Here is a 69,697-nt window from a genome sequence, read left to right as displayed (position 1 = left end):
ACGAAAGGAAATTAGCCAATAGTCCCATGGAAAGAGGGGGAGGACTCTATCCTAGGGAGGACTCTATCCTAGGGAGGACACTAGCCAGGGAGGACTCTAACCTGGGGAGGATGCTAACCCAGGGGAGGACGCTAACCCAGGGGAGGATTCTAACCCGGGGAGGAATCTAACCTAGAGGAAGACTCTAAGCCAGGGGAGGACTCTAATCCAGGGGATAATTCTAACTCAGGGAGGACTCCAACCCAGGGAGGACTCTATCCTTGGGAGGACTCTAACTCGGGGAGGATGCTAACTCAGGGGAGGATTCTAACCTGGGGAGGAATCTAACTTAGAGGAAGACTCTAACCCAGGGAGGACTCTAACCAGGGGAGGACTCTAATCCAGGGAGGACTCTACCCCAGGGGAGAATTCTAACCCAGGGAAGGACTCTAACCAGGGGAGGACTCTAATCCAGGGAGGACTCTAACCCAAGGGAGGACTCTAACCCCGGGAGGACTGTAACCAGGGGAGGACTCTAACCCAAGGAGGACTCTAACTCAGGGAGGACTCTAACCTACAGCAGACTCTAACCAGGGGAGGACTCTAACCTACAGGCAGACTCTAACCAGGGGAGGACTCTAACCCAGGGGAGGACTCTAACCTAGGGAAGACTCTAACCCCGGGAGGACTCTATCCCAGGGGACAACACTAACATGAGCTTGGGGCCAGCACAGGAGCACACAGACAAACTCCGGTTCCCCCGTGTGGAAACTCCCCAAACCCTGTTCGTTAGGCTTTTCTGGAGGGAGGCTGCATTAGCTGGACACAGTGGATGGAATCACAGACCAGGAAAGAGTAGATGGACGTGACGGTGGTGACTTGGCAGCTCCAATTCTCCAACCATGTGGCGGGTGCCCCTGGGAACCAGTTCAAAGCGTTGGTGCAAAATTCGCTTTATTAACATAAGCTCAGCTGCAGTGGAGAGCAGGTCTGTCAGCCTCCCCTCACTGAAGAGAGCCATGAGGAGTCTACGTCTTTGGAGCTTTGTGCCAGAAATGGGATGAAAAGTGCAAGCACATACACACACACACACACACACACACACACACATGTTTATATATCTTCTTTCTTTCTTTTTTTTTTGTTTGTTTGCTTTTTGGGTCACATCCGGCGATGCACAGGGTTCTTCCTGACTCTGCAGTCAGGAATTATACCTGCCGGTGCTCGGGGGACCCTATGGGATGCTGGAAATCAAACCCGGGTCGGCTGTGTGCAAAGCAAACGGCCTTTCTGCTGTGCTATCGCTCCAGCCCCATCTATACTCTTATCACAATTTTGCAACACCAGATTCTCTCACGGAGTTGAAGTCACAAGGTTAAAAGTTTGGAGCAAGTGCCATCCCCCCCATTCTGCATGCCACCTCTGCCCCACACCGTGCCGTATGCAGAGAGAGCATTGGACAGCCCGGCCCCGGCCTCAGGAGAGTCTACCCAGACCCCTTCGCAATGATCCACACTCACCCAAGGACAAAACCGAGGAACGTGTCACAATGCAGAGCACTTAAAGGCTCTGAGATCAGACCCAGCCCTTTTTGAGGCTTTTATGCTTGGTAATCTCTTGGTAATCTAACACTCGCCCTGTAAAATGCTGGGAATCCAGGCCTCCTCACTCAGCAGTTTATACTTCCTGGGGTTGAGAGAGATTAAGGGCAGACTGAGGGCGGGAGAGACAGTCAATCGGCTGAGTTCATGCTTATATGCAGGAAGGAGGCCTGGGTTCGGCCACTGGCGTGATGGGTCTTCCAGGCACTGCTGGGGGGCGGGGGCAGGTGAGCCTTGAGCATCTAGCTAGGAGAAGCCCACCGGTAGCAGTGGGTGAGTCTCCCTGCAACCCCCCTGTCCAAAATAACAAAGGACAGTTGTGGTCCTTTGTTATCTGAGTCTGATTTAAGCTCATGACAACCCTAGCCCCAGCCCATGAGCTAGGGAAGGTTTCTTTCAGATGGACTCCTGGGGATATTTTCAGATTATTTTTTGTTTTTTCCTTTTTGGGTCATACACGGCGATGCTCAGGGGTTCCTCCTGGCTCTGCACTCAGGAATGACTCCTGGTGGTGGTGGTGCTTGGGGGACCCTATGGGATGCTGGGGATTGAACCGAGGTTGGCCGTGTGCCAGGCAAATGCCCTCCCTGCTGTGTTATAGCTCCAGCCCCATATATATTCTTACCACAATCTTGCAACACCAGATTCTCTCACGGAGTTGAAGTCACGAGGTTTAAAACCTCCCTACCCACTGTACTATCGCTCTGGCCCCATCTTCAGATTCTTAAAAAAGAGGAGCATGGGGCTGGAGCGATAGCACAGTGGGTAGGGCGTTTGCCTTACACGAGGCCGACCCGGGTTTGATTCCCAGCATCCCATAGGGTCCCCTGAGCACCGCCAGGAGTGATTCCTGAGTGCAGAGCCAGGAGTAACCCCTGTGCATCGCCAGATGTGACCCAAAAAGAAAAAGAAAAAGAAAAAGAAAGAAATTAAATTAAAATGTCAAACAAACAAACAAACAAAAAAAAGAGGTGCAGTCGAGGAACACGTTCTCTCTCACGATTTGATCTGATCTTATTTTGTTTTGGTTTCTGGGCTGCTCCTGACTGTGCTCAGGGCTTACTCCTGGCGGTGCTGGGGGTGAGGGTGGAGGGGAGCCACATATGGTGCCGGGGATCAAACCATCCAACCAGGATGGGCAGGCCGGGCCATTGCCTGGTCACTGTGCTCTCCCTCTGGGCCCTCTTTCACTCTTAGGACGTTCACTTCTTTTTAAAGAAATTTTTAAAAGAATTTTATGAAGTAGTTCACACTATTTGATTACATTGAATATTCAAACACCAATCCCACCCCATTACACCTTCCCACCACCACATTTCGGGTGTTTCCATCCCGTACCCCAATCCCTGCCCCAAAGCAAAACTGAAATAATATAATGTTTCTCTCTAAGGTTGATTTGCCATTTTTTTTTCTTTTTGGGTCACACCTGGCGATGCTCAGGGGTTACTCCTGGCTCTGCACTCAGGAATTACTCCTGACGGTGCTCAGGGGACCCTATGGGATGCTGGGAATCGAACCCGGGTCGGTTGTATGCAACGCAAACGCCCTCTCCGCTGTGCTATCGCTCCAGCCCTGGTTGCCTACTGTTTTGAACCCCATCAAATGTGGTGTGGCACCCTTGGAGTATGGGTAGGGTGTGTCCTATGAAGTGTCTCGGCCACATGGTCCACAAAAAGCTTCACTCGGGGCGGAGTCTCGGCCCGAGCACGTAGAAAGTGGCTGTGAGCAGGGCGGCGGCAGAGTTCTGGGGTTTTTGACTGCTGGGGCTGAGTCCCCTGGGGCAGGGAGGGGTCTCACCCACCCCCCCTCTGGGCGGCCCCAAGGGAAACAGCCTGGCACGGCGTCCAGTGGCATGGTTATGGCGAACGTCTCTCCTGCTGGGAGAGAAGGCCATGTGATCTCTGGACATTCATTTCTTCCTTCCTTCCTTCCTTCCTTCCTTCCTTTTTTTTTTTTTTTTTTTTTTTGCTTTTTGGGTCACACCCTGCGATGCACAGGGGTTACTCCTGGCTCTGCACTCAGGAATTTCTCCTGGCGGTGCTCGGGGGGCCATATGGGATGCTGGGAATCGAACCCGGGTTGGCCGCGTGCAAGGCAAATGCCCTCCATGCTGTGCTATCTCTCCAGCCCCGACATTCATTTCTTGTGGTGAGAAACAAAACCTTGGGCTAGAGTAATGGCAGCGTGGGCAGGGCACTTGCCTTGCGTGTGGCTGCCCTGAGTTTGACCCCAGCCCCACACAGGAGTAAGAACTTCTAGGAGTGATTCCTGAATGCAGAACCCAGAGTATGCCCTGAGCAATGCGGGGTGGACCCCCAAACCAAAAACAAAGCAAAGACCCCTTGATGTTGTTGGAAAAATCTGGTAGTCTCGAAGGACCAGCATGGGGCTGATCCAAGCTTAGTTCCTGACACCAATAGGGTCCCCTGAGCACCCACGGGAGTGATCTCTCCACGCAGAACCAGAAGTAAGCCCTTAGCTCTGCTGGGTGGGGCTCAACCACCTCATCCCACGGCACACCCCGAAAACTGGGCGATTTTGGGGTTTGGGGGCCAGGGGAAGGAATGTTGACAAGTCCAGGCTCAATAAGGTGAGGTGGAAAAATTTAGGAAAAGCCTCCTCCCCCTCCTCCTCCTCCTCCTCCTCCTCTCCCTCCTCCCCCTTCTCCTCCTCCTCCTCCTCCCCCTCCCCCTCCCCCCTCCTCCCTTCCCCTCCCCCTTCCCCCTCCTCTCCCTCCCTTCCCCTTCCTCCCCCTCCTCCTCCCCCTCCTCCTCCCCCTCCTCTTCCTCCCCCTCCTCCTCCTCCTGCTGTACCTTCCTCCCCCTCCTCTTTCTCCTCCTCCTCCTTCTTCTCCTCACCCCTCCTCCTCTTCCTTTTTGTTTTCTTCCTCCTCCTCCTCTTCCTCCTCTCCCTGCTTCTCCTCCTCCTCCCCCTCATCCCCCTCCTCCTCCTCCTTTTCCTTTTCCTCCTCCTCCTCCTCCTGTACCATCCTCCTCCTACTCCTCTTCCTCTTCCTCCTCCCCCCATCCCTCGCCCCCTACCAGTCTGGACTTACCTCTTCACTGTGGGCAGACACTGAACCACTTAGCACCTGACCCCCTGGGATGTCGCAAATCCACAAATGCTTTGTGGGTAGAAGAAGAGCTGGCCGCAAGCCCTCCCACTCATTCCGTAAGGGGGAAGCTGGATGGCCGGTGAGCTCCTTAGACATAAGTCCCCCCTCCCACCCCCAGCTCCCCACCCCCGTGCTGCTCCCGCCTCAGCCTGGGACCCTTGGGCATCATCACCGTAAATCTTGTAACTCTTCATCACCGTCATCCTCATCTGCGGCTGTAGGGCGACCTCAATGAGGTCCAGGCAGCGCGTGGGCCAGGCTGCAGGCAGGACGCAGTGAGAACAGGCCTGGTTTCATCTGTGCGGGTCACCTACTTCCCATTTGGTGGCCTATCTCAATGCCTCAGACGGTCTAACCAAACCTTACTGCAACAGCGGTGCACACAGGCTGTGTGGGTTGCAATGGCAAAACGAGAGGCTCACCCTGTCCGGTATCGGCGTTCAGAGCAGGACGTTCTTGTTTCTTTCAGGGCTGGGCCCCGACAGTGACTCGGAGTTCCAAAGCACAGCCTTTATCCCAGAATTGCCAGGTTCCGCGGGCAGGTCATCACGGAAGCTTTCAATTACCGTCTGAGTGAGGGTCACCCTCCTTCTGTGGGCAGGGCCCTGCAGGCAGTGGGTGGGGGAGGGAGGGCAGGGCAAGGGGACAGAGGGGAGAGACCAGCGTTTCCGGTCCTGTTTGCTCTCCTCAGCTGCAGGACTGCAGTTGAAGGTGGAGGTTCTAGGACACCCGGGTCAATAACCAGAGAGGCTTAGAGTGTGGGACTCTCTGAACCCGGACCCCAACAAGCCCACACAGGTGCTTGCAGGGAGGGATGCGGCCCCTTTTCAGAGGTCTCCGCGATACCCTTTCTATGAGCTTCTAAAATTTCAGGACCCTGGGGCTGGAGTGATAGCACAGCGGGGAGGGCGTTTGCCTTCCACACGGCCAACCTGGGTTCGATTTCCAGCATCCCATAGGGTCCCCCGAGCACCACCAGGAGTTAATTCCTGGGTGCAGAGCCAGGAGGAACCCCTGTGCATTGCTGGGTGTGACCCAAAAAGAAAAAAAAAGGAAAAGAAAAAGAAAGAAATTAACTTAAAATGTCAGGACCCCCCTCCACCTCCTCCATCCCCCACCCCCGCCCCCATGTATCCTGGAGCCGGGGGGGGGGGGGGCGGGAGGAGGGGGCGTTTGCTGCCATGGCTGTTTCTGCATCTTCTCCTTGTCGTCCTTCGAGTTTTCCACCCTCCCAAACTTGTGTTGCCAGTGTCCTATACCCAAGGCTGATGAGTGGCCTAGTTTGAATTCTGTTTTCTTGACCAGACCTTGATTATCTCTTGGCAACCTGAGCGTTTGCAGCAGAGCACAGTGGAAGGCAGAGGCCAATTACGTGAGCTCCAGGAGCTGACTGCTAGGGGAGACGATGACGAAGCCTTCGAGTATGTTAGTCAGGGCAGGTTCCAGGGATGCTGCCTGGGAGACTCTGGATTTGTCCTCCAGGGAAATGGATGGCCTCCCTCTGGTGCCCATGTTTTAACCCAGAGGGATCCTCTCGGTAGCTTGCCGGGCTCTCGGAGAGGGACGGAGGAATCGAACCTGGGTTGGCCGCGTGCAAGGCAAATGCTCTACCCGCTGTATTATCAATAATAAGAATAGGGGCTGGATAATTAGAGAGAGAGAACAGAAGGGAATGCCCTGCCACAGTGGCAGGGTGGGGTGGGGGGGAGATGGGATTGGGGAGGGTGGGAGGGACGCTGGGTTTACGGGTGGTGGAGAATGGGCACTGGTGAAGGGATGGGTTCCCGAACTTTGTATGAGGGAAGTATAAGCACAAAAGTGTATAAATCTGTAACTGTACCCTCACGGTGATTCTCTAATTAAAAATAAATAAATTATATATAAAAAAAAGAATAGGGGCTGGAGCGATAGCACAGTGGGTAGGGCATTTGCCTTGCATGCAGTCGACCCGGGTTCGATTCCCAGCATCCCATATGGTCCCCTGAGCACTGCCAGGGGTAATTCCTGAGTGCAGAGCCAGGAGTAACCCCTGTGCATTGCCGGGTGTGACACAAAAAGAAAAAAAAATAAGAAGAATAAGAATAAACCATTTTTTTGTTGTTGTTTGAAGGGAGGGGGGCACCCCCTGCGATGTCAGGGGTTACTCCTGGCTCTGTGCTCAAGGATCCCTCCTGGTGGTGGTTGGGGGACCATCTGGGTTGCCGAGGACCAAGCCAAGTCCGCCACATGCAAGGCAAACGCCCTCCCCTCGGTCCTACTGCTCGGGCCGCTAGTTTCCTTCTGTGACTGGGGTTCAATTCTGGGGCGTGTAAGCCCCGAGCCATCTTCAGGAACCTAGAGAGTGCTGTGTTGTACTGCGGGCGTTCTGAGAGGGCCGGCCATTCTCCAGGGGGTGGAAAGGGCCGCCCTACCGGGCCCCAGAAGCATCTTCATGGACTCATCCTTCACCCTCCTGTGGGCTGCCCTCAGCTCCCCAATCAGCCCCAGCCCACTGCGGGAAGCCAGTTGTCATTTGGGAGGTGCCATGGGTCAAAGCCAGGGTGTCACACACGCGGAGGCGTGTGCTTCCACATGGCCCCCGGGAGGCCGTTCTCAGGCTGCTGCTGACCGCATGGGTCTGAGAGGCCGGGCCACCTCACAGCACCGGCACCAGCTTACCGTCACCCACCGACCGCCAGGCCCAATGTCCCCAGCCTCGAGGCACGGGACCTGGAGAAGAGAAAGCAAGTGTGCTTGGGTCTCTGTGGAAAGCCCAGGGTAGGGCTTGTTTCCAGGAGAGTCGGTGGCTTCTGACTCACTGAGCCCCATCTTTGCATGGCACCTTCGTCCTCCTGTTCATTTCCTTCGTCTCTGCTATCTCCTGCGAGGGTTAGGAAAAGGCCGGGCGGGGGTGGGGCTGGAGTGATAGCACAGCGGGGAGGGTGTTTGCCTTGCACTCGGCCAACCCAGGTTCGATTCCCAGCATCCCATAGGGTCCCCTGAGCACCGCCAGGGGTAATTCCTGAGTGTACAGCCAGGAGTAACCCCTGTGCATCTCCAGGTGTGACCCAAAAAGCAAAAAAAAAAAAAAAGGCCTGGCTGGAGCGGAAATACAGCGGGGAGTGCGTTTGCCATGCATGTGTCTGACCTCAGTTGAATCTCCTGCACCCCATAGGGTCCCCGAGTACTGCCAGAAGTGATCCCCGAGCACAGAGCCAGTAAGCCCTGAGCATTTCTGGGTATGGCCTTCAAAACAGAAGGCCATACCCAGAAAACAGGGGCTGGAGCAAAAGCACAGCGGGGAGGGCACTTTCCTTGTGTGCGGCCGACCCAGGTTCAATTCCTGGCATCCCTTAGGTTCCCCTGAGCACTGCCAGGAGTGATTCCTGAGTGCATGAGCCAGAAGGAACCCCTGTGCATCGCCAGGTGTGACCCAAAAAGCAAAAACAAAACAAGAACAAAAACAAACAACAAACAAAAAAAGCAGAAAACAGAAAGGGACAACAGAGTTCTCTGTGCCCAAACAGAATCAACAGTAGCTGGGTAAAGGCTGCTGCTTCCAGGGTGCGTGCAGAGAAAGAGACTGGGGTGTGTGTGAGGGGAGAGGGTCACCCTGGTTTTTGCATCTGCCTCCTTCCTCCTGCTTCTCCTCATGCTCCCACTGTCTCTCCTCCCCCCTCCTCCCCTCCTCCCTCTCTTCCTCCGCTTCTTCCCACCCCCTCCACTTTCCCCTCCCTGTCTCCTCCCTCCATCTTTCCCCACTCCTTCCCACTCTTCCTCCTTCTCCCCCTCCTTCAGCTGCTTCCCGTATCCCCCTCCCCTCCCCCTCCTGTCTCTCCTCCTCCCGCTCCTCCTCCTCCTGGTGCTCCCATGCCCCTTCACCCTCTGTTTTTCATCCTATCTCTCCTCGTCCACCTCCCTCCCCACCCCTCCTTCTGGTCTTCTTTGAGGCTTCCGAGCCAACTGGCTGTGTTAGCTGCTTAGCTGGCCAGAAGGTCCCCTGTGCCCCCGGTATACTGGGAGGTCCTGCAGCCTAGTGGAAGTGACCACAGGGAAAGCACAAGGTTGGGGACACTGCATTTAAAAGGGATGAAACCCAATTAGCTCTGCAGGGCCCTGCCAGTTAGTGCTTGAGGGAAACTTCCCACATTAGCCTTCCGAGTCTTTTTTTTTTTTTTTGCTTTTTGGGTCACACCCAGCGATGCACAGGGGGTTCCTCCTGGCTCATGCACTCAGGAATTACTCCTGGTGGTGCTCTTGGGGGACCCTATGGGATGCTGGGAATCGAAGCTGGGTCGGCCGCATGCAAGGCAAACGCCCTCCCCGCTGTGCTATCGCTCCAGCCCCACCGTCCGGAGTCTTAGGCCAGCCCTCTAGGTAAAGGCCAGAGGGGTGGGCTGGTGGGTCGAGGGAGGTTTGGAAGGCTCTAGATGCTGCTTGCCCTGGCTTGAGACCCAGGAACCTGTAACTGACACTCTTGGTCTCCCCAGCCAACACTTCTTCAAGGCCAGCGTGCAGAACCCCGCTTGCTTGGCACATGCTCACATGTTTTATTTGTTTGTTAGTTTGGGGGCCACACCTGGTGATGCTCAGGGCTCATTTCTGACTCTGCACTCAGGAATACACTCCCGGTGGTGTCTGGGGGGATCGTATGGGATGCTGGAGATCGAACTGGTGGGCTTCATGCAAGGTAAACGCCCTACCCTGCCGTACTATCTCTCCGGCCCTGTGCTCGCATTTATCTCAGGAGCAATCCGTGGGCCAGGGAGCAGGCTCAGACACAGAGGCACTTGGCTTGTACACATAAGAACCTGAGTTCAACCCCCAGCACTGCAGGGCAGCCCCAGGACTTCTGGGAGAAGAACCCTAGAGTCCTTCTCAGCACTGCTGGTGTGAGGGCAAATCTGATGCCACAGCAAGCGGCTGCTAACATTCAGTCCCAACCAGGCCTCAGTGTCTGTTTCCCCAGAGCAGGACGTGCAGTGTCTGGCAGACTCTCGGTTGAGTCATTTGCCGAGATAAGGAATTGGGCAGTTGGGTCTGGCCGGTCGTGGGGGGGTCACTGTCCCCTCCTTAGAAACGGTTACTCACCATTGTCTAACTGCTGACCACCATTGTAAAAGGGCCCACGCTAAAAATAGACCGTTGTAAAAATTGCTTCTTCACCCTGAACCCTATGTAAACCGCTGGTGATTTGGAGTCGGGGTCCTTGTCAAGACTCCACGGCGTTGGGTGAGACTCGGACCCTGGCTCGAGGTAGCGATGACTCGAGCTAGTAATGAAGTTCCTTTGCTTTTGCATGATCGTGTGTGGAACTGGGTCTCTCCGCGACCGGGGACCTGAAATTCGGGCACAACACTGGACCCAGCTGGCCCCCATCACTGGACCTAAGCTGTGAACCATCTGGTCCATTTGGACTGAGTGTCACCGGAAGTCCTCTGAGCACTGCTTGCCAGGCCCTACACCCTCTCTAGCCAGAACACCCCTTTTTGAGTACAGAGCACTGCTCTGCAGAGGAAAGTTGTGGGTGTAAGGAAGGTGGGGCTGAACTCAGTCAGGGTGACACTCCCTGCCCTCAACCCTGAGTCCATTGGTGCTAATCAGGGAAGGCTCTAGAGGGATCTAGATCCTTCTAGAAGGATCTAGAAGGTTCTCGCTGCCTGAAAGACCATGCACGAGCTCAGCCTGGACTCAGCCACTGTTCCCGTGACCACAGCGTGGTGCCCGGGAGGGGTGTCCGGACAAGGGCTGCCAGTGGGGACAGCCCTCACGGGGTGTGTCAAACTCCGCGTGTAGTTCGATCTCTTCTGTGGAGAAAGTGGGGTTGCGGGAGGCAGAGTGGGCTCAGGCCTCCCCGGGCCAGCTGCAGAGATCGGGATGGAAAAACCGTCAGGTCCTCCTGCAGACAAGCCCCGTGCTCGGAACGTGAAGCTGTTCTCCACCCCTGTCTCGAATGACCGTAAAGAAAGGAACGATTCCAGAGAGAAAGCATGATCGCATGATCTTGCAGTATTTTGGGGATGTCCACAGAGATATTCACTGTTTCTGTTACTTCTCTCTCTCTCCTCTCTCTCTCTCTCTCTCTCTCTCTTTGGGCACAACACTGGACCCAGACAGCACCCATCACTGGGCCTTCCTTCCTTCCTTCCTTCCTTCCTTCCTTCCTTCCTTCCTTCCTTCCTTCCTTCCTTCCTTCCTTCCTTCCTTCCTTCCTTCCTTCCTTCCTCTCTTCCTTCCTCTCTTCCTCTCTTCCTTCCTCTCTTCCTCCCTTATTTATTTATTTATTTATTTATTGACTATTCATTTACTTTTTTTTTCTTTTTGGGTCACACCCGGCGATGCACAGGGGTTACTCCTGGTTCATGCACTCAAGAATTACTCCTGGTGGTGCTAAGGGGGTGGGGGCTCGAGCGATAGCCCAGTGGTAGGGCATTTGCCTTGCACATAGCCGACCCATATTCAATTCCTCTGCCCCTCTCAGAGAGCCCGGCAAGCTACCGAGAGGATCCCGCCCGCATGGCAGAGCCTGGAAAGCTCCCCGTGGCGTATTCGATATGCCAAAAACAGTAACAACAAGTCTCACAATGGAGACGATAATGGTGCCCGCTCGAGCAAATCGATGAGCAATGAGAATGATAGTGACAGTGACCAGTGCTCAGGGGATGCTGGGAATCGAACCTGGGTCGGCCGCGTGCAAGGCAAATGCCCTACCCACTGTGCTATCACTCCAGCCCCTTCTTTTCTATCTTTAAAACGAATATAGAGAATTAATGTTGTTAGCATTTACATGAGACAGTTACAATAGTACTAATAGTTATGGTCTTGAGGTGCGAGGTTACTGCATGGCTCCCATGACCCATGCATGATGCTCTACCACTGTCCTTATGTCACCTGCAGTCTGGTCTTCATCCCAACCCCCGCCCCTCTCTCCCTTGGTCTTCAGAGTTTTGTCATCCCAGGCCAAGGGGCTGTCATTGTTCAATATTGCCTATTTCCTTGCATTGTCTGTCTCCATGCCACGGCTGAGTGACATCATCCGGTATTTGTCCTTGTCCCCTGACTTATTCAACTTAACGTGGTGCTCTCCAATTCCATCTACTTTGCAGCAACTCGCATGATTTTATCTTTTCTTTCTTCTATTGTGGGGGGTGGGGGTGGGGGTGGGGTGCGAGGGAGGGTTTGTGCCACCACCGCAGAGCTCAGGGGTGATTTCTTGCTCTGCGCTCAGGAGTGACACCTTGAAGTTCTGTAGCTTTTGGAGAGGTTTGTTTGTCAGGGGGCCTCACCCAGTGGTACTCAGGGGCTATTCCTGGTTCTGGGCTCATAATTGTCCTGTGGAAGTGCTCAGGGGACCATATGTGGTGCTGGAGATTCAAACCAGGGTCACCCTAGTCACAGCTACGTGCCAGGCAAGTGTCACTTCCTGTACTAGTTCTCTAATTTTAAATGAAACCAACCCCCCATAACCCATCTGTTTATCCCCTGTTTCTTCCCCTCCTTGGCTTTAGATGGGAAAAGTGACAAACTCAAGGTGCTCAGCCTCCCTCGGGGCTTACTCCTGGCTCTGTGCTCAGGGATCACTCCTGGCGAGGTCTGGGGGACCCTATGGGGGTGCCGGGATCGAGTCCAGGTCGGGTGCCTGCAAGGTGAGCACCTTCCCCGCTGTACTATCACTCCCGCCCTCTTCCCTTTTCAATGGAAGCACACAGGTGTTGGATTTCTGGCTGAAGATCGATTCGCACATGGATGTCGGTTTCTGGTTTGTCTTTTGAATTAAAAGGGAGTCGTTAGGGACCAGGCGCTGGAGCAATAGCACAGCGGGTAGGGCGTTTGCCTTGCACGGGGCAGACCCAGGTTCGATTCTTCTGCCCCTCTCGGAGAGCCCGGCAAGCTACCGAGAGTATCCCGCCCGCATGGCAGAGCCTGGTAAGCTCCCTGTGGCGTATTCGATATGCCAAAAACAGTAACAACAAGTCTCACAATGGGGACGTTACTGGTGCCTGCTCGAGCAAATCGATGAGCAACGGGACAACAGTGCTACAGTGTGACAGTGCAGTTAGGACTAGGGAGAAAGTTCAAAGGGGGAAACGTTTGCTTTGTATGGGCTAGGCTGACTCCTGGCACTGCGGGGACCTCAGCACCCCTGGGTGTAGCGCTGGGGATTCCCGGTACCAGCAGCCTGGGGCAGCTGTGTGTGCAGCAAGCAGGCCTGTCCCTCCAGCCGGAGTCTTGTTGGGTGTGGCCGCCAGGCCCCTAAGCACCACAGGAGAAGCACCTCCTCTCCCCCCAGAGATAAAGGAAGTAGTAGTGGCGCTCACTTGCCTTTTCCTCCATCTTTGTTTTTTTGGGGGAATCAATGGGGTCATCCCCCCCTGTGCTCAGAGCTCACTCGTGGCTGTGCTCAGAGGATCACGGGCCTTCTCTGCTGTCCTTTCACTCTCTGGCCTCTCTCCTCTGCTTTTGGCTTTGAACGTAGAGAGATGGCTGGAGCTGCAGCAGCTACTTTGTGACTCTGAGGGACAAGCCAAGCTAAGCCCAAGGTCACCATGTCTGACAAGGCTTGCCTGGTACACCAACACCCGTGATTGTGTCCCGAGTTATCCTATGAAAGAAGAGCTCCTATTAGCTAACCAGTCAAACGTGCTCCTGACTTACTCAGCTCACTTGAAGAGTTGCGGTAAGGAGAAGGGACGGCACCAAGCACGGTATGGATGGTTTGGTTTCACTTTTCACTCCTGTTCAGACATATCCATTATTCCATACCCAGAGATGCTTTCAATTACAGCTGCTGCCCCAATCACGGGCTGTTTTATGAAACCTGCCGAAGTTAACATCACTGCAGGCGATCATTCAAAGCCATGATTTTCAGCAGAGAGAGAGATGACTCAAACAGGCTGGCATGTGCTTTGCATGCAGGAGGGGCTGGGTTCACTCCCCCAAACCACACGATCCCCCAAGCATCCCAGCTGTGTTGCACACACAGCTGCCCCCAAAATTGGTGTGGCCCCCAAACCAAAGAAATAAGATAAAGCAAAACTGGGTTTTTCTCCACACACACACTATTAAAATCCTTTTTTAATTTTTTTTTTCAAATTTTGGCTTTTTGGGTCATACCTGCTAATGCTGGGCTGGAGTGATAGCACAGCAGGTAGGGTGTTTGCCTTGCATGCAGCTGACCTAGGTTCGATTCCTTCGTCTCTCTCGGAGAGCCCGGAAAGCTACCGAGAGTATCCCTCTTGCACGGCAGAGCCTGGCAAGCTCCCCGTGGCATATTCGATATGCCAAAAACAGTAACAACAAGGCTCACCATGGAGACGTTACTGGTGCCTGCTCGAGCAAATCGATGAACAATGGGACGAGAGTGTCACAGTGCTTCGGTGCACAGAGCCCTTCGATGCTAGGGCTCTCCTCCTGCTTTTGCACTCAGGAATCACTCCTGGCGGTGCTCAGGGGACCCTATGGGATGTGGGGAACTGAGCCTGGGTTGGCCACACGCAAAGCAAACGCTCTCCCGCTGGATTATTGCTCCAGCCCCTTGGCATCCTTTGTCCACCTGCAGACTGGCCCTCGGCAGGGGTTGGGAACCACAGGCTTCACACCTCGAGGAGTGGAGGGACTCTTCCCTGCAGGAGGGCGTGCCCTAAAGTGCAGCGGAGCCTCGGCTGCAGACCCCGGCCCCCACCCTCTCTAGCTGCCCTTCGAGGGGCTCGCTTGAAGCAGAATCCCAGTGCTCTCTTGGCATGTCCTAAGGCTCGAGTCAAAAGCCCTCGTCCAGGGAAGGAGCAGATGTGGCACTGCCAGTGTTGGTGCTGGAGAGTGTCTGGCATCTTGGCCTGACCCTTGCAGGCTCCCAAATCCGGCTCCCTGCACTTCCCCCCAAGGGCCTGTCTCCACAGTCAGTGGGCGCTGGGGCAGGGGGGGGTGTGAGGGTCAGGCCCAGGGCAGCTGCCACCCCCACCTCTCCAGCTCTTTCTCTTCCTTTTTTTTTTTTTTTTTTTTTTTTGCTTTTTGGGTCACACCCGGCGATGCACAGGGGTTTCTCCTGGCTCTGCACTCAGGAAAGACTCCTGGCGGTGCTCAGAGGACCCTATGGGATGCTGGGATTCGAACCCGGGTCAGCCACATGCAAGGCAAATGCCCTCCCCGCTGTGCTATTGCTCCAGCCCCCTCTTTCTCTTCCTAGTCACTGTCCCACACCAGCTTTTCACCGCTGAGTCCAGAGGCCCGTCCGCAGCTGATTTTCCTCTTCTGCCCCAAGGAGCCATTCTGTTTGTTCTTTGGGCCACACCTGGGGGTGCTCAGGGCTTACTCCCGGCTCTGTGCTCCGGAATCCCTCCTGTCATGCTCGGGCGCCATACAAGGTGCCAGGAATCAGTTCCGGGTCAGCGGCACTGCACAGCAATTGGTTGGCTGGCAGCAGAGTTCACTGCCTGTGACCTAAAATTCCTCACGGCCAAACCCTCGGGTCTCAGGGGCTGTGAACCATCTTGCTCTCAAGTCTGGGTCCTCCTGAGCACTATCTTCTGGGTCAAAGTTGCTGAGTTTGGCTGGGTTGAGGGCGTCGGGAGATGCAGACTCCTTTCAAGGGTTGGCGTTCAAGAACCACCCCCAGTTTTTTGTTCTGGGTCCGCACCCAGCTGTGCTCAAGGCTCCCTCCTGGCTCTGTGCTCAGGGATCACTCATCAGGGGGGCCATACGGCGTGCCGGGGATCGAACCTGGGCCAGCAGCACGCAAGGCAAGCGCCGGACCTGCAGTCCCGTTGCTCTGGCCACCAAGAATACATCCTCTTACTGGCCAGAGAAATAGCGCAGCGGGCTGAGCACCGGCTCTGCGTGCAGGAGGCTTGGGTTCGAGTCTCAGCACAGCTTGGCTGCTGAGCACTGAGCTGGGAGTAGCGCCCAGCATCACTAGGTGTGCCCTTCCCCCAAACCAAACATAACAGAAGCCTCATCTCTTCTGGCTTCAGTTCAGCTGGACAGGAGTATAAATCGGCCGGATATTCCCTCCTAAAGCCCCCCACGGGAGGGACTGTCGCCCATGCCCTCTCCTCACCCAGGCCCTGAGCTGCAGACAACATCGGGGTTTCCCGTGGTGCCGGGGCCCAAACCCAGGACCCTCCACCTGAGTGCCAGGCCCTCTGGGCCGAGCAGAAGCTCGCACCCCGCTCCCCCCTCCCCCCGACAGGAGCCCCTTGTCCACGGCCCCAGGTGCTTCCTCCCACTCACCGTGTCCCGGCCCCGCTAGCCCTGAGACACCACCTGCCACCTGCGTTCTCAATCGACTGTTCTTTTCACGCGGACCCGGCCGTTGGCCCGTTGTTGACAACAAGCTGAAAGACAGGGCTGAGCCCTGGGGTGCTCCCTGGGGTAAAGGGGACCTGTCCGCTGTCCTCCGCCTCTGTCCGCCCCTGACGTGCCAGGCGGTCGAGGCACTTTATGGACCGGAGTTAGAGTTAATCAGGGACGGTGATGAGTTAAAGAGTGACGTTCAGGCTGACCCGAAAGGGACAGCTGAGCTGCTGCCGCCACCTCTGAAAGGTGCTGTGAGTCTTCCGGTGTTCACATGACGAGGGGTCCGGGATGTGAGGACAGCACGGAGGCCCAAGAGGTCAGACTCAACTTGGTGGCAGGGAGACAGGGGCCGAATAAACCCAAAGCCCACCCTGCCGTGTCAACCATCCTCAAGCGCATCCTTGGTGTTACTAAGTCTCCACCACCGCCACCAGCTGTCTCCAGAACTTCCTCCTGGTCCCGAAGGGGCGTCTGTGCTCGGTAGACAGTATCTCCCTGTGCTCCCCTCCCCAGCCCCTGTGACCTCGAGTCGACCATCCGTCTGAATTTGCCTATTCTGGTTATGCCACCACCATCACAGTCCTTCCTCTTTCACTTCTGACATCTCACACAGCATCGTCTTCAAGATTCAGCCTGCTCACCTTGTGTTGGAATTACCCCGAAAACTCTCTCTCTCTCTCCCTCTCCCTCCTTCTCTCCCCTCTCTCTCTCTCCCTCCTTCTCTCCCTCTCTCTCCCTCCTCTCCCTCTCTCCCTCCTTCTCCCTCTCTCCCTCCCTCTCCCTCCTCTTCCCCCCTCTCTCTCCCTCCTCCTCTCCCTCTCTCTCCCTCCTCCTCTCCCTCTCTCTCCCTCCTTCTCTCCCTCTCCCTCACCCTCCTTCTCCCTCTCTCCCTCCTTCTCTCCCTCTCCCTCACCCTCCTTCTCCCTCTCTCCCTCCTTCTCTCCCTCCTTCTCCCTCTCTCCCTCACCCTCCTTCTCCCTCTCTCCATCCTTCTCTCCCTCCTTCTCCCTCTCTCTCCCTTTCCTTCCCTCTCCTTCCTTCTCTTCCTCTCTCTCTCTCCTTCTCTCCCTCCCTCTCCCTCCTTTACCCTCTCTCCCTCTCCTTCTCTCTCCTTCTCTTCCTCCTTCTCCTTCTCTCCCTCCCTCACCCTCCTTCTCCCTCTCTCCCTCCCTCTCTCTTTCCCTCTCCCTTTCATTCCCTCTCCCTCCCTTCTCTCCATCTATTTCCATGTCTCTCTCCATCTCTCCCTCTCTCCTTCCCTCTTTCCCTCTCCCCTTCCTTTCTCCATCTCTCTCCATCTCTCTCTCCTTCCCTCCCTCTCCCTCTCCCGAATTTGCAGTGCAGCCTGCAGTGCGCATTATTCTAAATCCGTATTTTGTTGCATAGTAACTTGCCCGTCCCAGTCCGGTGCCACCTGTCATTGCGCTACCGACTGCTTTTACCCCGTTCACCCAACCTCCTCTCCCTTTCCCTTTCGGTAACTCTAGTTTGGCCTGATAATTTAAAAGCAGTTTTGGGTTTGGGTTTTGAGAAGACCCACAATCAGTGGCAGAATCCTCCGGCTGGGGGCTGGGGGCCCTTATGCAGTGTTAAGAGATCGAACTGGGGTCAGCCGCGCCCTACCTGCTGTCCTAGGCCTCCTGCCCTAATAGCTAGTTATGGGTTTGACTTAGTTCATGCATTTGTTTTGTGAATTTGTTTGTTTGTTTGTTTTTTGGGCCCACACCCAGAGATGCTCAGGGATTCCTCCTGGCTCTGCACTCAGGAATCACTCCTGGCGGTGCTTGGGGGACCCTATGGGATGCCGGGGATCGAAGCTGGGTCGACCGTGTGCAAGGCAAACGCCCTCCCTGCTGTACTATCACTCCGGCCACTTTTGTGAAATTTTAAGGCCAAACTACCCCTGGCATTTGTTTATTCCTTAAATGCTGATGGGACATGGGTGATTTCCACCTCTTGTCCCTAACCCTTCTGCAAACAAACTTTATTTTAGGGGCGGGACCACATACTGTTGAGGATCATCAATCCGGGGTTTCTGCCTGCTCAGCTTGTGGTCCAACCCTTTGAATAATCTCCCAGGCCCTGTTCTGATTTTTTAAAAATAAAATGCCTGGCTGGAGTGATAGAACAGGGGGTAGGACACTTGCCTTGCACGCAGCCCCCCTGGCGTCAATTCCCGGCATCCTAGAGGGTGCCGGCACCCCCCTGAGCACCGCCAGGAGTAATCTCTTTGAATTCCTCCTGGCGGTGCTCGGGGGGACCCTATGGGATGCTGGGAATCAAACCTGGGTTGGCCGTGTGCAAGGCAAATGCCCTCCCCACTGTGCCATCACTCCAGCTTCAGGAGTCATTTCTTAGTGCAGAGCCAGGAGGAACCCCTGAACACCACTGGGTGTGGCCCCTCAAACAAAAGGAATGTCGTTTTAATCTTTTTCTTTGATTTTTTTTCCCCCTCCACATTTTGGGTCACACGCGGTGATGCTCAGGGGTTCCTCCTGCTCTTCACTCTAAGGACTCCCTCCTGGTGGTGCTCAGGGGACCCTATGGGATGCTGGGAATCGAACCCGCGTCGGCTGTGTGCAAGGCAAATGCCCTCCCCGCTGTGCTATTGCTCCAGCCTCAAGGAATGCTGTTTTCATCTTTTTCTTTGAATTTTTTCCCCTCCACTTTTTGGGTCACACGCGGTGATGCTCAGGGGTTCCTCCTGGCTCTGCACTCATAGGACTCCCTCCTGGCGGTGCTCAGGGGACCCTATGGGATGCTGGGAACCGAACCCGGGTCGGCCATGTGCAAAACAAACACCCTCCCGCTACGCTGTGGCTCCGGCCCTCTTTGAAGTGGTAAAGTGAGTGGAAAATAAAACACAGGCTTCCGGTGCCTCTGCTCCTCCCCGCTCAGTGTTGATCTCTGTGGCAACTGCCCCGCTGGACACTGAAGGGCCCGGGACTGTGGGCGGGGTCTCCCACGTCTCGCCGAATGGGCGGATTGGCTGAGCCCAGCTACATTTCCCAGCACTGTCCTTCCTGCTCACAGGAGGCCGGGAAGCGGCAAAGGAAACAGCCGCCCGTCACCCTGCAGCCCACACGGGCTGTTGTGGCTGATTCCCTGGGTCGGTCCACCTCCGGGCTGGTGTGTGTTTGCTTCCACCGTAAAACAGTCCCGGCCTCGGTAGGACACGCGCAGGGGCCAGGGTTGGGCCATCTGGTCTGTCTTCACTGGCTCCAGCTTACATGTGCAAGTCCCACGGAGACTCGCATGAAATTGCTCAACCAGTTCCCTTGAATACTCTGTAAGGGATTACTATTCCCTCCTTTCCCTCCTCCCCCCTTCCCCTTCCCTCTTTCTGTCCTTCTTCTTTTCGGGTCACACCCAGCGATGCACAGGAGTTCCTCCTGGCTCATGCACTCAGGAATTACTCCTGGCGGTGCTCGGGGGACCCTATGGGATGCTGGGAATTGAACCTGGGTCGGCCGAGTGCAAGGAAAATGCCCTCCCCGCTGTGCTATCGCTCCAGCCCCTCTTTCTGTCCTTCTTATCAGTCATCCATCCAATGTAGCTATCTACCTCCCCACCGGTCTTTAACGTTTGATACATACGCTGCTGCTGTGGTTAAACGCTGATGGATAAGTGCTCCATTATAAATGAGCAAGTATTAGTGGCTAACAAGTATTAACTGCACAGCTACTTACTATGGACTGGGTGCAAGGTTCCAGGGAGGTCACCTTTATTGCTGTATCTCTAAGATACTCTGAGAATAAGCCGTGGGTGAGGTCCTAGGGTTATTCTATGGACAATTCTAGGACTCTGGATCAAAGTTCTGTCATTTCTGGCGGCTCGGGGCTTCTCCTGAAGCCCCTGCCTGGCACCTTTCCGCCGCCGCCGTCGGATCCTGACCAATCTCCATCCTGCAGGTAAACAGGCAATCCCTTGGAGAGCCTGCCTCAGCGCGGAGAAGCCCCCCTCCCCGCCCCCTGCCCACCGCGGCTCGGGGCTTCTCCTGAAGCCCCTGCCTGGCACCTTTCCGCCGCCGCCGTCGGATCCTGACCAATCCCCACTCTGCTGCTTAGAGGCGTGTCCTCATCTCAGGGGGCGTGGCCTAAAAAGTGGGCGTGGCCTCTTTCCGGAGCGGCCAACGCTAACGCGGCCGCAGTTATTTATTTTTTTTTTTACCATTCCATGCCTTCTCCTTTGGCCACAATTGATAGAATTCATTCTATCTGTGTCTTAGTGGGCGTGGCCTCCTCTCAGAGCGGCCAACGCTAACGCGGCCGCAGTTATTCTTTGCTACCTCAGCTCAATCCGTACTGTGTATTCCTTTGAAAACTCACTTTTGCGAGCTCAAACATTTACGCAAAATAGCCATTAGCTTAGGCTGACAGTATAAAAGCTATCAGTGAATAAGGGAAGTTTAGCACAATCGGAGCCCCTTCTTCCCACAAAAAGGAAGAGGAATAAATAACTACAAGGTTCCAACTCTGCACCTCCGTGACAATATGAAGAAACAGCGAAAATCCCCTCCACCAAGAGAGGGAGAAGAAAAGATACTAGAAACCTCAAAAGAGTCTCCCAACATCTACGACCTCTCAGATAAACAATTCAGAGAGGAAATATGGAGGAGAGTCGACCTACTCCAAGCAACTATGGAACAGACATCCAATAAATTAAGGGAGGAGATGAATCAAGCGCTGGAACGGTCTACCAAGAAAATACAGGAAGAAATGAGAGCAGAAATGAGAGCAGAAATTTCAAACCTTCGAACCGAAGTCTCACAAATAAAGCAATCGGTAGATGAAATAAAAATCTCACTAGATGCCCTCAACAGCAGAATGACTACAGCCGAAGACAGAATCAGCGAGCTTGAGGATGAGCTGCAGAAAGCTTACAGACAGCAACAAATCATGGCCAAAGACCTCAAAATGGCTATAGAGCGAATCAGAGCCCTGGGGGATGACTTCAAGAGGAACAACATAAGAATCATTGGAGTACCAGAACCACAGGGAAGTAACCCCAATGAAAAAAACATAGTCAAAGACATCATCACTAAGAAATTCCCAGAGCTGGAGAAGGCAGGCGTCCAGATACAAGAAGTCCGAAGAGTGCCAGCAAAAAGAGACCCAAATAAAAAGACTCCAAGGCATATCATAGTCAGAATGGCGGATGCTGTAGATAGAGACACAATTCTACAAGTAGCAAGGTCAAAGAGGGAAATCACATACAAAGGAGCACCCCTCAGATTTACGGCCGATCTGTCAGAAGAAACCCTCCGAGCCCGAAGACAATGGTGGGACATAGTGAAAAAACTCAACGAAATGAATGCCTCACCAAGAATACTTTATCCAGCTAAACTCTCACTCAAACTCGAAGGAACTATACACTATTTCTCGGATAAACAACAGCTCAGGAACTTCATAGACTCAAAACCAATCTTGAAAGAAGGTCTAAAGGGGCTACTGTAAGACAAGGAGGAGCCCCATAAGAACAACAAATCCCACAGAAAGATGACACAAAACCACATCACAATAATCTCTCTCAATGTCAATGGCCTAAATGCACCTATCAAAAGACACAGAGTGGCTAAATGGATCCGGAAATTAAACCCAACATTCTGTTGCCTGCAAGAAACACACCTGAACAAACAGAGTAAACATAGACTCAAAGTCAAAGGATGGAAAACAATCCTCCAAGCAAACAACCCCCTTAAAAAAGCTGGAGTGGCCATCCTGGTATCCGACAACATAGATTTCAGGATGAAAAAGATCAAAAGGGACAGCGAAGGTCATTTTCTGTTTATCAAGGGATATGTACAACAGGAAGAAATCACACTCTTAAACGTATATGCTCCTAACAAACGACCGGCTAAATATTTAAAACGACTCCTAACAGACTTCAAAGAGGACATCACTAACAGCACAATTGTAGTCGGAGACTTCAATATGGCCTTATCACCTCTAGATAGATCCACAAGAACAAAACTCAACAAGGAAACACTGACTCTGAATGAAGAAATTGAAGAGAGAGGCCTAATAGACCTATACAGGGCCTTACACCCCCAAAAGAAAGAATACACATTCTTTTCCAGTGCACATGGAACATTTTCAAAAATAGACCATGTACTGGGCCCCAGAACATACCTCAATAGAATCGGAAAAATAGAAATTGTATCAACCATCTTTTCAGACCACGATGCGCTGAAGATAGAAGCTAACCACCCACAAATACGGAAAATCAAATCAAACACCTGGAAATTAAACAATTCCATGTTGAACAATGAGTGGGTCAAGAAGGAAATCAAGGAAGAAATCAAAAGATACTTAGAAACAAATGAGAATGAAGACACGAGCTACCAAAACCTATGGGACGCAGCTAAAGCCGTGTTAAGGGGAAAATTTATAGCTCTCCAAGCATTCCTCAGGAAGGAAGAAAGGATCCACATAGATAGCTTGACTTCACGACTCAAGACCCTAGAAAAGGACCAGAGAAAGGACCCCAAACCAGACCGAAGGAAAGAAATAATAAAAATTAGAGCAGAAATTAATGACATCGAAACCAAAAAAACAATCCGAAAGATCAATGAAACAAAGAGTTGGTTCTTTGAGAAAATAAATAAGATTGATAAACCGCTAGCAAGTCTCACAAAGAAAGAAAGAGAGAAAACTCTAATAAATCGAATCAGAAATGAAAAGGGGGACATCATAACAGAAACCAGTGAGATTCAAAAGATCATTAGAGACTACTTTGAAAGTCTTTACGCCACAAAAAAGGAGAACCTAAAAGAAATGGATGGATTCCTTGATTCCTATAATCTCCCAACACTGAAGAAAGAAGACCTGGAATACCTGAATAGACCCATCAATGTTAAGGAAATTGAAACGGTAATCAAAAACCTCCCCCCAAACAAAAGCCCAGGCCCAGATGGTTTCACTGGCGAATTCTTCCAAACATTTAAAGAAGACCTATTGCCTGTTTTCCTCAAACTTTTCCAGGAAATTGAAAAAACAGGAACTCTCCCAAACAGTTTCTATGAAGCGCATATCTCCCTAATACCAAAAGCAAACAAAGACACCACTAAGAAAGAAAATTACAGACCAATTTCCCTGATGAACACCGATGCGAAGATCCTCAACAAAATACTAGCAAATAGGATCCAACAACTCATCAAAAAGATCATACATCACGACCAAGTGGGATTCATCCCAGGGATGCAAGGATGGTTTAACATTCGGAAATCAATCAACATAATCCAGCATATCAACAAAAGTAAAGATAAAAACCATATGATCATATCAATAGATGCAGAGAAAGCATTTGACAAGATCCAACATCCTTTCATGATGAAAACCCTCGCCAAAATGGGGTTTGGAGGAACTTTCCTCAAGATAGTCGAAGCCATCTATCACAAGCCTACGGCAAGCATTATCCTCAACGGGGAAAAACTAAGGGCCTTTCCTCTGAGATCAGGCACAAGACAAGGATGCCCACTCTCACCACTCCTCTTCAATATAGTACTGGAAGTACTTGCGATAGCTATTAGACAAGAAAAAGAGATTAAGGGCATCCAGATAGGAAGGGAAGAAATCAAACTCTCACTATTTGCAGACGACATGATACTATATCTAGAGAAGCCTAAAACCTCTACTAAGAAACTCTTAGAAACAATAGACTTATACAGTAAAGTTGCAGGCTACAAAATCAATACCCAAAAATCCATGGCCTTCATATATGCAAACAATGAGGCAGAGGAAAGGGACATGAAAAAAGCAATCCCATTCACAATCGTGCCCCAGAAAATCAGGTACCTCGGAATCAGCTTAACCAAGGAAGTAAAAGACCTTTACAAAGAAAACTACATAACGCTACTCCATGAAATCAAAGAGGACATGAGGAAATGGAAACATATACCCTGCTCGTGGATAGGGAGAATCAATGTTGTCAAAATGGCAATACTCCCTAAAGCATTATACAGATTCAATGCGATCCCTATAAGTATACCCATGACATTCTTCAAAGAAATGGATCAAGCAATCCTAAAATTCATATGGAATAACAAACGTCCAAGGATAGCTAAAACAATTCTTGGGAAAAAGATGATGGGAGGCATCACCATCCCCAACCTCAAACTTTACTACAAAGCAGTAACAATTAAAACAGCATGGTACTGGAACAAAGGCAGAGCCGTAGACCAATGGAACAGGGTGGAATATCCCTACACACAACCCCAAATGTATGACCATCTAATCTTTGATAAGGGAGCAAGAGATGTGAAGTGGAGCAAGGAAAGCCTCTTTAACAAATGGTGCTGGCACAACTGGACAACCACATGCAAAAAAATGGGTTTAGACCTTGACCTGACACCATGCACAAAAGTCAGATCAAAATGGATTAAAGACCTCAACATTAGACCACAAACCATAAGGTACATTGAAGACAAGGTCGGCGAAACCCTCCACGATATTGAAGATAAAGGTATCTTCAAAGGTGACATGGAACTAAGCAATCTAGTAAAAACAGAGATCAACAAATGGGACTACATTAAACTAAAAAGCTTCTGCACCGCAAGAGATACAGTGACCAGAATACAAAGACTATCCACAGAATGGGAAAGGATATTTACACAATACCCATCAGATAAGGGGTTGATATCAATGGTATATAAAGCACTGGTTGAACTCTACAAGAAGAAAACATCCAACCCCATCAAAAAATGGGGCGAAGAAATGAACAGAAACTTTACCAAGGAAGAAATGCGAATGGCCAAAAGGCACATGAAAAAGTGCTCTGCATCACTAATCATCAGAGAGATGCAGATCAAAACAACTTTGAGATACCACCTCACACCACAGAGACTAGCACACATCCAAAAGAACAAAAGCAACCGCTGTTGGAGAGGATGTGGGGAGAAAGGGACCCTTCTTCACTGCTGGTGGGAATGCCGACTGGTTCACCCCTTCTGGAAAACAATTTGGACGACTCTCAAAAAATTAGATATTGAATTCCCATTTGACCCAGCAATACCACTGCTGGGAATATATCCCAGAGAGGCAAAAAAGTACAATCGAAACAACATCTGCACATGTATGTTCATCGCAGCACTGTTTACAATAGCCAGAATCTGGAAAAAACCCGAATGCCCCAGAACGGATGACTGGTTGAGGAAACTTTGGTACATCTATACAATGGAATACTATGCAGCTGTTAGAAAAAAGGAGGTCAAGAATTTTGTAGTCAAGTGGATGGGCATGAAAAGTTTCATGCTGAGTGAAATGAGTCAGAAAGAGAGAGACAGACATAGAAAGATTGCACTCATCTATGGTATATAGAATAACAGAGTGGGAGACTAACACCCAAGAACTGTAGAAGTAAGTACCAGGAGGTTGACTCCATGGCTTCGAGGCTGGCCTCATGTTCCGGGGAAAGGTCAACTCAGAGAAGCGATCACCAACTACATTGTAGTCGAAGGCCATGTGGGGGAAGGGAGTTGCGGGCTGAATGAGGGCTAGAGACTGAGCACAGCGGCCACTCAACACCTTTATTGCAAACCACAACAGCTAATTAGAGAGAGAAAACAGAAGGGAATGCCTTGCCACAGTGGCAGGGTGGGGTGGGGGGGAGATGGGATTGGGGAGGGTGGGAGGGACACTGGGTTTACGGGTGGTGGAGAATGGGCACTGGTGAAGGGATGGGTTCCCAAACTTTGTATGAGGGAAGTATAAGCACAAAAGTGTATAAATCTGTAACTGTACCCTCACGGTGATTCTCTAATTAAAAATAAATAAATTAAAAAAAAAAAAAAAGTTCTGTCATTTCTTTATGACTCCATTTCTTCTTTTTCTTTTTTTAATCTTTTGATTCTTGTGCACACCCAGTGGTGCTCAGGCTTACTCCTGGCTCTGTGCTCAAGGGTGGTGCTCAGGGGACTTTATGGGGTGCCAGGGATCAAGCCCAGCTCAGCAGGTCCAAGGCAGACACCATACCCCCTTGTCCTATCTCTCTGGCCCCTCCATTTCTTCATTCTTTGTTTTCTTGTGTTTTTTTTTTTTTTTTTTTTGCTTTTTTGGGTCACACCCGGCGGCGATGCTCAGGGGTTACTCCTGGCTCTGCACTCAGGAATGACTCCTGGCAGTGCTTGGGGGACCATATGGGATGCTGGGAATCGAACCCGGGTTGGCTATGTGTGCAAGGCAAACGCCCTACCCGCTGTGCTATCGCTCCAGCCCCCATTTCTTCATTCTTAAAGTAGGGAGGCCAACCTTCCAATCTACTTTTCATACAAATGCAGTTAGAGCAAATGGTGGAACGGCATTTGAAAGACATCTGAAAAACAAACAGCTCTTACAAAAAAAAAAACACAAAACAAGGATCAGTCCAGTATATTGTCATAATTCTTTATTATGTATCAAATTGTCTTCAACATAACTTACAACCTGATTAAATTTGATAGATATACTTTTTTTTAATCTATTTAAAGACAAAAAAGTCTCTTTATATACAATATCTTTTGTCTAGAGTCTAGCAAATATAGTACCTTTCATTGCAGGATTTCTGCTTATGGTAATAAGCAAAACAAACAACCAAACAAAAAAATATATAAACCAAAGCAAACCATACCCCCCAACCCCTCCACTACAAATATCAATATTGAAAAAAAAGCATTAAAAAGACCAACATAGAAAATAAAATGTCGTTGTTTAGAAATGCAGAATGATACTAAGGTTAGTGGCAACGCAAAACAAAATGAACAACCCTAGACCCGGAAGAGTAACCGTCTTCGGGGGTCCGTGTTCCTGCTCGGGGTTACACGCTGACTCTAGACCATCTCTCGGCTCCTGCGGATGGCACAGCACAGGATCATGCTGAAGATCATGCCAAAGATCTGCAAAGACAGAAGGCGGGTGAGGACAGAGGGGCTTGGGGAAGGCCGGCAGGGCGAGGGGCAGACGGACACCGTCACAGCCGGGACAAATAACCATGTGTTCCAGAGTCCTTTTTTTTAATTTGGTCACACCTGGCGATGCTCAGAGGCTCCTCCTAGCTCTGCACTCAGGAGTGACTCCTGGCAGTGCTCGGGGGACTCTATGGGATGCCAGGGATCGAACCCGGGTCACAAGACAGGCAAACACCCTCCCCACTGTACTATTGCCCCAGGCCTTGCCCCAGCATCCTGGAGGCAGGCAGAGTTGGAGGGTGAGGAAGGAGGAAGTGGGGGTGGTACAGGTCAATGATGTTCAGCCACTGGACGCAGGTACAAAGGCTGACGCCCCGGGGCTGGACCACAGGGAAGCCTTACGCTGCTAACGGGAACTTCCTGGAGTGACTCCAATACTCAGGGTGACTCCAATATTCTACGAGCAAAATTCAGTGCTCAAGCCCCACCTATTCCAACGGTCTATACTAGCTTGTTTTTTTTTTTTTTTTTTTGGTGGGGGGGGACACACACCTGACTCTGCTCAGAGGTCCATAAGAGGTGCAGGGATTCGAACCAGGGTTGTGGCCGCAGCTGCAGGCCAGGCAAGCATGGCCTTAACCCTTGTCCTATCTGGCTCGTTCTTTTGCTTCCATCCGTGTGCAGGTGTGTTTTAGAAGCAATTTCAGTATCTAGTTTTTTTTTGGCTATACCTGGCAGTGCTCAGGTATTACTCCTGGCACTGTGCTCAGGGATCACTCCCGGTGGAGTTTAGGGAACCATAAGGGGTGCCAGGGATAGCCCCTGTGTTGGCCATGCGCAAAGCAAGTGCCCTGCCCGCTGTGCTGTCTCTCCAGCCCTATTTTAAAAAGTCCTGTTACTTTAACTGTTAAGAAAGGACGCAGGGCTGCAGCGATAGCACAGTGGGGTGGGACGTTTGCCTTGCACACGTCCGATTCAAGTTCGATCCCCGGCATCCCATAGGGTCCCCCGTGCACCGCCAGGAGCAATCCCTGAGTGCAGAGCCAGGAGGAACCCTGAGCATCACTGAGTGTGACTCGGAGAGAAAAAAAAAAAAAAGGATGAAAGGATGCAGCTGTCTTCAAGGAATGACTGGTAAGGGACAGAAGAGGACTGTGTCCCCTCCACGGCTCATCACTTTCATGGTGACAGAAGGGGTCACCTCTTCCTGTTGGCTCTCTGTGGTTTCCAGGGCCTGACAGGCCAGGGCCACTGGCTTGACACCCCTTTCCTGGCCCGCCAGCCGGCCATCTTTGGGACAGAGTCCCTCAGACTTCTGAGGAGGTGGCACTGCCTTCACATCCCGACTGTTTTTTCATTTCTGTTATTTTTGGGGCCACACGCGGTGTCCCCCTAGCTGCTCCTCGGGGGTTCCTCCTGGCCGGCTTGCGGGACCATCTGTGGTACTGGGGATTGAACCTGGGTCAGCCACGTGCAAGGCAAGTGCCCTACCCATCGTGTTCTCTCTCGCTCTCTCTTATGCCCCCCTCCCCCGACCCTTTGTGGTTCCGGAACCACTTTCTTGGGGGAGGGGAGGGAAGAGAAGCAGAAGGGCCTGAGAAGCACAGGCTCCCAAAAAATGGGGGTGGCCCCCTTAGCAGGCGTGGGCGTGCCCTATCTTTGCTACATCAGGTGTGGCCTCGGCACTGGCCTAACGGGCCTGGCCTTTCTTGCTGGACACACCGTCCATGGACCACGGAGCTCAAATTCCTGCTGCTTCCGGAGCCTTTGGCCAACGGGCCTCCTGTTCGCCGGGAATCCTGGTTCCCGCCTCCCAGTGCAGTGAAAAGATGGAGTCTGATGGTAAAGGTGCCGTCGTTGAGGCAGGGCCCCCTGCCCATCACCCCTGCAGTGCCCGCCCCGGGGCCCCCACACTTACCATCACCACGGCGATCCCGATGCCCACCGCACCAATGATGTGGAATTTGTTTTCAAAAACCTCTTTGATGGCCTCAGGACAGGGCTTCGAGGGCAAAGGGAGACACGGATCAGACACAGTCCCCCCTCCCTGCTTTCCTCCCTGCACACTGGGGGGGGGTCGCAGAGACGGGGCCAGGGGCACGACAAGAGCGTTCGGGGGTCTTGGTGGATGGAGAGAAAAACCAAGGTGAAGCTAAGGGTTGGGGGGATGCCTAAAACTGGGGCAGCAAGAAGAGAAAGGCCCTGCTTTGGGGGCTTTTTTTGTCCCCCCCGGAGAGGGGGAGGTCACACCTGGCCATGCTCAGGGTTTACTCCTGGCTCTGTGCTCAGGGATCACTCCTGGGGGCGGGGGGTGTCTCTCTCTCTTTTTTCTTTTCGGGTCACACCTGGTGATGCACAGGGGTTCCTCCTGGCTCTGCGCTCAGGAATTACTCCTGGTGGTGCTCGGGGGACCCTATGGGATGCTGAGGATTGAACCTGGGTCGCCTGCGTGCAAGGCAAATGCCCTCCCCGCTGTGTTATCGCTCCAGCCCCTAGTGGGGTGTCGAACCCGAGTCAGCTGCACACTACAGAAGGTAGACCAGCCCCTCCAGCCCCCAGGGGCTATTTCATTTGTTGTTGTTGTTTGGTGCTGCTGGCACCCAGTGGTGCTCAGGGCTGACTCCCGGCTCTGTACTCAGGGATCACTCCCTCCTGGCGGGGCGCAGGCAACCATACGGGGGTGTTGGGGATCTAACCCGGGTCAGCTGCATGCCAGGCAAGTGCCCACCACTGTCTGTATTCTTTATCCAGCCACAACCATCGTCTATTTCTGCCCAGGTCAGGTTCTCTCTGAAAAGTGGCAGAGTCCAGGGGCACCTGTCCTTGAGGGCTGGGGAGGAGGGTTGAGGGAGGGGCCAGGCGGTTCCGGTGCCCAGTCACTGCAGGGAGCTGGAACCGTTATTTCCCCCGTGTGGCCTTTGTCTGGCCACCACCAAGGAAGTTTGCAGGGTGGACAGGGTATGTGAGGTGCCCGATGCCACGTCCTTCAGAACGGGGACCCACTTCACATCTGCACCCCCGGGTGCCGCCCGGAGCACCCCGCGGCTGGTTCGGGGCAGTTACCTTCATGCCCAGGTTGTTGAGGATACCCTGCTTGGGGCAGATGTCCGTGATAAACTGCTCCACACCGCCAACAATGCCACAGCAGTCCAGCTGCAGAGAAGGGCAGGGCTGAGAGAGGGCGAGGGGCGCCGGGGAGAGGGGGCGGGCGCCCCAAGGCGCGGGCGCGCATGCGCGTCGCAGGGCCGGGGTGGAAGGTCCGGACCCCCAATCACCTACCGCAGCGTGGATGGCTTTCAGCGTCTCCTTCTGCAGCTCCTCCTTGTTCTTCAGCTTGTTGTAGGTGTCTGTGTAAAACTTCTGCACTTCCTTAATTACCTACAGGGCGGGAGGGGGGCAGAGATGTTTTCTCTCACGGCTGTCACATAGATTCTAGATTCCTTCTGCCTCTTGCGGAGCCCCCAGGCCCGACCTCCACCCCACCCCAACTTTCTCTGGCATTTTGGGGAGGGGTCCTCTCATCTCCATTTCTTTCCTGAGCAAAACAGAATCTCTAAGTCATTTCTTTTTTTTAAATTTTTTCTTTTTTTTTTTTTTCTTTTTGGGTCACACCCGGTGATGCACAGGGGTTACTCCTGGCTCTGCACTCAGGAATTACTCCTGGCAGTGCTCGGGGGACCCTATGGGATGCTACTGGGAAGTGAACCCCGGTGGGCCGCATGCAAGGCCAATGCCCTACTCACTGTGCTATCGCCCTAGCCCCTAAGTCACTTAAAAACAAACCGGACACCTGCGCCACACTTCCCTTCTCCACTGTGTGTTGGCTTTGTTTGGGGGCCATTATCTGGCAGTGCTGGGGTGGCATGGGACGGGAAACAGGGACCCATGGGGTGCCCCAGAATTGAATCCAGGTCTTTTGCGTACAAAGCAAATGCTCAACCACTTGAGTAATCTCCCAATTCTCTTCTTCCTTGTTTTATTTTTATTTATTTATTTATTTGTGTGTGTGTGTGTGTGTGTGTGTGTGTGTGTGTGTGTGTGTATCATGCATTTCCTGTCTGGTCTCACACATACATGGCCTGCAGTTCCATCCGTTCAACCTGGGTTCCTTCCATCTTCCTTTTTCCTTCCCTTAGAGTCGCACTACAAATTGCAAACTCTTAATCTCTGCTTAGTGGCTCCTGCCTCTGTTGCAGGACAAGGAGCCGGGCTAGGGCAGAGGGGGTCTGAGGACGGGCCGAGAGGGTGAGTGGTTAGTGGCGGGCGAGTACTGCATCTGCTAGAACGCAGTTGGAATAAACATTAGCCAGAGTCTTAGGTCTGAGAACGCCTCAAGCCCCTGGCTGCATCCTAGGGATGCCTGCCAGCCTGCTGCCCTGACCACCCCTCCCATTAGCTGGCCACCACCTGGCACCCTTGACTCAGCATCGTTCATAATCACGCACGCCTGTCGCCAAGGTGACAGCCTTGTATCATTTGGATACTGCACTGTCTTCTCAAACACGGTTCCTGCGTGCCACATCTGTCCTTGTGTCCCCTCCTGCTAGAGCTGACAAGGCCACCTTCAGAAAGCATCATTGGGGACCCCCCTCTGGATGTCCCCCCCAACCTCCAACTCCCTTCATTGGCTCTTCAGGAAGTCCAAACTCAGTTGAGCAAGGAGGTACACCGTCACACACCAACTTCCTCCTGAGACCCAACCTCATGCCAGAAAGGTCACCCAGTTCCCTACCCCACCTTCCTCAACCCCCAGGGAACTCAGCATTATTCCTCATTTCTATGACACGCAGTATAACACGTGTCTTTCTCCCACACTAGGGTGTGTTTGTGTAGGGGCGAGGGGGGGGTCCCTGAAAGGGGGACCCACATGTTGCTCATCTCTGGACCCTGATTCAGGTCTGACAGCACCTCTGGGCTCACGGTGGAGCAGATTCAGAGACAGGGGGAGGGACTAGAGGTGCGCCAGCACTCGGAAAGCTGTTTTCCTTCGGGATCATCTTTTTTGAAGAGAGGGGAAGACATCTGTGGTGGGGGGAGATGCTTCTAGAACATATGTCCCTCTGCTCCCATGTGGGGCCATGGGGACTCACCTTTCCTGACCTTGGGGGACTCACATCTAGAGGGGCGTGTTGCCAGGCAGTCAAGAGAAGGCGTGGGCACGTAAGGGTGGAAAGCTGACCTAAGGTGACCCCATTACCCTCACTGTCCTCCCCCCCTACCTCCCCCGTCCCTCCATGCCAAACCCACGTGGCAGCTGGTCCTGCGGGGTGGGGTGACACCTACCTCCTCCTTGTGGGAATAGCCCCAGACGGCTGCCGCGATCTCAATGGCAAATATCACCAGGAGGAACCCGAAGAACTAGAAGGCAGAAAGAGAGGGTGCGGTGAGGATCAAACACGCTGGCCCCAAATCTGAAGAGTAAGGAAGGGCAGCTCCCCACAGGCTGGTGTGGGGTGGGGGTGGGGTGTGTCTTGGGAGGGAGGGGGCACAAATCAAGGGCTCTGAAGGGGCAGGGAAGGGACTTCGAGAGGGCAACAGTGCCTGCTCAGGAGGAAGAACTGGGGTGGTGGGCTCCAGATCGAGGACTGATTCCTAGGGCTTAGTCATCAATAAAGTTCCACTGCTGGGGGCAGAGAGACAGGACAGAGGGGGGTGGGTGTTTGCTTTGCAAATGGTTGCACCTCATGTGGGTGCCCCAAGCTCACTCCATTACCAGGGGTGAGCCCAGAGCACAGAGTCAGGAGTGAGCTCAGAGCACAGAGCCAGGAGTGATCCCTGAGCACAGAGCCAGGAGTGAGCCCTGAGCACAGAGCCAGGAGTGAGCCCTGAGCACAGAGCCAGGAGTGAGCCCTGAGCACAGAGCCAGGAGTGAGGCTGAGCATGGGTGTGGGCCAAAAAAAGAAAAAAAAAACAAATCCAAGCAAAATAAATAAATAAGATCCTCCACTCACAAAGACTGAGGAAATAAAAAAAAAAATCAAGTACTTTGGAGTTTGAAGGAAATCAAGTCTTTTTTTGGGGGGGTTGGGGGACTACACCTGGCGGTGCTCGGGGCTGAACCTGGGTCTCCCACATGCACAGCCGGTGCTCTGTGCTCTGGCCCCAGGAATCATCTCCCGGCCTGGAAAAAATCAAAATGTAAAAAGGGAAAGAGAAGGCCGAGGTTTGCAAGAATTCAGGGGGATAAAAAAATGAAAGCAGATGTGGTTCTTGAAAAAGGGGTTAAAAAAAAAAAACACAGGCCTGGCATTTAATGCCCCAGGGGAAAGGCCAAGATTCAAGACTGGCCCCAGGCAGGGGAAGGAGCGGGAGGAAAAGTGTGTGTGCAGCGGGGAAGGTGCGCTCACGGGGTTCCTTCTTGGCCCCGCCCCGCCCCACCTGTGCTATGGCCTTTGGACCAATGAGATCCGAGAGGAGGCGGGGCCCAGAGGGATACTCACCAATCCCAGCATGCACTGGGATTCCTGCACGGCCCCGCAGCAGCCCAGGAACCCCACGAGCATCATGAGGGCGCCCGCGCCGATCAGAATATACACACCTGGGGAGAGAGGGAGCCGTCCGTGAGTGTGGGGTCCCCTCACACTGCCTCCACCCCCGCCCTCCCCAGGCTCTCCATCCCATCGCCGCCAGGGCTGACCCAGGGCTCTGGAAGGGGGGGGCGGGAGCTCTGTCCAGCAGGAGAGCGAGGTCTCGCAGGAAAGAGCCCCCCCACCTCCGACTCCCGCCCGGGGTCGCATCCTTCTGCCTGCCAGTGGCGGTGACCCAGGACATGATGACTGTCGTGAGCTGCCTGACGCATAGGGCACAGGGGAGGCGGTGGCACTGGGCACCCCGGGGAGACGGCGGGGGTGACGGAGGGTCAGGAAGGCTCTTTGCTTCACTGCACCCCAACTTCTGAATCAGGGCAAAGGGTGGCGGCGCGGAGCCTTCCAAACCGTCCTCGAGGGCAATCCCCCACCCGCCCCTACGTGCAAGGCCTTCGGGGGCAGACGGCTCAAAAGGCCTCCGTGTGTCCTGAAAGTTTTATTTTTTTATTAGTTTTTTTGCTTTTGGGGTCACACCCAGCGATGCACGCGATGCACAGGGGTTACTCCTGGCTCATGCACTATGTAATTACTCCTGGTGGTGCTCGGGGGACCCTATGGGATGCTGGGAATGGAACCCGGGCCGGCCACATGCACAGCAAATGCCCTCCCCGATGTGCTATCGCTCCAGTGCCCCCCCTTTTCAAAAAAATAATGCCCCCTCGGCTGGAGTAATAGCACAGCGGAGAGGGCGTCTGCCTTGCACGCAGCCGACCTGGGTTTGATTCCCAGCATCCCATAGGGTCCCCTGAGCACCGCCAGGAGTAATTCCTGAGTGCAGAGCCAGGAGGAACCCCTGAGCATCGCCAGGTGTGACCTAAAATAAAATAAAATAAAATAAAAATAAAAAAAATAAAGGTGATTGCAAATTTGGCAAAGTATAATTTAAAAAAAAAATAATAATGTCCCCATTGGTCGGATGCTAGCAAGGTAGAAGACAAACCCAGTGAGGCATTTTGTCTAAGATCATGTCCACGGCAATTAAGAAACCGGGTTCTAAGAGCCTTGGCAAGGATCGTAAGAGGCCGTTGTCTTGTGTTGGTGGTGCAGGGGCTGGAACCCGGGGCCCCCCACATGAGAGGCCGAGTGCTTCCCGCACTCCCCCCTAAGAGCCACATCCTGGCCCTGCTCCCTTCTTTGATTTTTGGGCCCCATCTGTGGTGCTCCAAATGGCTTATGATGGCTCCAGCGGGGAGCCACGTGGCGCAGGGACTTGACCCTGGGGTTCTCCCACGTGCCCTGCCTGAGCCGTCGTCTCTCCTCACCCCTTCAGGATGCTCCAGCCAGCCACGAGTCGGGCCTCTGAGAGGCTCCACTGGGACCCCACTAAAAGCCACTTGGGGCTGGAGCGATAGCACAGCGGGGAGGGCGTTTGCCTTGCATGCAGCCGACCCAGGTTCGATTCCCGGCATCCCATAGGGTCCCCCGAGCACCGCCAGGAGTGATTCCTGAGTGCATGAGCCAGGAGTCACCCCTGAGCTTCGCCGGGTGTGACCCAAAAAGACACAAACAAGCCACTTGATCTTGCTGCACGTTTTCTATTGCGGGACGGGCTGCCGTGGCCACCCCCAGCCACATATGAGGGGCGAGCAAGCAGTGGGGGTGTTCCCTCCTCCGCCCTCTCCTCTAACTGGACCTCGGGGGCTCCCCAGGGCAGTCTGAGCGTGTCTGTGATGTCGCCTCCAGCCCTGGGCAGGGCTCACGCAGGAGACCCCCAGTGGCGGGCGCTGCCGTGATGTCACTGGGCCCCACCTGCGGGGTGGGGCCTGGGCGCCCACAGCTGGGGTGCACGGGCGCAGACAAGGGTCCGCTTGTGCCTCGGCGCCCACATCTGTCATCGTGACGTCAGGTCACGTGCACGCACCGGCGGGGCCTGAATATGCTCATTGTCCCCGCACACGCCCGGCCCCGCGTGAGGACACACATGCAACTTATGCTCCCGTCGTCCCCCCGGGGGGGGGTGTGTGTGTGTGTGTGCGATGGGCGGGGGCAGGGGGGAGGGGTCTTGGGTCAGGCTGTGTTGGGGGAGACCCGGGCAGGCTCCTGGAAGGAGGGGCCTCCGCACCAGAGAGGGCTGAGCAGAGGCCAGCACGGAGGGTTGAGGAGCACCAGGCACATAGTTGGGTGGAAATGGGAGTGGACATGCTAAGTGCAGGCCAAGGGGCAGGCTGAAGTGGCCTGGAGCTCTTAGGGAGAAGGAGGGCGGTGGCAGGAGCTAAGAGACGAAAACGGTTTCCCAATGTGTGTGTGTGTATGTGTGTGTTGGTGGGTGGGGGCGGCAAGATTCCCCCCCCGCCCCCCCCCAGCACCCCATCTCCTAAAGAGGCCTCCTGGTTTGCAGGAAACATTCACCCAAGGCTCGGCAGATCACACTTTCAGGACAAAGGCTCTTGCTGGCTTCAGACCCCGCTCGGGACAGCTGCCCAACTGGTCTCGGACCCCCGCCCCCACCCCCCCAAATGGCAGATGCAGATGCCCGACTCCCTGACAGCTGCTCTGAGGGATTTCTGAGCGGCCATCGGGTCAGGCGACCTGGGGTCTCCGCCTGGAAGCCGCCCTTGAGGCTGCTCTTGGGCCAGGCCCCTCCTTGCGACCCCCCCCCCACTCCTTAGCCAAGGCTGGTGATGACAAAGCCCGGTTCCCCTTCCTGACACCAGCGCATGTTAGCTTTCTGACTCATGGAGAGTTCTCCGTCACGGCCCTTCTCTGCGCGGCCGTGTTCATCTGCTTAAGGGCTATGTATTCTGCGGCGTGCAGGCTGCCCTCCTAGGCTGCAAAGTCCACAAGAGAGGGAAAGGCCTTTTGGTGTGGGGCGTCCGGCAGCGAGGGCCGGAGCCTCCTCAGCTCAGCGGCACCAGCTCCCAAGGGGCGGCCCTCCCGAGGGTTCGGGGCACGGGGGGCACCCCGGCTGCCCCCATCCTGCACACAAGGCACTTGCCACACCGGTTTGTGTGCACACACAGTCCCGTTTCCACTTGCTTCGAACAGCCTGTGATGCCCCACTAGCCCCACGGGAACCCCACCACTGACCCCCCGACAGCTCTCTCTCTCTCTCTCTCTCTCTCTCTCTCTCTCTCTCTCTCTCTCTCTCTCTCTCTCTCGCTCTCCCTCAGCGCGGCAGCAAACGCCATCGGCCTGGCCCAAAGCGTGTCTCTTGGGGAAAAACAAGAGTCCAAGCCCAGCCGTGCTCCCCCCTCGTACCCCCCTCCTTCCCCCCCCCCCCCGCCTTCTCAAATACAAGCCGGAACCTGGAAACTGGCCCGAGGGCCCACACCTCACAGGTGCCCGCTCCCGATCCGGGCTGGCAGGGCAGGGACACACACTCAAGGGACAGAGCACACCCGCTGCAGGTGGGAAGCTGTGAGTCTGATCTCCTTCCCCCCATGCTACCCCCCTAACCCACCCCCCAGCACTTTCTGTGTTTGCGGATTGCTGGAAGCAGCCCCTGATAACGTGTGTGTGTGTGGGGGGGGTGTGGGTGTGTGGGTGGGTGGGGGGGGGGAGCGGCGGGGGAGTGTGGGGCTATATTAGAAAGAAAAAAAAAAGTTGGGGTGAATACGCCCTGGCTGGGACCCCACCTCCCTTCCTCTCCCCGTCAGGGGCTCTTGATTCTGGAAGGACAGCAAGGAGTTAAGGGCTGCTGGCCGGGGGCCAAGAAAACCAAGTTTGCCAACATGCTCGCAGCCCGGGATCAGGCAGCCGGCGGGCGGGCCGGCCTAGAGAGCAGGCCCATATAAGGCCGTCAGCTGCTCGGGATTCTCCCGGGGCCCCGCCGGGATTAGCCCTGCTGGCCGAGTCTGCAGGCGTCCGTCCTGCAGGAGAAAGACATCCCGAGAGCCTTCAGGGGTCCGGCTGCTGCGACCCAGCCATGCAAGGGGCCCCCCTGGAAAGGGACAGTGTGGGGGAGGAAGTCAGTCCCCTTGGTTCAGGGGACGGTCAGCCCCGGCAGTTGGCACGGTGGCCGGAGCCGAGCTGGCCCTCTGCGCTGGAAGAGGGGTGTCGCGGCAACACAAAGGCTGGCTTCACAGCCCCGGGAGAGGGGGCCCAGAGGATAAAGCCGCCTGGGCCCGCTGCCCGACAGCCGCTGTTCACTTTCCCCAGCCCTCAGCGGGACGAGCTCCAGCCAGACCCCAGGGGCCGCTGGGCCGACCCATGTTCTACTGCCGCCTGCTTCACACTTGGGTGCCGGGGCTCCTGCAAACGGAACGATGCCTCCACGTTCGTCTCTTTCCTAGGAAGGGGGTCTGGCTGCGGGGGCCCTGTATTCTTTGGTCGGAGTGGGGGCAGCCCCTTCCCCACACCCCCTGACCCCCCCCAGCTAGAACTGTAGTCTGGAAAACCGTCCCCTCTGGTTGCGTCCGGTGGGCCCTCTGCACTGGGGGTCTGTGATGGTCTGGGGGCCCTCGATCCTCCATGCAGTTATTCCCTGCTCCAGCTCCCTGCTGGGGGCTTCTGTCCCCAGACTATTTTGGGTGAAGCCGAAAGATCAAGAGCACCATCATCTCTAGGGGGTGGAGGGGGGTGTGTATCAGGGGAGCTATTTTCTGTTCCCGTAAGCCTCCGCCTCCCCTCTTCCCCCCCCCCGGCCACAAGAACCTAGCACAGATCACTCAAGAAGCAGGTGTCAGAGGCTGGGTTCAAATCCCCAGGGCCTCTGAGCTTGGGCATGTTCCGGCGAACCTCTCTGAGCCTTAGTTTCTGCACGAAAGAGCTGAGACTCGGGGGCCAGAGTGATAGATAGATGGGTGGGGAGGGTGTTTGTTTGCCTTGCATGTGGCCGACCCGAGTTCGATCCCCAGCATCCCTCTTACACCGCGGGGAGTAAATCCTGAGTGCAGAGTCAGGAGTGACCCCCGAGCACCGCCAGGTGTGGCGCTAACCCTGCGCGTAAAATAAAAGAAATAGGACTCAGGCTGTCTCCGTGTCTTACGGGGATTCAGCAGATCCACGTGAGGGAGCGCGGCAGCCAACACAAAGCCAAGCTCCAGGGCCTTCATCTCAGCTCCAGCCCCTGGGTAACGAGGTCCCTGAACATGCAGCGAGCTTGCCCTTGTCTAAAGAATAGAGCCGTGGGGGCTGGAGCGATAGCCCAGTGGGTAGGGCGTTTGCCTTGCACGTGGGTTCAAGTTCCTAGCATCCCATAAGGTCCCCTGAGCACCGCCAGGAGTAGTTCCTGAATGCAGAGCCAGGAGGAACCCCTATGCATCGCCGGGTGTGACCTCCCCTGCACCAAAAAAAAAAAAAAGAGGTGGGGTGTGACCTCCCCGCCCCCACCCCCCAAAAAAATAGGGGTGAGGTGGGTGCCACTCAGGGGAACAGACGGGGCCCGGGAAGGTCTGGGGTTCTCACCTCGACTGGCCTCTGGCCTCCCACGTCCACATTCCCCCTCCCCCGTGGTGGAGGGGGTCCCGGCTCCCTGGGGTGACAAGATGTGACAGGCTCCCAGTCTCCCCGCATTCCAGGCCCACAGCCGGTCACATGAGAGAAAGGCCAGTTGTTGCTGAGACAAGTCGGGGCAGTATGGGAAACCTGCTCCCTCCACTGCGTGTTATTAGGGAAAAACAACAACACCAGAACCAGACCTTGTGTTTTTCTGCCCCTTGCCTTAAAAAAAAAAAAAAAAAACGCCCCCCCACCCCCCGTCCACCCCCATGGGGGTCAATACGCAGGCGAGCCCAGTGAGCCGAACCCCGGGCCCGGCGCCACGTGGAGCCCGGCTGGCCCGGGAGATAACCCTCCTCAGACTGTTTTCCTCCGTCTTTCTTTAAAAATAACTTGTTTGGTGGGTGGGGAGGAAGTGGTCACTCTTGTACCCCGCGCTCTAATGACATGACAGCGCCGTCCTAAAAATAGGGGCGGCCGCTGCTGGTTCTCGCAAGGACACGCTTCCGAGCCCCCCAGATCCCGCGGGCTGATGTGGAAACCGGGCGCCGGGCACATGGCTGACGGGACTCGGGGTGGACCTGGCCAGCTGGCCACCGCCTGAAAGGGACAGAATGACTCTGAGGAGGGACGCCAGGGGGTCGGCGGGGAGAAGCCCGCGAGTTTCTGACCGAAATGAGAAGTGTCTGCCCTACCCTGAGAGCCATGGGAAAAAAGGAAATGAGACAGCACCGGCATTTATCCTGGAACCAGGGGTCCAAAGGGCTGGCAGATCTGAATTTTTTTTTTTTTTGTCACACCCAGCAATTCACAGGGGTTACTCCTGGTTCTCGGAGAGCCCGGCAAGCTACTGAGAGTATCCCGCCCGCACGGCAGAGCCTGGCAAGCTCCCCGTGGCATATTCGATATGCCAGAAACAGTAACAAGTCTCACAATGGAGACGTTACTGGTGCCCGCTCGAGCAAATCAATGAACAAGGGGACGACAGTGCTATAGTGCTACTCCTGGCTCAGGCACTCAGGAATTACTCCTGGTGGTGCTCAGGGGACCATATAGGATGCTGGAATCAAACCCCAGTCAGCTGCATGCAAGGCAAACGCCCTCCCCGCTGTGCTATCGCTCCAGCCCAGCAGATCCGATATTTTATATTATTATTATTTTTTTGGTGGGGGGAGGACTGGGGTCCCAGCCACCAGCGCCTGGAGGCTTCTCCTGGCTCTGTGCTTGGGGGGTCACTCCAGATGGTGCTGGGGACATATGGGATGGCCGTTGATCAACCTGGGGTCAGCTGCATGCAAGGCCAAGCCTTTCACCCCTGTACTCTCTCTCCCACCCTTGCACTAACTTTGAATGATTTTTCTGTCTTTGGGAGCAGGGGGGCGGGAGGCTAGTTCCGTGGTGGGCATTCTGGGATCCAACTGGGCGCTCTGCACCAAAGCTCACATGCTGTTCCTCAGAGCCACCTCTCTGCCACCTAACTTGGCCAGTTTTATAGAGATGACGGGTCCCTGGGTCTCTGTGTGAATGGTGGGGTCCAACACCTCCCTTCCCCTCGATTTGTTAGAAGGAAAGACAGGCCTTCCCTATGACGCTGGTGGGAAACAGACATGAAATGACAGAACTGAGAGGCCAGGAAGCAGAGGCTGGGGGCTGTGTGGTCCAAAGGCAGAGTTCCGGGGCTGCAGTGATAGCGCAGCGGGGAGGGCATTTGCCTTGCATGTGGCTGACCTGGATTCGAATCCCAGCATCCCATAGGGTCCCCTGAGCACCGCCAGGGGTGATTCCTGAGTGCATGAGCCAGGAGTAACCCCTGTGCATCGCCGGGTGTGACCCCCCCCCCAAAAAAAAAAGACAAAGGCAAAGTTCCAGCCAAGGGACAGAGCTGGAGGGAGAAACCACCACACGGCGCCCCTCTCGGCAGCCCCACGCACATTCCGGGGAACAAATGACACAGAAGCCCAGACACGGTACACGGCTGACAGATGTGGGAGCCCCCCCGCCCCCCGGCACTGAGGGTGGCGGCCAGCCCCGGCCCCTCCCGGCTCCACCTCACCTGTGTAGAAGCTGGAGTGGTTATTCTCTTGCTCGAAGATGCTCTTGGTCTGGGAATCGAATCGCAGCCATAGTCCGATGGCCAAAACTGCGATGCCGGCAAGCTGCAAGACACAAGGCGAGGCCTGGGCATCAGTCCTGGTGGCGGTGGCCAATGTGGCGGTGGTTGGGGTGAAAAAATACCAGCCCGCTCGGATAACCCAGGGTGCCTGGCCACTCCCAGTGGAACGGGCTCTTGGTGCAAGAACGCTCCACTGAGATGCGGCTGCACAACCACACATGTGCAAGGCCACGTGGGCATCTCGGGATGCTAAAACCGGGTAGCAGGAGCTGCAGGGCACGGGCTGCCTGCCTGCCTGACTCCACGGCTGCAGCAAGGAGGATGGCCGGTCACGGTCGTACACGGGGCACCTGGGGTGGGTGGGGGGTTGCAGGGGAGCACGGGATTCTGGGAAGGGAGGGGAGCAGGCAACGCTCAGGTTTCAGCCCTGATTGGATATTCACTTCAGATCTGTTCTGTTTCCTTTTTTTTTTTTTCCTTTTTGGGTCACACCTGGCAATGCAGAGGTCACACCTGGCTTTGCACTCAGGAATCACCCCTGGCGGTGCTCAGGGGACCATATGGGATGCTGGGAATCGAACCCGGGCCGGCCTCATGCAAGGCAAACGCCCTCCCCGCTGTGCTATTGCTCCAGTCCTTGTTTTCGTTTTTTTTTTTTGGAGGGGGTTGGGTGCTCCCAAGTCGTGCTCCCTTGGAGGGCCCTGAGACCATTCCTGGTGATGCTCGGCCAACCAGACTGGAGGGTTCAATGTTCGGGTTCAGTGACAGACGCTGCTTGGACCCAGCAATGCTGGGAGTGACCAGTGGTGCTGGGTGGGGAGCATGGGGGATGGTCCACGGCTCTACCTAGGGGATTATGGAGGACCAGAGATCAGATTCTGGGCTTCATGCACGCCCAGCACGTGCTCTGGCACGTTTTAGGTCTCTTTGGAGCTCCTTGAACCATGTTCAAAACCAGTGTTTCTCAACCGGAAGCATCTAGCTTTCCAGAGGTGCTCGGAGTATCCCTGGGGGGGGGGGGCACAGGTGAAAACTGCCTAAATGAGGGGGCCAGAGAGATAGTACAGTGGGTAGGGCACTTGCCCCGCACACCGTGGATCTGGGTTTGATCCCCAGCATCCCTTCTGGTCAGTCCCCTGAACACCAAATGGCAGCAATGATGCCTGAGTGCTGAGCCAGGAGTAATCCCTGAGCATCGCCGGTATGGCCCCCAAACCAAACAAAAAAAAAAATGCTTAAATGATAGGGGGTGGGGGGTGGTACGTGTGTGGCATGAGACTAGGGGTCAACCAGTATGATGGGGGGGGGGTGTGTGTGGGAGGGGGAAGCTACAGGGAAGAAAACCAGGTCGGAAGTGGGTCACAGCAGGAAAAAGGTTGAGACTCAATGCTTTAACTTGTTCCCACTGGGGGCCCGAAGGGACAGTGCAGCGGGTAGGGCGTCTGCCTTGCACACGGCCAACTCGGGTCTGATCCCCAACATGCCATTGGGTCCCCGAGCACCGCCAGGAGGAATTCCTGAGTGCGAAGCCAGGAGTAAGCCCTTAGCATTGCTGGGTATGTCCCCCCGCCCCAAACAAACAAGCGAGTCATTCCTCTCTTGCCCCCAGCCTCAACCAAAGGGCACAGACATACCCGGAGGGCGGCCGGGAGCCCAGTGGACGCCAGCATCAGGGGCCCTCGGCTCCCGACTGGTTCCAGCGCCTCCTTCCCTGCGAGCCCGGACCCCACCACACACCCGTCTCCCCACCCTGCAGTTCCATTTCGGAGCTGGGCCAGTGGAGAGGCGGGACCTGGTGAGGGGCAGCGCCGGCGGCCAAGTCCTGGCACGTCCAGCGGGCTGCTTCCTGCCAAGCCCTCGGCCCCGGCTGCCCAGTGCCAGCCAAGCCCCCCCGCGCTGGTACCAGGGCACGCCGGGAGGGTGAGTCACAGTGTCGCTGTCGGCCGGCTGGATGCAGGGGAAGGTGGGCTCCGGGCCAACGCCCCTCAGCCCCAGGTTCCCCCCCCACCCCAACAGAGGCGCCTATGTCAGCTCTGCCCCGGGAGAGGGGGGCGGGGGCCCCGGCCAGCACAGGCCTCTCTTTCTTTCCTTCCCGGCTCTCTCTTCCCGTGACCTGGCAGCGGCGGCGAGCGGGGACCCAAGGACTCCGTTGGCAGAACGGAAGTCTCCCGCACCCCCTCGCCGGGAGCTGCCATGGACGGTTTTTTTTTTTTGGAAGGAGGGTGGGGAGTGTCAGAGAAGCGCACTCAGGGGTGCTCACTCCTGGCTGGCTGGGCTCAGTTGGGAATGGGGGGTGTGGGGCCCTGAGAGGGAGAGGGCTGGGGATCGAACCCACGTCAGCCAAAATGTGCAAGGCGAGTGTTTTTCTCATGGTTGCATCCGTCCGGCCCAGCGGGGGAGGGTTTTTGCAGGAGGGTCTCGAATTCCTGCTCAGGGGGAGCTCAAGGCCTGAAGGCAATGACTTTGGAACAGACACTAGGGCTGAGGGGTTCTAAGCAGGAGGGGAGACCCCCTTCTCTGGGCGTTGGGGGACCCACAGGAGGAGCTCCCAGGTTGTTAGCCCCAGGGACCTTCCCAAACCTCTCAGTCCTCCTCTGAGCGCGGGGACACCAGGCTCCGGGGCGGGGCAGGGCGGGAAAGCCAGGCAGGGGGAAACGCCCTCACCGGGCTGGACACATGTGAGAGGATGAGCCGCGGGATGGTGGGTGCTCACTGGAGGGACGGTGGGTGCTCACTGAGCAGAGGTGCGTTGGGGAGAGGTTCCAGCCTGGACGTGCGCCCTGAGCTCTGCTCCCTTCACAGAGGAATGGGGGCCCCGTGGGTGGCACACCCCCCAAGCCAGTGTGGACCCTGAGGTGGCCAGCCCCTGGCCCAGCCCCTCTCGGGTTCTGCAGAGCCCAAACAGAAGTGCCTCTTTCTCCCCCTCAAGACAGGCAGACCCATCCAGAACCCTGGGAAAAAAGGAAGCGGGGAGGGGGGGTCCATGGGTGCCCTATTAGATGTGTTAACCCGAAACCCTTGGCTGGAGCCATAGCACAGCGGGTAGGGCGTTTGCCTTGCATGCAGCCAACCCCGGTTCGATTCCTCCGTCCCTCTTGGAGAGCCCGGCCAGCTACCGAGAGTATCCCACCCGCACAGCAGAACCTGGCAAACTCCCCGTGGCGTATTCGATATGCCAAAAGCAGTAACAACCAAGTCTCACCATGGAGACGTTACTGGTGCCCACTCGAGCAAATCGATGAGCAACGGGATGACAGTGTTACAGTGACAGTGAACCTGAAACCATGCGTGCGAGCACTCGTGTGCACACAGGTGACACACATGCACACACAGGTGCACGCGAGCACGGGAGTTCCACGTCTTGGGTGGTGCTTAGAGCACTCTCCCTTGAGCCTTCCTCCTTCCTGTCCTGTGGTGCTGAGAGCTCCAGGGGGCCGTGTCCTGGCCTGGCCTTTCTGCCCTGGACTGCGCAGGCGGGTTTGGGGGGCTTGGGGGTCACCCCCCGGCAGTGTTAGGGAGACTCTTTGTGGTGCTGAGGACCAAACTGGGGTCTGCCGTGTGCAAAGCAAATGCCCTGAGGCCTGGACTGTCTCTCTGGCCCTAGACTTAGGATTAGTAAAACAATTCCCCGAAAGTCATCCCATTCCTCCTGCTACTCACCCACTCCTTACTCTGCCCGAGAAGTCTTTTTTTTTTTTGCTCTTTGGGTCGCTCCCGGTGATGCACAGGGGTTACTCCTGGCTCTGCACTCAGGAATCACCCTTGGCGGTGCTCAGGGGACCCTATGGGATGCTGGGAATCGAACCCGGGTCTGCCATGTGCAAGGCAAACGCCCTACCCTTTTTTTTAAATTCTTTTTGGGTCACACCGGCGATGCTCAGAGGTTACTCCTGGCTCTGCACTCAGGAAATGTTCCTGGCAGTGCTCAGGGGACCCTATGGGGTGCCGGGGATTGAATCTGGGGTCAGCTGCATGCAAGGCAAACGCCCTCCCCGCTGAACTCTCGCTCTGGGCCCAGAGACGCTCTCAAGCCAGTTACTTAGAAAAACGCTGCAGACAACCCGGCCAAGGCATGAAGTTCGAGAAGAATCAGAGAGTCGCCAAGCACAGAGACTGCTCCCGGCCAAGAGCGAGGAGTCTTCAGGAGGGGCGAGGGGGGCTCCGATAAGCCCCGGGTCGCGCAGGGAAACTTCCCGCGGCAAGGCTTCCTTGCACTTCCTGGTTTGGGGGCCCGAACTGGCAGTGCTCAGCGCCGAATCCTGGCTCTGGGCTCAGTGCTCACTCCTGGCGGGGTCGGGGGGGGGGGAACCGTCTACGGTGCGAGCGAACAAACCCATGTGGGCTGCGTGCCAAGGCAAGTGCCCCACCCGCTGCACTAGCAGTGCTTGGCCCCGAGCCTTCCGTCATCCTGCAGCTGCCACGAACCCAGGCCCCCAAAGTCAACTTCGCTCTGGCCTCCGAGGACGAGGAATGTGATGGGGAGACTGGAACCAGAAGGGCCCCCGGCAACCCCCGAGGACAGGGCCCCAGAGAGGAGAGGAGCGTCTCCCGTGTCCCACCCGGTAGCAGTTTGAGATTTAGCCCCTGATGCTTGGTCAAGAGGAAGGGGCAGAGGCGGGGGACACGGGCATGGTGGGCACCGCAGATTCTGGGTCTCTTCTATACCTACAATCCCCAGGCGGAGGGGCTGAGGGGGAGGGGCAGGAAGCCGTGGGGGTGGGCAGGAAGGGCCAGGCTCAGTCGGGCTTTGAGCACCGGGTTCACGACGGTCGCGGTCACGTGCCGCCTCTGTGGCTGAGCAGAGATAATTGGCCCGAGGTGGGGCTGCCTGAGCCGCGAGTGGCCCCATTTCTCTGCAAGGCACTTGCAGAAACTGCTGCCGTCAGCTCGGGGTCAAAGGGCCAGGGGAGGCGGCACTGGTGCCACCTCATCCCGGCCCCCGCCCTGCCCCCAGGGGAACCCACTCTCGGGGCTCCGTCAGCTCCACCCCCAGCTGCCTCTCACCCCTACTTCCGGGAAGGGTAGCGGCACTCAAGGACCCGCAAGAAAGTCTACCTTTAAGAGTGGACGCTGGGTAGAGCCATACGACAGCGGGGAGGGCATTTGCCCTATGTGAGGCCAACCCGGGTTCAATCCCCGGCACCTCCTTATTGTTCCCCAAGCCTGCCAGGGGTGATCCCCGAGTACAGAAGTGAGCCCTGAGCACTGAAGGGCGTGGCCCCCAAACAAAACAAGACAAATAAAAAAATGATAGAATGGTTGCTCAGTCAATTGTCAATTATTAAAGGACTCTAATGATAATGATAGTAATAATAATAATAATAAAAACAGGGGTCCAGGAAGCCCAGGAAATTGCTGGCTTCCTCCGAGGTCAATCAGCTGACAGGTGATAGACACAGCTGGCCACAGCTGTCACAGGCTGTTCGACGAGCAACAGCACAGCGGGCAGGGCTCTTGCCTTGCATGCGGCCAACCCAGGCTTTTCATACGGTCCCCTGAGCATCGCCAGGAATGATTCCTGAGTGCAGAGCCAGGAGGAACCCCTGAGCATCACCGGGTGTGGCCCCCAAACTGAAAACAAAACAAAACAAAAAAACCAACCCAATTCCCTGTCTAAGAGGTCCCCGAAGAACAGACACCTTCCTGGGGCCGCCAATCCATCTGCAGGGGCCGGAAGCCCAAGGCCACTGCGCCCAGTCCAGGGGCCTGCCCCGGCTACCCACGCCCCTCTTCTTCCAGTCAAAGCTGAAGGGAGCAGTTCTGGGTTTGCTGGGAAAAGCCTCTTTGCTTCGGGACCCGAAACTCTAAACAGCAGTGCAGGGAGATAAAGGGATCGTCATCCCCCTCACCCCATAGGCTGCCTCCCTCCCTCCCTCCATCCCCCCACTGTTTTATTGGAATTTCTTCACCACTTAACACAGAATCCTTGTCCTCCTTTGAAGCCGGGCATGAGAGAGGCCCTGCATGGGAGACCTCCTACCAAGCAGGGTCCAGAGCTTCCCCGAGTGGTCCAGGCCTTGAGCAACAAGGGAAGACAGAGGCCGGCAGAGGCCCGGGGATTACAGAGCCCCGGCTGTCCTGTGTGTGTGGGGGGGTTGGGGGGGGTGGACGGGAGCCAGGCCGGGAAGGGAGCGCGTTACTGGAAAAAAACAGCAGAAGCCAAGTCGGACTCGCAGGAAGGCGCCAAGGCCGGCTTCGTAGCTGGACGGCTGCGGGAGGGGAACACGAGCGACCGCCAGCGGGGAAGGAAGAGGAAAACTCCTTTGCTCCGATCATTACTTTTGCTGCAGGGTTTTTTTTTTCTTTCTGTAGATCTAAAACTGTTCTACAAGTGCAGGCTGGGGGCTGGAGTGATAGCACAGCGGAGAGGGCGTTTGCCTTGGACGCGGCCAACCCAGGTTCGATTCCCAGCATCCCATAGGGTCCCCCGAGCACCGCCAGGGGTAATTCCTGAGTGCAGAGCCAGGTGGAACCCCTGTCCATCACTGGGTGTGACCCAAAGGGGAAAAAAAAAGTGCGGGCTACGGAGATGGTCCCAAGGGGCGGTGAGCCTGTGGGCCCTAGATCCAAAACCTAGTACGGCATGATCTCCCGAGAACCACAGAGCACTGTGCTAGGAGTACCCCCACGAGTCCAATGACAAGCTTTTGCCCAAGTAGTACTGGGGTCTCTGTCTGTCTGTCTCCCTCCCTTTCTCCTCCAGGAGCCACCTTGTCGTTGCCCTCTTCCCCACTCTCCGCTCAGCTCTGCCCCCGAGCCTTTGCCCACACACCTGGACACGTGCCCCCTGCCCTCCGCACCTCCCTGGGCGGGTCGCCCCCCCCCACCCCTGCATCCTGGGGAGGACTTCCAAGACTGAGGCACTGCTGGGTGCTTCCAACCCGCCTGCCCCTCAGCCCCCAACGCCCCGAGGCTGCCCTGCCCGGGGCAACTCTGGCTCTGGGCATGGGGGAGGGTGGGGAGGGGTGGGGTTCTGCTCTCAAGGCAGGACGAGGCCACAGAACCCGGCCCTGCCTCCTCGGCCTCCCGGGCTCCTTGATGGGCCAACAGCACCCGAAGAAGTTTCCCGAGTGCTTCCCGGCCTCTGCCCTGGTCACCCCTTCTCGCAGCCAACTTACGCTGACCCTCCCCTCCCCAGGCAGTGCACTCCCGCCGTGACCCGAACCTGCTCCCACTTCCCCACTGGCCTTCCTGATGCACCATCCCAGCGTGCAGGGGGGAGGGGGAGGGGGCAGAGAGCAGGATTTCGGCGAGGGGCACCCATGCCTTGCTGTGGGAGTGGGCTCACAGTCCCCCCCCCGGAGTGAAAGGACAGCGGTGGGCCCCGGGGAAGCGGAGGCGGCATCTCCCAAGCCCCGCGGCTCCGGGCACCTGGCACCTCGGACGGGACGCCCAGCGAAGGCGGGAGCCAGAGGGCATCGAGGGCTGGGCGCCCCCACGGCCCCGCTGACCCGGGCGCTGAAGGCCGCTTGCAGATGGCTGAGGCGGCCAGGAGGGAGGAGCAGCTGGTGGGCAGGGGAGGGCTGTGTGTGTGTGTGTGTGTGTGTGTGTGTGTGTGTGTGTGTGTGTGTGTGTGATGTTATGTGTGTATGGGTGGCATGGTGTGGTGTGGAAATATGGGGGTGTAGGAGATGGGTGTGTGCTGGTGTTCTCTGTGTGTGTGTGTGTGTGTGTGTGTGTGTGTGTGTGTGTGTGTGTGTGTAAGGGTGAGGCATGCTGTGGGGGTATGTGGGTGGGTGTGTGTGTGTGCACGTGCGCTGTGTGGGTACCTGGCATGGTGTGGTATGGGAATATGTGGGGGGGGGGTGTGGGCGCGAGGCATGCTGTGGGTATGTGTGGGGTGTGTGTGTGTGGGGGGGTGCTTACCCCTGACCCCAGTACTACCCCAAGGCCACAGCCAGTGAGAGAGCAGCAACGAGGCCCACACCTCTGACAGTGGCCAGGGGTGTTCCGGGAGCTGGCGGGAGGTGCTGGGTCCAGGAGAACACCCCTTTCCCCTCCTCCTACCCCCAGACTGCCTCCCAGCACCCCACAAGGCCCAGGAGAGAATGGCCAGGAGGCCAGGAGGCCAGGGCGGTCTTTCTGTGGGTGAAATGACACAGGAAGGAGTGACCAGGTGACAGGTCAGAGGACAAGTGGATAGAAATGTCTCCCTCCCCCTCCCCGGCCCCCACCTTTGGAAGCTTGTTTGTTATCTTTATAGGGACCACACCCTGCGGTGCTGGGGGGAGTCCTGGGGCCACTAGCACCACACCTGGCAGTGCTGTGTATGTGTGTGTGTGTTGATCCAACCCTGGGTCTGTCCCACTTACGCCCCAGCCCCTATCCTGTTTGTCCCTGGCTGTTTTGACTTGGGAACCTGGGCTGAGCCCCACCGGGCGCCCTGGTGGTGAGTAACAGACCCGAGGGGGGGGGGGTCAGGGGAGGGGGAGGCCGTCCTTCTCCTGGCTTTTCTGGGCTCCCCCAGCCCCAGCCTGCCCCCAAGAAGCCCCGGCGTGCAGATAAGGGTTTCTATGTTCACACAGGCTCCAACACTGAAAAACAAGTCAGGCCACCCAGACCTGTGGGCGCTGGGCCTCCACCGTCGCCATGGCAACCCCGGCTCCCCACCCAATGCCAAGTCTCCGGGGATGGGCTGATTCACAGTCGGGAGGCTGGGCCGGGCCAGCCGGCAAGAACAGGCAGGAGCCGGATGGCTCCTTCCCATGGAGGCACGCTGGGTCCCAGGAAGGACAAAGGCCTTCAGGCCCTGGGGGAGGACCAGGGCCTCCCTCCGCAGCCAAACCAACCAGGGCCCACCCAACTGCCCCGTAAGCAGAGGGGGAAAATCTCCAGGGTTTGCCCTGACTAAGGGTCAACGCGGGCACCTGCCTTGTCCTTGGTGGCCCAGGGTTGTATCCCTGGCACCGCACAGGGTCCCCAGGGCCCCTCTAGGAGTGACCCCTGAGCACAGAGCCAGGTATGGGCCAAGCACAGCTGGTTGTGGCCCAATGCTGGCCTTGCACCCATACAAAAACCCACCCCCGAGAGGGTCGGAGAGATGATTGACTAGGGAAGTGTCTGCCTTGCACACAGCCCAATAGCCCACCAGGGTCCAATCAGCCCCGGCACCGTCGATGGTCCCCTGAAGCACGGAGCCGGCAGTAAGCCCCAAAGCTCAAACAAGGGTGCCCCGAACTTGTCTCCGCTTCTCCAAGGAAGCAAATCAGCCAACGGTTCTTGGCAAGAGGGCCCGCTACCGGCTAGGGCCTGCCCGTGTGCTGCAGTGACGCCGCAGGCGACTCTCACAGGGCTGGGCGTCGTGGATGGCGTTCCCAGCAACCCCTCCTCGGTGCGAGAAGACAGACTCACGGCCCAGGGACGGGAGGACACCCATCTCAGGTCAGCACTCCAGCCTCAGGGAGGTAGCACACACCCTCAAAGGCAACAGGGCGGGTGGGGGGGGAGGGGGGAAGGGGGGCCTAGAGCAATAGCACAGCGGGGAGGGCGTTTGCCTTGCATGTGATCAACCCAGGTTCGATTCCCAGCATCCCATAGGGTCCCCCGAGCACCGCCAGGAGTGATTCCTGAGTGCAGAGCCAAGAGTAACCCCTGTGCATCACCGGGTGGGACCCAAAAAGCCAAGAAAAAAAGTCCATAAATATATGCATAGAAATAAAAAAAATGGGGTCGGAGTGATAGTCCAGCCGGGAGGGCGTTTGCCTGGCACGCGGCCAACCAGGTTTAATCCCAGCATCCCACAGGGTCCCCCGAGCACTGTCAGGAGTGATTCCTGCATGCGTGAGCCAGGAGTGACCCCTGTGCATCGCTGGGTGTGACCCAAAAAGCAAAAACCAAACAAGCAATGGGGGGACCATCGAGGCCAGCGGTCCTCTACGTGTGGCTTGCAGCTGCCAACAGCAGCCGCGACCCTGGAGGGCTGGTCAGGCGGGCCAGGAGGACGGTGACTGCCGCTGGCCGCGCTCCTGCAAAGGTCTCCCCAGCGCCGGGAGTCGGCTGGTGTTGGCCAACCGCAGCACTAGGCCTTCCCGCCCACCATGGGCCGGCCGTGAAGCCGACAAGGCACGGCAGGGCGCTCGCTCTCCTGGGGACCCGGCACCCTCGGGAGGCTGGCATAGGGAGGCGTCAAACCCGGAGGGGGCTGAGGCGCCGCCAGGCACCGAGGGGGCAGGGGGGCAGTTTGGGGAAGGAAATGAGTTCCAAGACAGACGTGGTGCAAGAGCCCCGGGGCCCGAGTGTGTGAGGCCCCAAGCAGGAGCCGGCATCTGCCTCCAAAGGCCCAGCAGCCAGTCGGGTTCGTGCCCTCTCCAAGAGAAGCCCCGGGACGGGGGAGGCCCCGCCGCAAGGCACTCTGGGTAAGCCCCCCCATCCCCCCACCGCCACCACCATCCGTCTGTCTGTCTGCCTACGGCGGCCGGTGTTCTTCAAGCCATCTCTACACATAGTGGGCTCTTTCTAAATACCAGAGGGGGAAAAAATAATGAAACTTGGAAAAAAAAAAAGGACACGTAAGGTCTTCATGTACATCATGGGGCGTGTCATGCTTTGCATGGAGGATGTGGGAACCCGGGGCCGGATCCCCAGCACCACTGGATGAGACTGAAAGACAAAGAAAAGCACAAAGGGGCCAAAAAAAAAAAAAGTCAGTAAGGGGCTGGAGCAATAGCACAGCGGGGAGGGCGTTTGCCTTGCACGCAGTCGACCTGGGTTCAATTCCCAGCATCCCATAGGGTCCCCTGAGCACCGCCAGGAGTGATTCCTGAGTGCAGAGCCAGGAGGAACCCCTGTGCATCGCCGGGTGTGACCCCCTCCCCCCCAAAAAAAAGCACAAAGGGGGACCCGAGGTGGCGGCTGCTGCGGGACGTGGAGTGAGGCCGAGAGGGAAGCGAGTGACACGACGAGGCTCCCGGTCACCGCAAGTGGCCACGCACAGCCGGCTTCACGGCTGCTGGCCGCCGCTCCCGATCACCTGACCCGTCATCGCTCTGACCTTACGGGCTGAGTGACAGGCGCAAGAAAACAGCGGCAAGAGGTGTCCCCACGGGCACACAGCAGGTACGGGGGCAGCGCGTGGCTGCCTGGTGGAGGTCACCCAGTCCCCTTCCTCGGACAGCACGGGTGGGTGAAGTGGAGGATGATGGACCGCACACGCCTCTGTGGTTTGGGCTGTGGTTTGTCTGTCCAGGGGCCACGCCCGGCAACACTCCTGGCCCAGTGCTTGGGACCCTGGGGTGCTACGGGGGCAGGGCTCGAACCCAGGCCGCCTGCACACCAAGCACGAATACTTGCAGCCCCTGGAACTCTTGGTCCTGCTGTCGTGGCCAGAACGGGTTCAAGAGCGGAGCACGGCCCTCTCTTCCCAGGACACGGACAGCTTCCCGGAGGCAGGGGGCCGGGGGCGGGAGGAAGGGCCTCGGGCCGGGCTGACCTCTTTCCAAACAAGAGGTGGCCTCTCCGGTTTCCACCGCCCGCCTGGCAGCTAGGGGACCCAGCCCGGCCGGCCCATAAATCGGGTTTCCACTGAAAGCAGGCATTCTGGGCTTAACCAAAATCATCTGACACGGGGGATGTTTTGCTTTAAATTCCAGAGTAACACACACACACACACACACACACACATTTGTTTTCCATTGTGTCTGCCTTGCTAAGATGTCTGGCAAGAAACACACACACACACACACACACACACACACACACACACACGCTTACGCACTTTAGTCTTGTGGCTCAGTTCTGTGGAACATGTACACTTCTAGACTTTATAGACCATGTACCAGCTCTGGGACGTATGTGCACACATGCACAGACACATACAAGCACACATGTGCACACACCCACACACCCACATACCCCTTGTAGACTATTTGAGAAAACACACTCTCCTCTCTCCCTCTCCCTCTCCCTCTCCCACTCCTCTCCCTCTCTCCCTCTCCCTCTCTCCCTCCCTCTCTCTCTCTCTCTCTCTCTCTCTCTCTCTCTCTCTCTCTCTCTCTCTCTCTCTCTCTCATACACTTTCTTCTTGGGGACTTGCGAACTCCCCTTCCACTGTGGTCACCATTTGCCGCATGGCCCAGAAGGGTAGAAGAAGGGAAGAAGGGAGAGAGCCCCCTCCCCAGGTCCCCCTTTCCAGGGAGGGTAGGGCCTGGATCGGCATTTGTCTGGCAGCTGCCTGCCCTCCCCCTCCCCTCCCCCGCCTCCCCCACCCACGGGCCACTCTCGGCACCAGCCCAGAGGACAAAAGTCAAGGCTCCCCAGGCTCCCTGCCCTCGCTTCCCACCTCCTACTTTTTAGGCAGCAAATGCTCAAATATTTGCTTGCAAGACCCACACGGGCCAGAAAGACTCTGCCCCAAACACTTCATCTAAGCAAACAGACCCTGGGGGGGGGGACTAAGGGCTCAGTGCTCCTCAGCCCTCTGGGCCTGGGAGTTGGGCAGCTTACCCGAGGCCTGAGTTAGAGGCCCGAGGCCTGAGTTAGAGACCCGAGGCCTGAGTTAGAGACCCGAGGCCTGAGTTAGAGGCCCGAGACCTGAGTTAGAGGCCCGAGGCCTGAGCTAGAGACCCGAGGCCTGAGTTAGAGGCCCGAGGCCTGAGTTAGAGGCCCGAGGCCTGAGCTAGAGACCCGAGGCCTGAGTTAGAGACCCGAGGCCTGAGTTAGAGACCCGAGGCCTGAGTTAGAGGCCCGAGACCTGAGTTAGAGGCCCGAGGCCTGAGCTAGAGACCCGAGGCCTGAGTTAGAGGCCCGAGGCCTGAGTTAGAGGCCCGAGGCCTGAGCTAGAGACCCGAGACCTGAGTTAGAGACCCGAGGCCTGAGTTAGAGGCCCGAGGCCTGAGTTAGAGGCCCGAGGCCTGAGTTAGAGGCCCGAGGCCTGAGCTAGAGACCCGAGGCCTGAGTTAGAGACCCGAGACCTGAGTTAGAGGCCTGAGGCCTGAGTTAGAGACCCGAGACCTGAGTTAGAGGCCCGAGGCCTGAGTTAGAGACCCGAGGCCTGAGTTAGAGGCCCGAGGCCTGAGTTAGAGACCCGAGGCCTGAGCTAGAGGCCCGAGGCCTGAGTTAGAGACCCGAGGCCTGAGTTAGAGACCCGAGGCCTGAGTTAGAGACCCGAGGCCTGAGCTAGAGACCCGAGGCCTGAGTTAGAGACCCGAGGCCTGAGTTAGAGGCCTGAGGCCTGAGTTAGAGACCTGAGGCCCGAACAGCCCCAAGCCTCAACCATTCATTCATCTGCTCCGCCCTGAGCCCGGGTTCCCTCAGAATCATTTGTTCTCGAGCCAGGCTTTATCCCTGCCTAGTCTCTGGCCTCCTCCTGGTCCCACCTGACCCCCTTTCCCAAGGGGGCCCCTCGCTCTCCTGAAAGGTCCAAAGAGGCCTGAGCAGGATCCTACTCTGTCCCCCACCGGAAGGTCCCTGCTCCAGCCCCCTGCAGTGAGCACCTGGCACAGCTCGGAGAACCAGGCCGTGCACACAAAGATCAGTTGCCGCTTACTCCATTCTCCCCCCGAGCCTGTTCCAGTCTCTCTGAGCCCCCCATCCTAGTCTCACTGCCCCTCCTTCCTGTCTCCTTTCCTTAAACCCCCAAAGGAGAGCCCCCAAGGAGGGGAACCCCGAGCTCCTGATGAAAGGCCCATGCCCTAGGCTCATGGTTCAGCCCCAGCCGGGGGCAAGGGGGGGCTAACGCCACCATTCCTCACCCCGGGGGTCCCTCCCCGGCCCAGAAGAAGATCTGGTTCCCTCTGAGGTTCTGAGATGAGCTTCCTGGGTGTCTGCGTCTGAGGGGGTCGGGGCTGTGCTCTGGGGAGCGGAGTGGACAGGGTGGTCTCCCGGGCTTGGAGAGAATCTGCTCTCGACACTGTTTCATTTTGCTTTTGCTTTTTTTTTTTTTTCTTTTTGGGTCACACCTGGCGATGCACAGGGCTTACACCTGTCTCTAGACTTAGGGATCACTCCTGGTGGTGCTCAGGGGACCCTATGGGGTGCTGGGAATCAAACCCGGGTCAGCCGCGTGCAAGGCAAACGCCTCCCCGCTGTGCTATCGCTCCAGCCCCGTTGTTTTTGCTTCTTGAGTCATGCCCAGCAGTGCTCAGGGGTTACTTCTAGTGCTCAGGAATCACTCCTGGTGGGCTCCAGGGGGACCACATGGGACGTCGGGGATCGAACCTGGGTCTGCGGAGGGCAAGGCCGGCACCCGCTCTGCTCCCCCCACCCATGCAACATTTTGTCCCCCGAAATGTATACCATCACTCACGGCTTGAGTTTGGTTTTGGGGAGGCCACCCCCGGCAGTGCTCAGGGCTGATCCCTAGCTCTGTGCTCAGGAGTCCTTTCTGCCAGGGCTAAGTGGAGCGGAAGCCGGGTCGGCCGCATTCCAGGGCGAGTACACTAACCACTGCGCTATCGCTCTAGGGTCCTGCTTTACGGCACCTGGGCAGATGTCCAGCAGGAAGGTGAGCACCACACGGAGGGTGACGGGGACAGGCATGATGGGCACGGACTTCCCGAATGGGAAGCTCAGGAGCAGCGCTGCTGAGAGGGCACGGCGAGGGAGCCCAGTGAAAGGGACGCTGGACACTACAACAGCCCAGTGAAGGGGACGCTGGACACTGCAATAGCCTGGTGAAGGGGACACTGGACACTGCAATAGCCTGGTGAAGGGGACACTGGACACTGCAATAGCCCGGTGAAGGGGACGCCGCACACTGCAATAGCTCGCCTGGAGGGAAGGGGTGGCCCCTCAGACCAGCAGGTGACCCTGTCTCAATCTGTTGCGGGGGCCAGCAGAGGCTCTGCAGTCACAGAGGCGTCCTTCTCGCGGCTCCGGGGGCCGGGAGGCTGAAGACAAAGGCCGACCTGGTGTCCGCTGAAGAACTACATTTTGGGCTCTCCTTCAGGGCCTCTTTTTTTTTTTTTTTTTTTAAATTGGGGTTTTTGGACCACACCCAGGGGTGCTCAGGGATTCCTCCTGGCTCGTGCGCAGGGGACCCTTAGGTGGTGTCGGGGATTGATCTGGGTCAGCCTCGAGCTAGGCAAGTGCCCTCTTTGCTGTACTATCACTCAGCACTCACCGAACGCCAGCCTCGGGGCCTGATGACTCCCCAAGAACCCCACCTGCAAATAGGTCGGGGGGATCTAGGGGCTGAACTTGCAGGGGAGACACAATCATTCAGTGTCGGACCAGAGACGGAGCTTTCCACAACACCCCACTCAGCTCTCCAGGAAGCAGAGGGCTCTCACCCCAGAGGATGCTGGTTTTTGTGTGTGTGTGTTTTTTTTTCTCTCCCTTCACAGATTTCCACCACACCACTGATACATCAATGCCACCAATTCCATCAATACCGGGAACAGGAAGCTGCTTGCAGTGTAGTGCTGTGCCTGGCTTTTATCCAGTCCTACCTCCTCCCCGCCTCCCACCAACACACACACACACACACACACACACACACACAAGATGATTTTTCTACTCTGACCTACACACCTTGTTTTTGTACTTCAACACCAACCTGCAGCTCGTCTGGGGATTATAGTTAAGCCTGGGGTTACACACACACACACACACACACACACACACACACACACACACACAAGATGATTTTTCTACTCTGACCTACACACCTTGTTTTTGTACTTCCAACACCAACATGCAACTCATCTGGGGATTATAAGTAAGCCTGGGGTTACCCTCCAAGTCCGGGGCAGGGTGGGGAGGAAGTAGCTCAGCAAAAAGTCACCCGGTTAAGAGTCACGGGCTACTGGCCGGCCTAGGACTGGGTGGGGTTCACCGGCGCCCCGAGTGCACGCTGGGGTCTCTGAGGAGGGTTTTCTCTCCACCACAGCCAACAGAAACTTTCGCCTCTGCTCCTCCTTGGCATATGCCGGCAGGAGGGGCCAAGAGAAAGGACCCGTGAGACATGACATCTGGGGCCACTGAGATAGGACAGCGGGGCAGGTGCTTGTCCCTGCACCAAACAATTTACCTCGAGCGCTGCCAGGAGTGATCCCTGAGCACAGCGCCAAGAGTAAGCGCCCTGCGCACGGCTGGGTGTGGCCCCAAACCCCAAATCACAGACGCGTGGCCACAATCGATCAGCTCTTTCTTCAAGTCGGTATCCCCCCCAAAGAACCCTTCTCCTTAGCAGCCCCCAATATCGGGGACTACTTTCGGGGGTATCTGCCGGTGTGGTGTGGTGCTGCAGCCCTCTGACTGACCCTCCCAGGCCCCTCTGACGCCCCCCCTGGGGTGTCCTGGTGAATCTGGGTCCCTTCCACGTCAGAGAGCTTGGTGCTGCCCCACCACTCCACAACGCTGTGTCTCGTCTCCTCAGAAGTTCAAGTCCTGGGGCTGGAGCGATAGCACAGAGGGGAGGGCGTTTGCCTTGCACGCGGCCGACCCGGGTTCGATTCCTGGCATCCCACAGGGTCCCCCAAGCACCGCCAGGAGTCATTCCTGAGTGCAGAGCCAGGAGGAACCCCTGTGCATCGCCGGGTGTGACCCAAAAAGAAAAAAAAAAGTTCAAGTCCCCAGATGACCACCCTCCCCCCCCACCCCCCACTCCAGACTCACTCCTGGCCCCAAGCTCAGGGGTCATTCCAGGTGGGCTTGGGGGACCCATCTGCGTTGCTGGCGATGAAGCCCGGGGTGGCCGCGTCCAAGTGCCGTAACCCCGGCACTTATCGTTTCTCTGTCCCCAACAAAGACAAGTCACCGAGCTTTGGGCAAACCCAGCCCGAGCAGCTCACCTTGGCCACAAGCTCATAAAATTGGCTTTTTTGATGTGGACCAGAAGCCAGACACTCATTAGATGAATCCAGAGTCAAGCGACTCATGGGCCGTGATTCAGCAGGCAGAGACGAGGCTGGGCGGGGAGGCCAGCTCCTAGCCTGTCTGTGCTTGGGGTTCGAATCACGCCTTCCTCAGATCCCTGAATCCTGGTCCTGACTCTCGCCCTCCTTCCCTGGGGGCAACTCGCTGCTTCTTCTTCTTTTTTTTTCAATTGAGTCACCAAGAGAAAAGTTACAAAGCTTTCAGGTTTAAGTCTCAGTCATACCACGATCAAACACCCATCCCTTCACCAGTGCTCATGTTCTACCACCAAGAACCCCAGTGTACCCCCCATCCTACCCCCCACCCTGCCTGTGTGGCTGATGATTTTCACTTTACTCTCTCTATACTTTGATTACATTCAATATTTCAACAGAAAACTCACTATTATTATTTGGAATTTTCCCCCAACAATCAGACCTGCCGAAAAGGCATCATTTGATAATTTGTTTTTCATTGCTGAGAATGAAGAGCCTATGGCAACTCTCTTCTTAAGGCAGAAACACAGGGTTCAGGACAAAGTAGAAAATCAGCGGGGGGGAGGGGGATGGAGGGGCTGAGAAAAATCAATATGGGATGTTCTAATGAACTCCATGAATCTCCAGATTTTTAGTTTTCTTTGTTTTGGGGGCCACACCTGGTGATGCTTAGGGCTCACTCCGGGCTCTGCTCTCAAGGATCACTCCTGGCGGTGCTTATGGGTCCCTATGTGGTAACTGGGAATCCAACCCAGGTCAGCCACGTGCAAGGCAGCACCCAGTATGACCTCTCTGGTCTTGGATCTCCAGGTACATTTTTTTAGCACTGCACTGTCATCCTGTTCTTCATCGATTTGCTCGAGCGGGCACCAGTCACATCTCCACTCTGAGCCTTGTTGTTACTGTTTTTGGCGTATCAAATATGCCACGGGGAGCTTGCCAGGCTCTGCCGTGTGGGTGGGATACTCTTGGTAGCTTGCCGGGCTCTCCAAGAGGGAGAGGAGGAGGAATCGAACCCGGGTCAGCCTCGTGCAAGGCAAATACCCTACCCCCTATGCTATCGCTCCAAACAAACAAACGAAAAAAACCCAAAAACAACAACACCCAAACCAAACCAAACCAAACCAAAAAATCCTGGAGTTATGGGCCCAGTTAGAACTGGAGTGCATGCCCTGGATATGCCAGATCCTGGTTTGATCCCCAGCATCGATCGCCTGGTCCCCTGACCACTGCTGGGTGTGGCCTTGGTGGCCCCTAAACCACCAGGGGCCCAGGGGCTCCCGCACTCTAAGGCCCAGAGCAGTTGCTGCATTGAACCTTCAGGCCTGGTTCGCTGAGAACTGTGGGGAGGGACCAAGTTCCCCAGCACTGCTTGGGCGGGGGCGGGGGGAGGGTCTGCACCCACAACAGTGAACAAAACACAACGGGGTAATCTCGTACTTTTTTTCCTGAAGGCAGGCCCGCTGGATTTCGGGCGAGGGCCTCAGAAGAACGCGACCCTCCGGACGAGCAGGACAGCAGACAGCCCTTAACCCCCCCCCCCCAAGTCCGGGTCTGGCATTTCCCGGGAGGGGCCCGCAGATGGATGTAATTATTATGAAATTATCTCATCGGGAGACGGCCGTCCACAGCTGCATGCATTCACTCACGGAAAAAAAGCAACAGGCCCGGCCCGGCGTGGCTTTTTCCAGCCCTGGAAACCCGCAAGCGCTCTGGCGTCAGAAGGCAGAGCCCACAGGCGGGCAGCCCCGTCCAGGCCCCCCCCCACCCGGGGCCGGGCCGAGAAGGCTCTCCCTGGGCCACAGAGAACAACGGGGGGCTCCCCACCACCCCCACCAGGCGCCGGCCGGAGCCGTGACGTCACAGCGCGCAAGGCTGCTTTGGGGGCCATCGCAGAGGGGTCTGGAGGAAACGCCCTGCCCACCCCGGGGTTGGACACAAGCAGCTGCCCCCGACTCCCTGGTCTTCTCTGCCCATCCCTGCCCAGGTGGTCCGGCGGACACAGCCCCCAGGGAGGTCAGGGCCATGCTGGTGACCTCAGGGCCCCCCCTGATTGTCGTCTGAGGCACAGACATACCCTAGAAAGAACCAGAATTGGCCCCGGCCCGGGCTACAGGAAGGAGGAAGCCTGGGATGCCCTCCCAAGACCCCCGCGGCTGGGGGGGTGATTCTCTCCAGAAGTCAGGCCTCTCCGTCCATGGCCGCCCACGGCCCCGGGGCCACCGACGGCCCCACCCAGCGCCACCCAGGGAGGTGTGAGCACGCTGGCCGGCCAGGCAGGTGTGGTGGCAGCAGGGAGTCGGTGGAAGGCGCTCAGCGGGGGGTGGGGGGTTGGGGGGGGAGAAGGGCTTTGTAGGGGGCTGCTTCTGAGCGAGGCAGGTTCAGGTTCGGGCTGAACCTGCAGCTTCCAGTGGCCACAGGAAGAGCCAGAGGCTGGGGAGAAGGCACAGAAGGGCGTGAGAGGGAGGCTGTGCATGTGGGAGTCCTGGGTTCGAACCCTGGCAGAGTGCAGAATGTTAAGACAGAGCAGCTTCTGGGTCCCCATGTGATGCACCCCCTGAAATTAGGGGAGTCTGGAAAAGGAAGTTTGCTCCTTCCTTCCTTTTCTTTCTCTCTCTTTTTTGTTTTTTTGCTTTTTGGGTCGCACCCGGTGATGCACAGGGGTTACTTCTGGCTCTGCACTCAGGAATTACCCCTGGCGGTGCTCAGGGGACCCTATGGGATGCTGGGAATCGAACCCGGGTGGGCTATGTGTGCAAGGCAAACGCCCTCCCCGCTGTGCTATCGCTCCAGCCCCCATCCTTTTCTTTCTTGACGTGGGGGGTGGGGGGCCACACCCAGCGCTCCAGGCATCACATGGGGAACCCGGGTGGGCCGTGTGCAAACCAGGCGCCGAATTCCCCAGCACATCACTCTGGTCTCTCAATTTTTTTTTTTTTCTTTCTGGGTCACACCCGATGGTGCTCAGGGGTTACCCCTAGCTTTTCAGTCAGGAATTACTCCTGGCGGTGCTCAGGGGACCCTATGGGATGCTGGGAATCGAACCCAGGTCGGCCGTGTGCAAGGCAAACGCCCTCCCCGCTGTGCTATTGCTCCAGACCCATCAATATGTTTTTACTTACTTATTTTTTTTTGGGGGGAGGTCACACCCGGCGATGCTCAGGGGTTACTCCTGGCTCTGAGCTCAGAGGACCACATGGGATGCTGGGAATGGAACCTGGGTGGGCCGCATGCAATGCTAAGCCCTACCTGCTGTGCTATCTATGGCTCCAGCCCCACCAATATTTTAAACAGAGGCCACACCCAGTGCTTGGGGCCACTCTTGAGAAGAGGAGTGGGGTGGGGGTGGGGAATTCAGGGGGGAGCCGCGGATCCAACTCCCAGGTCCCCTTCCCTCCCCAGAAGGCTCAGGCGTCTGCTAATGATTGAGCCACAAGCCCGGCCCGGGCCTGGAGGCTGTTCAGAGGAATCCAGTGTGCCTCTAAATCTCTCTCCAGGTGGTGACACCCTTCCCGGGAAAAGCCATAAAGACCCTGGGTGACGCCCACACGTGGCCTCGGGCGCCCCGCCCGTCCGCCCTCCCCGGAGGGGGGCGCTGTGGAGCCAAAGGTGGACTTTCTGCTGGCTTAGCCACATGCACACGGGTTCCACTTTGGGGGCGGGGCTCCGGCCGGCACCCCCGGAGGACAGCCCCCTCCACTCCCGCCCACTCTGGCCTTTTCATCAGCCAACACTGCAACAGGCACGTCCAGGTGTGGGAGCCGGCAGAGGTGCCCAGCGGGGCGGAGCAGCTGCCAACACTTCTCCGGGTCCCCGCTGCACCCCATCATCCTCAGCTGTCCCCTCGGGAGTCACAGTGGGGACAGCCGGACGTCTCCGGAATCTATGGGTATCCCCGGCTCGCCCCCCTGGGCTGGCCCTCCCAGCTGCACCTGGTGAGGGGGAAACGAGGACCTTGACCCCAGAGAGCCCCCCTCAGCCCCAGTGGGCCGAGGGAAGGGTGGGGCTACGCGGAGACCGAGGCCAGAGTCTGGCCCCCACATGGGGGGACGCGTCTGGGCGCCCACAGCCCTCTGCCCCTCCCCCCCATCAGCTTCAGGCCCCCCCCCTGGGTTGGTGTGGGAAGGTCCCGGGCTGCAGGCGGTGGGTGGCAGAAACCTTTCCAGAACATTCGCGCCGCACCCACACGCCCACGGGGTGTCCGTCCATGAGAGTGGCCTGCTGTGGGGCCGGCCAGGACAGGGCGGGCCGAGTGCCCAGTGCTCGGCATTCCCGGCCAAGTGACTGCCGTGTCCCACACCAGCGAGGTGAGGACAAGCCCCTCTATTTCTGGGCCACGGAGGGTGAGAGGGGCTGGGGTGGGGGACTGGATTGTCTCACTGGGGTGCGAGTTAGAAAGACCCCCCCTCCATCTCCTCCCCACCCCGCCGGCAGCCTGACCCTCACCCCGAGTTCCAACCACTCTGGCAGCAGAATAAGGTTCCCCCATTTTGCAAGCTGTGCAGGGAGACGGGGAGGGGGGAGTGGAGGAGGGGGGCGCTTCCCCCTCCCCGGGGGGCTTGTCACTGAGGGCCACTGAGGCGGCTTCTCGTCCTCCCAGACCCTCCTCCACACCACTCTGCCCTCCCAGCTCCTGTTTTTCAGAGACCCACATCAGGCCCCCAAATCCCCAACGTCAGAAGCCAAGAGCGACGCCAGCAGGGAAGGCGCCCGCCCGCCTGTCTAGCACGTGGCTGACCCGGGTTCGACTCCCCGGCCTCCCATATGGTCCCCCGGGCAAGGCCAGGCGTGAATCCGAGTGCAGAGCCAGGGGTAAGCCCCGAGCACCGCTGAGTGTGGCCCAAAGACCAAAACCAAATCACGAGGTTGGAGCCTACGGTCTCCAGAGAGAGGGGCTGTGAGTCATCCCCCCGCAGCCCCCCCTGAGGGCCCCAGCTCTGTTTCAAGCTTCAGGGCCCTGGGGACCGGGCTTGAAGCCGCAGGGGGCACTGCCAACGGACCCGCCTCGCCTCTGACTCCCTCCGGACCCTCTCCTGTCACGTGACCCTGGCCAGGTCCCGCCACCTGTGGCATGGGTCCGTGCTTCCGGTCCCGAGTCCAACACCCCACTTGCAAAAGGGCTTTGCAGGCAGAACCGCTGTTCCCGGACCCGTCCCAGAAGCAGCTGCCCCTCCCTGCTGGGCGCAGAGGTGGCCCTTCCAGGGCCCACCCTGTTCTGTCCCCCGCCCCCTCTCTGCCGCCTGACCCAGGGGAAGGGAGCTGGACTGGACGATCTCGAAAATCATTCCCGCCCTAGAATCCATCATGCCCGGCGCCGGGTGGCCAGTTCGGACGGCACAGCCGGGCCGCAGTGCCCGTGGTGGTTCTGAAAGCGGGTGGGGGTGGCAGGCCCAAGCAGATACCAGGGGGGGCCCCAGGAGCCGCCCATCAGCCCCCAGCCTGTGCATGGGAGGAGGGTGGCATTCTCTGCCCCCCCCCTTTGCCTCCCCCACCCCCCATGGTGCAGACTCAGTCAGCGGAGTGGCAAAGGACTGAGCCCCAGAGAGAGCACAGGCAGGGGTGGAGGAGAGCCGGAAAACTCCCCAAAGGGCAAGGGTGGGGCCGGGCGGGGCCAACACACCCTTCTACATTCTTTCCCAGTGCCAGGGGGTGGTGAGAGGAAGCCCAGCTTGGCAGCTCAAGGCTGGCCGGTGGGAATATGGGGGCGGGAGTGTGTGTGGGGGGGAGGATGGTGGAGTGCCGCCAGGATAGGATAAGGCGCACGTAGTGGGGGTTGCCCAAGTTTTGGGGCCCGCCAACTCTAGCCAGGGCAGAGGCCAGGCTGGGCATCCGGCACTCCTGCCAGCCCACCCGAGTCCTTAGGAGACTGGCCCAGCGTTGGAGGGGGGGCCCGGAGGTGCCCCCCCACCCACCCCAACAGTTTTGGTCCAGATTGTTAGCACACTCCGGCTTCCGGAGCAGCTGCGGGGGGGCTGAGAGGGGGCTGCCTTTCCAAGCTCCTTCCCCGCCAGAGGGACAAGTGGAGGGGGCTTGCTGCGTTTAGATGGGGGGAGATTCCAGTTCCTGTCTCTGCAGGACCCTCAGCCGCTGCGCGCTGCGCGAGGTGCTGCGGCGGGCGGGAGCGTTCTGGAGCCCCCGCGCCGGGAAGGGGGCGAGCCCTGGCACCCCGACCGTCCCGGAAAGGCAGAAACGCCGGACCCATCCCACGAGGGGCACCGATAGGCATCTGCCCTCCTCTCCCCAACTCGCCCCGAGTTTCTCCGCAGTCCAGATACTTATCGCCCGGACGGGGCGGGGGCGGGGGCGGAGGAGGGGAGGGAGTGGGGGGAGGGGGGAGTTGTTGAGAATCAAGACAAGCGAGTCTTTCAGGTAGTTTCCCAGCGCGCTCCAACTTTCTCACGAAGCCCAAGAGGCCTGGAAGGCCGGACGGTGCCGGCGCTCGGGAGGGAGGGAGGGAGGGAGGCGGCCGGGGCGTCCGACTCGCGCTCGGGACGGGCGCGCCCCCGGCTCTCCGGGGGGCACCGGACCCGGCCGGGGATCTCCGGGCCCCCGCGGTGGGCGCGCATCCCTCCCGGCTCCGCTGCCCCCTGCCCACGCCGCCGCCTCTCCTTCTGCTCCCAAGTGCGCACCCCCGCCGCCCCCCGGGTCCCCCCGGAGCCGGGCACGCCCAGGCCCGCTCGCCCGGCCCCGGCGCGCCCCTGCGACCGCGCCGCTGCGCCTGGCGCGCATCCCGCTCCCAGCGCGCGGGGCCCCGCCTGTGTCCGCGCTGGCCCACCAGCCCCGGGCCTTCTCCCTCCCTCTCTCCCTCCCTCCCTCCTCGGCGCGCCCGCCCGCCCGCCCGCCGCCGCGACCCGGGCGCACCCGGAGGAGCCCCCCGGGAGGGGAGCGCGCCGCGCCCGCGCGCACTCACCCAGAAGATGAAGTTAAATCCAAAGAGCAGGTATTTGATGCACTTGGTGCCTCCCTTCACCGGCATGGTGCGGGCGTGCTGGGCCTCGGGCCGGACGGCGGTGGAACACGGGGAGGGCGAGCGCAGCCGGGACGGGCGCAAGCGGGACTCGCGGGAGGTGCGGGCGGCGGCGTCCGGGCGGGCCTCCGGGCTGCACTTTTAAAAACTGCCACTCCTTAGGGCGCCCGGCCGGCCCGGCTGCGCATGTGCCGCGGCGCCGCCCCCCGCTGGCCCCGCCCCGCCAGGCCCCGCCCCCTCCCCGCCCCGCCCCGCCCTCCTCTGTCCAGGTTCCCTCCCCCCCACCCCGGACACCTGGAACCCGCGCGTCCTTCCCGCGCCGCTGGCCTTGGATGCACCGGGTGGGCCCGCACCCGTCTTCCCGCCAGCCTCTCCCCTTCCCACTTCACGATCCTGGGGGTCTTAGCAGACCTCCAGCCCACCCCCCCCTGCTGTATGTAGATCCTGCCCCCCACCCACCCACCCACCCAGGTGGGTGGCACCTTCCCCTGGTCGTCGGGGCAAAGCCTCCCTTCTTCAAGCATGCCACGCCGCGAGAGCGCTCTGGCTTTGACCTTCTTGGCGAGGAAACGGCCCGCCCGACTTTATTATTTCTTCCCCCAGCGCTCTGGGGGCGTATCTGGTGGAGAGGAAGAAGAAGTTGACAGCCCAGGTGTGAGGACGGATGGAGGCTGCTGGAAATCCTTCTCAAGTCGCCACCGCCAGCGCAGCCAGGTCCCCCGCGGGTTGGAGGCCGGGCCCTTGGGGAGTGCGTCCGGAATGTTCCCTTTGGAAGCCTGGAGAGTTTGAGGCCTGACTCAGTGCTTGCAGGTGCTCCTCCACCTACTTCCCTCCCGGCGGCCCAGGGCGACTTCTGGAGTGCTCCGCATTGGGCTAGATCTGAGCAGGCACCGCCACTCAGAAACTTACTGTTGGACCAAGAGAGAGACAGAGACAGAGACAGACAGACAGAGACAGAGAGCACACAGGCATGCAGGAGCTTGACTGCCTGCAGCCAACTTAGTGTGAACCTCTGGCAAACCCAGTTTGAATCCCTTGAGCACTGCCCAGGGGTCACTCCTGAGCGTAGAGCCAGGAGTAGCCCCTAAAACCTCTGGGTGTGGCCTGCCCCGCCCCCCTGCCCTCAATCCTCAAACTTTCTGCAGATTCTTCCACCCCCACCCCCCAGGTAATAGCCTAAATTGAAAATCCTCCCTCTTGCAATTAATTCTTCTTTGCATCTTGCGTTTGGCATCAAGCACTCCGTGTGTGTGTGTGTGTGTGTGTGTGTGTGTGTGTGTGTGTGTTTCTCACACTGAGGCCATTCTCCTTCATTGACATCTTCTGTGTTTTGCTGACTTCCAAATGAAGATGCCTTTAGTAATTGGTTTGGGGGCCGCAGCTGGTAGTGCGCTGATGCCACTCCTGGCACGGACTGCAGGGCACCATGCTGAGCGTCGAACCCGGGCATTATGTATTGCACCACCTGCGATCCACTCCTTGGAGCCATCTCCTCCCCTCCTGAAGTAATTTTTTTTTTCTTTTTGGGTCACACCTGGTGATGCACAGGGGTTACTCCTGGCTCTGCACTCAGGAATCACCCCTGGCGGTGCTCAGGGAACCCTATGGGACGCTGGGAATCGAACCCGGGTTGGCCGCATGCAAGGCAAATGCCCTACCCTTTGTGCTATCACTCCAGCCCCTCCTGAAGTATTTTTTTTACGAAAGTAGAGCACAGGGACTGAAGTGATAGTACAGTGGGTAGGGCACTTGCCTTGCACGCACTGATTAGGGTTGATCCCTGACATCCTATATGGATTCCCCAAGCACCACCAGGAGTAATTCCTGAGTACAAAGCCAAGAGTAACTCTTAAGAATAACTCCTGAGAATCGCAAGGTGTGGCCAAACAAAACGAAACAAGAAAAAGCAGAGCACACTCATTACAGAAAGGTAAGAAAATAACAACAAGCAAAAGAGAAACAAAGAAAAAAGGTCACCCTCCAGAGATCAACCAGTTCCTGGTTTTGTAGCTGAGGTTTCCTGCTTACTGTCATTGTCAGACTTGTCTCATTGATTCGTTCCAAAATTTTTGGTGCCAGAGAGATAGTACAGTGGGTAAGGTACTTGCCTTGCATGCAGCTGACCTGGTTTTAATCCCTGGCACCCCACAGGGTCCCCCACACCTGCCAAGAGCAATACCTGAGCACAGAGCCAGGAGTAAACTCTGAGCATTGCCAGAGAGAGTACCAATACCAAAATAAAACAAAACTAAGTTGTCAGGATTAACATATGAAGAATTTTAAATTTTTAGTAAAGGAGGGAACTGGAAAAATAAAATAAAAAGCTTGAGCGATAGCACATCGGGGAGCGTGTTTGCCTTGCACGCGGCAGACCCGGGTTCGATCCCCAGCATCCCATAAGCACCACCAGGAGAAATTCCTGAGTGCATGAGCCAGGAATTATCTCTGTGCAATGCCGGGTGTGACCCAAAGAGAAAAACAATAAAAGGAAGTTTGAGGGTTTCAGAGTCTGCTGTGGGAAGAGATGGCCCCGGTCCAGGGAGAAGATTGCTAGATGGCCACAGAGCTTTGGCTTGGGACACGGAGATTTCTGATTCCTGGGCCACTCCTGGGGCTGCAGCTCCCGGGAGCTACGGCTGAAAGTGAGGCCTCAGCCAGGGCGGGAGTGAGGAGGGGTCTTGGGGTCCTAGAGGTGGGGGCGCCCTGTTTAGTTGCTGTGTGGTTGTGTCAGGAGGGTGTGGGCCAGAGGGCAGGCTGAGGGCACCTTCAGGGTACGTCCTGTTTGTCTCCTGCCGTAGGTTCAGAGATTTGGGGGACAGAGGATGTTGGGACACCCCAGCTTGTGCTCAGGGCTTACTCTGGGCTCTGTGCTCAGGCATCACTCCTGAAGAGCTCAGGGGACCGTATGGGGTGCCGGGGATCAAACCCAGGTTGGCCACATGCAGGGCAAGTGCTCTACCCATTAGACTACCTGGTCCTTGGAGCCATCTCCTCCCCTCCTGAAGTAATTTTTTGTTACAAAGATAGAGCACAGGGACTGGAGCGATAGTACAGTGGGTAGGGCACTTGCCCTGCACGCACTGATTAGGGTTCGATCCCTGGCATCCTATATGAACTCCCCAAGCACCGCCAGGAGTAATTCCTGCGTGCAAAGCCTTAGACTATCTCTACCCATTGGACTATCTCTCTGGCCCTGTTCAGAGTTTTGGAGGGTTCGAGAGCGGCCTGTGTCTGCGGAGCGACACTCAGCTAGTGTGGAGACAGTGTGTGGATGATCGGAGGCAATTCCCGTGCGAGACAATGGAGAGAAGGAAGGTGGAGGCTGGAGAGAGGTGAGCAGGCAGGGCTGGAGCTGTGGGAGAGCCGGTCATGAAGGATTTCATTCATTCATTCATCCAGTCAGTCACTGCATTCATTCAAATCTTTCCCGAGTGCCGGTGGCCAACCGCGCTTCTGCCGCGGGCTCGGAATCTCTGTGTGTGGCAGAAGCACCCTAAGCAGGTAAAACACAAGCCCGGGGAGCCGCGGCTCTGGGAGGGGCCCTGGGTGGGTTCCCAAGTTTGGCCTGAGTCAGGGGAGGCCTCTGAGACAGCGGGGATCCGGGAGTCTGTGACCAAAAAGTCGGGGTCTGCAGACAAGGCCCTGGGGAGGGGATTCCTAGGCCGGAGAAAGCGTCAGAACAGAGTCACGTGGCTGGAGCGACAGCACAGCGGGGAGGGAGTGTGCCTTGCACGCGGCCGACACGGGTTCGATTCCCAGCATCCCATAGGGTTCCCTGAGCACCACCAGGAGTGATTCCTGAGTGCTGAGCCAGGAGGAACCCCTGGGCATTGCCGGGTGTGAAACAAAAGGAAGGAAGGAAGGAAGGAAGGAAGGAAGGAAGGAAGGAAGGAAGGAAGGAAGGAAGGAAGGAAGGAAGGAAGGAAAAGGAAGGAAGGAAGGAAGAAGAAGAAAGAAAGAAAGAAGAAAGAAAGAAAGAAAGAAAGAAAGAAAGAAGAAGAAAGAAAGAAAAGAAGAAGAAAGAAAAGAAAGAAAGAAAGAAGAAAGAAAGAAAGAAAGAAAGAAAGAAAGAATCACCAGCCTGAAAGCCCAGGCAGCTACCAGGAGTAGGGGAAGGAACCCACCGGGATGGGGAGGGGGGTGGAAGGAGGAGCAGAGAGAACAGGACTCCCTGAATGCAGCCGGAGGCCAAGAGTGGCCCAGCAGAGATTGCTAGAGCCCTGTCCACTGAAGCTAGTGGGCACAGCAGGGCTGAGGAGTGCGGGGCAGCTGAGGAACAATGCCCCATTATTAGGCTCCCAGCTTGCCCTCCGAGCCTGGGAGAAATTGGTTGAAGTTCAGGAAAGATTTTTATTTTGTTGTTTTGGTTTGGTTTCGTTTTTAAGTCACACCCAGCGATGCTCAGCGGTTCCTCCTGGTTCTGCACTCAGGAATCACTCCTGGCGGTGCTTGGGGGACCCTATAGGATGCTGGGAATCGAACTCGGGTCGGCTGCGTGCAAGGCAAATGCCCTCCCCGCTGTGCCATCGCTCCAGCTCCAGGAAAGATTTTTTTCCCTTTTCTTTTCTTTCTCTCATCTCCCTTCACCCCCACCAGGAGCAAGGGCCGGGGTTGGGGAAGGCATTTGCCAAGGATCCCAGCTCCAAACCCATTGGACCTCTTAGGGTTCTTTTGAGTCGTGAAGGAGGTAATCCAGCTCTCGGGGTGTGGGGGGGGGAGGAGAGGTGTCTCGTGTGGGGTCCACCTGGGGGACCTGAGCTAGTGCTTCTGCAAAACCTTCCTCAAGGTCCTCATGGTGGGCAGTTAGGTGTGAGTTGTGGGGGTCCTTGGCAGTTAACTTCTGGGGGTGAACAAAACCCTTCAACCAAGAATGTTCGGATGTAAGATGGTATACTGAAATAGGTGTCCCCTACTGTCAGCTTAGGGCTCTGCTTCAAGTGCTCCGGTGGCCAGGAATGATGCCCAGGTGAGACTGCAGGGAATGAGGAAGCCCCCAAGACTAAAAATTTTTTT

The 69,697-nt window shown here is 56.9% G+C and overlaps 1 protein-coding gene and 1 non-coding gene across 2 annotated transcripts; both read right to left on the bottom strand.

Moving 5' to 3' along the window:
• Positions 1 to 26,327: 26,327 nt before the first annotated feature.
• CD9 (CD9 molecule) lies at positions 26,328 to 64,870 on the bottom strand. Its single transcript, XM_004610450.2, has 8 exons — positions 64,628 to 64,870; positions 40,868 to 40,970; positions 33,289 to 33,386; positions 32,132 to 32,206; positions 30,128 to 30,226; positions 29,912 to 30,001; positions 28,767 to 28,850; positions 26,328 to 26,836 (listed from the first exon to the last, which is right to left on the bottom strand). Exons 1-8 carry the CDS (start codon positions 64,691 to 64,693, stop codon positions 26,771 to 26,773), a joined length of 681 nt encoding a protein of 226 aa, XP_004610507.2. The 5' UTR covers positions 64,694 to 64,870; the 3' UTR covers positions 26,328 to 26,770.
• LOC129406352 (small nucleolar RNA SNORA32) lies at positions 34,333 to 34,450 on the bottom strand. The gene has a single exon (XR_008630958.1). It is a non-coding gene; the product is annotated as a small nucleolar RNA SNORA32 (small nucleolar RNA).
• Positions 64,871 to 69,697: the final 4,827 nt, after the last annotated feature.

Source organism: Sorex araneus, chromosome 6, assembly GCF_027595985.1.
Source record: "Sorex araneus isolate mSorAra2 chromosome 6, mSorAra2.pri, whole genome shotgun sequence".
Lineage (NCBI taxonomy): Eukaryota > Metazoa > Chordata > Mammalia > Eulipotyphla > Soricidae > Sorex > Sorex araneus.
The sequence above is the reverse complement of the archived record's forward strand: the minus strand, read 5'-3'. Positions and strand labels throughout refer to the sequence as shown.

What these genes read in the sequence shown, in the direction of transcription:
- CD9 (XM_004610450.2), bottom strand. Translation starts at nt 64,693, where the DNA reads ATGCCGGTGAAGGGAGGCACCAAGTGCATCAAATACCTGCTCTTTGGA. An exon ending in CCCAGTGCATGCTGGGATTG is followed by an intron (nt 32,207 to 33,288) that starts GTGAGTATCCCT and finishes TCTGCCTTCTAG; the next exon opens with TTCTTCGGGTTCCTCCTGGT. An exon ending in GCTATTCCCACAAGGAGGAG is followed by an intron (nt 30,227 to 32,131) that starts GTAGGTGTCACC and finishes CCCGCCCTGTAG; the next exon opens with GTAATTAAGGAAGTGCAGAA.